Here is a 67,966-nt window from a genome sequence, read left to right as displayed (position 1 = left end):
CTCTCTCTGGGCTCAGTGTCTCCCCAGGTGAAGTCTCTCTCTGGGCTCAGTGTCTCCAGGTGAAGTCTCTCTCTGGGCTCAGTGTCTCCAGGTGAAGTCTCTCTCTGGGCTCAGTGTCTCCAGGTGAAGTCTCTCTGTGGGTTCAGTGTCTCCCCAGGTGAAGTCTCTCTCTGGGTTCAGTGTCTCCCCAGGTGAAGTCACTCTCTGGGTTCAGTTTCTCCTCGTGAAGTCTCTCTCTGGGCTCAGTGTCTCCCCAGGTGAAGTCTCTCTCTGGGCTCAGTGTCTCTCCAGGTGAAGTCTCTCTCTGGGCTCAGTGTCTCCCCAGGTGAAGTCTCTCTCTGGGCTCAGTGCCTCCAGGTGAAGTCTCTCTCTGGGCTCAGTGTCTCCAGGTGAAGTCTCTCTCTGGGCTCAGTGTCTCCAGGTGAAGTCTCTCTCTGGGTTCAGTGTCTCCCCAGGTGAAGTCTCTCTCTGGGTTCAGTGTCTCCCCAGGTGAAGTCACTCTCTGGGTTCAGTTTCTCCCCAGGTGAAGTCTCTCTCTGGGCTCAGTGTCTCTCCAGGTGAAGTCTCTCTCTGGGTTCAGTGTCTCTCCAGGTGAAGTCTCTCTCTGGCTCAGTGTCTCTCCAGGTGAAGTCTCTCTCTGGCTCAGTGTCTCTCCAGGTGAAGTCTCTCTCTGGGCTCAGTGTCTCTCCAGGTGAAGTCTCTCTCTGGGCTCAGTGTCTCTCCAGGTGAAGTCTCTCTCTGGGCTCAGTGTCTCTCCAGGTGAAGTCTCTCTCTGGGTTCAGTTTCTCCCCAGGTGAAGTCTCTCTCTGGCTCAGTGTCTCTCCAGGTGAAGTCTCTCTCTGGCTCAGTGTCTCTCCAGGTGAAGTCTCTCTCTGGGCTCAGTGTCTCTCCAGGTGAAGTCACTCTCTGGGTTCAGTTTCTCCCCAGGTGAAGTCTCTCTCTGGGCTCAGTGTCTCTCCAGGTGAAGTCTCTCTCTGGGCTCAGTGTCTCCAGGTGAAGTCTCTCTCTGGGCTCAGTGTCTCCAGGTGAAGTCTCTCTCTGGGCTCAGTGTCTCCAGGTGAAGTCTCTCTCTGGGTTCTGTGTCTCCCCAGGCGAAGTCACTCTCTGGGTTCAGTTTCTCCTCGTGAAGTCTCTCTCTGGGCTCAGTGTCTCTCCAGGTGAAGTCTCTCTCTGGGTTCAGTGTCTCCCCAGGTGAAGTCTCTCTCTGGGTTCAGTGTCTCTCCAGGTGAAGTCTCTCTCTGGGCTCAGTGTCTCTCCAGGTGAAGTCTCTCTCTGGGCTCAGTGTCTCCAGGTGAAGTCTCTCTCTGGGCTCAGTGTCTCCAGGTGAAGTCTCTCTCTGGGCTCAGTGTCTCTCCAGGTGAAGTCTCTCTCTGGGCTCAGTGTCTCCCCAGGTGAAGTCTCTCTCTGGGCTCAGTGTCTCTCCAGGTGAAGTCTCTCTCTGGGCTCAGTGTCTCCAGGTGAAGTCTCTCTCAGGGCTCAGTGTCCCCAGGTGAAGTCTCTCTCTGGGCTCAGTGTCTCTCCAGGTGAAGTCTCTCTCTGGGCTCAGTGTCTCCAGGTGAAGTCTCTCTCTGGGCTCAGTGTCTCCAGGTGAAGTCTCTCTCTGGGCTCAGTGTCTCTCCAGGTGAAGTCTCTCTCTGGGCTCAGTGTCTCCAGGTGAAGTCTCTCTCTGGGCTCAGTGTCTCCAGGTGAAGTCTCTCTCTGGGTTCAGTGTCTCCAGGTGAATTCTCTCTCTGGCTCAGTGTCTCTCCAGGTGAAGTCTCTCTCTGGGCTCAGTGTCTCCAGGTGAAGTCTCTCTCTGGGCTCAGTGTCCCCAGGTGAAGTCTCTCTCTGGGCTCAGTGTCTCTCCAGGTGAAGTCTCTCTCTGGGCTCAGTGTCTCCAGGTGAAGTCTCTCTCTGGGTTCTGTGTCTCCCCAGGTGAAGTCACTCTCTCGGTTCAGTTTCTCCTAGTGAAGTCTCTCTCTGGGCTCAGTGTCTCCCCAGGTGAAGTCTCTCTCTGGGCTCAGTGTCTCTCCAGGTGAAGTCTCTCTCTGGGCTCAGTGTCTCCCCAGGTGAAGTCTCTCTCTGGGCTCAGTGTCTCCAGGTGAAGTCTCTCTCTGGGCTCAGTGTCTCCAGGTGAAGTCTCTCTCTGGGCTCAGTGTCTCCAGGTGAAGTCTCTCTCTGGGTTCAGTGTCTCCCCAGGTGAAGTCTCTCTCTGGGTTCAGTGTCTCCCCAGGTGAAGTCACTCTCTGGGTTCAGTTTCTCCCCAGGTGAAGTCTCTCTCTGGGCTCAGTGTCTCTCCAGGTGAAGTCTCTCTCTGGGTTCAGTGTCTCTTCAGGTGAAGTCTCTCTCTGGCTCAGTGTCTCTCCAGGTGAAGTCTCTCTCTGGCTCAGTGTCTCTCCAGGTGAAGTCTCTCTCTGGGTTCAGTGTCTCTCCAGGTGAAGTCTCTCTCTGGGCTCCGTGTCTCTCCAGGTGAAGTCTCTCTCTGGGCTCAGTGTCTCTCCAGGTGAAGTCTCTCTCTGGGCTCAGTGTCTCTCCAGGTGAAGTCTTTCTCTGGGTTCAGTTTCTCCCCAGGTGAAGTCTCTCTCTGGCTCAGTGTCTCTCCAGGTGAAGTCTCTCTCTGGGCTCAGTGTCTCTCCAGGTGAAGTCTCTCTCTGGGCTCAGTGTCTCTCCAGGTGAAGTCTCTCTTTGGGCTCAGTGTCTCTCCAGGTGAAGTCTCTCTCTGGGCTCAGTGTCTCCAGGTGAAGTCTCTCTCTGGGTTCAGTGTCTCCAGGTGAAGTCTCTCTCTGGGCTCAGTGTCTCCCCAGGTGAAGTCTCTCTCTGGGTTCAGTGTCTCCCCAGGTGAAGTCTCTCTCTGGGCTCAGTGTCTCTCCAGGTGAAGTCTCTCTCTGGGTTCAGTGTCTCCAGGTGAAGTCTCTCTCTGGGCTCAGTGACTCTCCAGGTGAAGTCTCTCTCTGGGCTCAGTGTCTCTCCAGGTGAAGTCTCTCTCTGGGCTCAGTGTCTCTCCAGGTGAAGTCTCTCTCTGGCTCAGTGTCTCTCCAGGTGAAGTCTCTCTCTGGGCTCAGTGTCTCTCCAGGTGAAGTCTCTCTCTGGGCTCAGTATCTCCCCAGGTGAAGTCTCTCTCTGGGCTCAGTGTCTCTCCAGGTGAAGTCTCTCTCTGGGCTCAGTGTCTCCCCAGGTGAAGTCTCTCTCTGGGCTCAGTGTCTCCAGGTGAAGACTCTCTCTGGGTTCAGTGTCTCCAGGTGAAGTCTCTCTCTGGGTTCATTGTCTCCAGGTGAAGTCTCTCTCTGGGCTCAGTGTCTCCCCAGGTGAAGTCTCTCTCTGGGCTCAGTGTCCCTCCAGGTGAAGTCTCTCTCTGGGCTCAGTGTCTCCCCAGGTGAAGTCTCTCTCTGGGTTCAGTGTCTCCAGGTGAAGTCTCTCTCTGGGCTCAGTGTCTCCCCAGGTGAAGTCTCTCTCTGGGTTCAGTGTCTCCAGGTGAAGTCTCTCTCTGGGTTCAGTGTCTCCCCAGGTGAAGTCTCTCTCTGGGCTCAGTGTCTCCAGGTGAAGTCTCTCTCTGGGCTCAGTGTCTCTCCAGGTGAAGTCTCTCTCTGGGCTCAGTGTCTCTCCAGGTGAAGTCTCTCTCTGGGCTCAGTGTCTCTCCAGGTGAAGTCTCTCTCTGGGCTCAGTGTCTCCAGGTGAAGTCTCTCTCTGGGCTCAGTGTCTCCAGGTGAAGTCTCTCTCTGGGTTCTGTGTCTCCCCAGGCGAAGTCACTCTCTGGGTTCAGTTTCTCCTCGTGAAGTCTCTCTCTGGGCTCAGTGTCTCCCCAGGTGAAGTCTCTCTCTGGGCTCAGTGTCTCTCCAGGTGAAGTCTCTCTCTGGGCTCAGTGTCTCCCCAGGTGAAGTCTCTCTCTGGGCTCAGTGTCTCCAGGTGAAGTCTCTCTCTGGGCTCAGTGTCTCCAGGTGAAGTCTCTCTCTGGGCTCAGTGTCTCCAGGTGAAGTCTCTCTCTGGGTTCAGTGTCTCCCCAGGTGAAGTCTCTCTCTGGGTTCAGTGTCTCCCCAGGTGAAGTCACTCTCTGGGTTCAGTTTCTCCCCAGGTGAAGTCTCTCTCTGGGCTCAGTGTCTCTCCAGGTGAAGTCTCTCTCTGGGTTCAGTGTCTCTCCAGGTGAAGTCTCTCTCTGGCTCAGTGTCTCTCCAGGTGAAGTCTCTCTCTGGGTTCAGTGTCTCTCCAGGTGAAGTCTCTCTCTGGGCTCAGTGTCTCTCCAGGTGAAGTCTCTCTCTGGGCTCAGTGTATCTCCAGGTGAAGTCTCTCTCTGGGCTCAGTGTCTCTCCAGGTGAAGTCTCTCTCTGGGTTCAGTTTCTCCCCAGGTGAAGTCTCTCTCTGGCTCAGTGTCTCTCCAGGTGAAGTCTCTCTCTGGCTCAGTGTCTCTCCAGGTGAAGTCTCTCTCTGGGCTCAGTGTCTCTCCAGGTGAAGTCACTCTCTGGGTTCAGTTTCTCCCCAGGTGAAGTCTCTCTCTGGGCTCAGTGTCTCTCCAGGTGAAGTCTCTCTCTGGGCTCAGTGTCTCCAGGTGAAGTCTCTCTCTGGGCTCAGTGTCTCCAGGTGAAGTCTCTCTCTGGGCTCAGTGTCTCCAGGTGAAGTCTCTCTCTGGGTTCTGTGTCTCCCCAGGCGAAGTCACTCTCTGGGTTCAGTTTCTCCTCGTGAAGTCTCTCTCTGGGCTCAGTGTCTCTCCAGGTGAAGTCTCTCTCTGGGTTCAGTGTCTCCCCAGGTGAAGTCTCTCTCTGGGTTCAGTGTCTCTCCAGGTGAAGTCTCTCTCTGGGCTCAGTGTCTCTCCAGGTGAAGTCTCTCTCTGGGCTCAGTGTCTCCAGGTGAAGTCTCTCTCTGGGCTCAGTGTCTCCAGGTGAAGTCTCTCTCTGGGCTCAGTGTCTCTCCAGGTGAAGTCTCTCTCTGGGCTCAGTGTCTCCCCAGGTGAAGTCTCTCTCTGGGCTCAGTGTCACTCCAGGTGAAGTCTCTCTCTGGGCTCAGTGTCTCCAGGTGAATTCTCTCTCTGGCTCAGTGTCTCTCCAGGTGAAGTCTCTCTCTGGGCTCAGTGTCTCCAGGTGAAGTCTCTCTCTGGGCTCAGTGTCCCCAGGTGAAGTCTCTCTCTGGGCTCAGTGTCTCTCCAGGTGAAGTCTCTCTCTGGGCTCAGTGTCTCCAGGTGAAGTCTCTCTCTGGGCTCAGTGTCTCTCCAGGTGAAGTCTCTCTCTGGGCTCAGTGTCTCCAGGTGAAGTCTCTCTCTGGGCTCAGTGTCTCCAGGTGAAGTCTCTCTCTGGGTTCAGTGTCTCCAGGTGAATTCTCTCTCTGGCTCAGTGTCTCTCCAGGTGAAGTCTCTCTCTGGGCTCAGTGTCTCCAGGTGAAGTCTCTCTCTGGGCTCAGTGTCCCCAGGTGAAGTCTCTCTCTGGGCTCAGTGTCTCTCCAGGTGAAGTCTCTCTCTGGGCTCAGTGTCTCCAGGTGAAGTCTCTCTCTGGGTTCTGTGTCTCCCCAGGTGAAGTCACTCTCTCGGTTCAGTTTCTCCTAGTGAAGTCTCTCTCTGGGCTCAGTGTCTCCCCAGGTGAAGTCTCTCTCTGGGCTCAGTGTCTCTCCAGGTGAAGTCTCTCTCTGGGCTCAGTGTCTCCAGGTGAAGTCTCTCTCTGGGCTCAGTGTCTCCAGGTGAAGTCTCTCTCTGGGCTCAGTGTCTCCAGCTGAAGTCTCTCTCTGGGTTCAGTGTCTCCCCAGGTGAAGTCTCTCTCTGGGTTCAGTGTCTCCCCAGGTGAAGTCACTCTCTGGGTTCAGTTTCTCCCCAGGTGAAGTCTCTCTCTGGGCTCAGTGTCTCTCCAGGTGAAGTCTCTCTCTGGGTTCAGTGTCTCTTCAGGTGAAGTCTCTCTCTGGCTCAGTGTCTCTCCAGGTGAAGTCTCTCTCTGGCTCAGTGTCTCTCCAGGTGAAGTCTCTCTCTGGGTTCAGTGTCTCTCCAGGTGAAGTCTCTCTCTGGGCTCCGTGTCTCTCCAGGTGAAGTCTCTCTCTGGGCTCAGTGTCTCTCCAGGTGAAGTCTCTCTCTGGGCTCAGTGTCTCTCCAGGTGAAGTCTTTCTCTGGGTTCAATTTCTCCCCAGGTGAAGTCTCTCTCTGGCTCAGTGTCTCTCCAGGTGAAGTCTCTCTCTGGCTCAGTGTCTCCAGGTGAAGTCTCTCTCTGGGCTCAGTGTCTCTCCAGGTGAAGTCTCTCTCTGGGCTCAGTGTCTCTCCAGGTGAAGTCTCTCTTTGGGCTCAGTGTCTCTCCAGGTGAAGTATCTCTCTGGGCTCAGTGTCTCCAGGTGAAGTCTCTCTCTGGGTTCAGTGTCTCCAGGTGAAGTCTCTCTCTGGGCTCAGTGTCTCCCCAGGTGAAGTCTCTCTCTGGGTTCAGTGTCTCCCCAGGTGAAGTCTCTCTCTGGGCTCAGTGTCTCTCCAGGTGAAGTCTCTCTCTGGGTTCAGTGTCTCCAGGTGAAGTCTCTCTCTGGGCTCAGTGACTCTCCAGGTGAAGTCTCTCTCTGGGCTCAGTGTCTCTCCAGGTGAAGTCTCTCTCTGGGCTCAGTGTCTCTCCAGGTGAAGTCTCTCTCTGGCTCAGTGTCTCTCCAGGTGAAGTCTCTCTCTGGGCTCAGTGTCTCTCCAGGTGAAGTCTCTCTCTGGGCTCAGTATCTCCCCAGGTGAAGTCTCTCTCTGGGCTCAGTGTCTCTCCAGGTGAAGTCTCTCTCTGGGCTCAGTGTCTCCCCAGGTGAAGTCTCTCTCTGGGCTCAGTTTCTCCAGGTGAAGACTCTCTCTGGGTTCAGTGTCTCCAGGTGAAGTCTCTCTCTGGGTTCATTGTCTCCAGGTGAAGTCTCTCTCTGGGCTCAGTGTCTCCCCAGGTGAAGTCTCTCTCTGGGCTCAGTGTCTCTCCAGGTGAAGTCTCTCTCTGGGCTCAGTGTCTCCCCAGGTGAAGTCTCTCTCTGGGTTCAGTGTCTCCAGGTGAAGTCTCTCTCTGGGCTCAGTGTCTCTCCAGGTGAAGTCTCTCTCTGGGCTCAGTGTCTCCAGGTGAAGTCTCTCTCTGGGTTCAGTGTCTCCAGGTGAAGTCTCTCTCTGGGCTCAGTGTCTCCCCAGGTGAAGTCTCTCTCTGGGTTCAGTGTCTCCCCAGGTGAAGTCTCTCTCTGGGCTCAGTGTCTCTCCAGGTGAAGTCTCTCTCTGGGTTCAGTGTCTCCAGGTGAAGTCTCTCTCTGGGCTCAGTGACTCTCCAGGTGAAGTCTCTCTCTGGGCTCAGTGTCTCTCCAGGTGAAGTCTCTCTCTGGGCTCAGTGTCTCTCCAGGTGAAGTCTCTCTCTGGCTCAGTGTCTCTCCAGGTGAAGTCTCTCTCTGGGCTCAGTGTCTCTCCAGGTGAAGTCTCTCTCTGGGCTCAGTATCTCCCCAGGTGAAGTCTCTCTCTGGGCTCAGTGTCTCTCCAGGTGAAGTCTCTCTCTGGGCTCAGTGTCTCCCCAGGTGAAGTCTCTCTCTGGGCTCAGTTTCTCCAGGTGAAGACTCTCTCTGGGTTCAGTGTCTCCAGGTGAAGTCTCTCTCTGGGTTCATTGTCTCCAGGTGAAGTCTCTCTCTGGGCTCAGTGTCTCCCCAGGTGAAGTCTCTCTCTGGGCTCAGTGTCTCTCCAGGTGAAGTCTCTCTCTGGGCTCAGTGTCTCCCCAGGTGAAGTCTCTCTCTGGGTTCAGTGTCTCCAGGTGAAGTCTCTCTCTGGGCTCAGTGTCTCCCCAGGTGAAGTCTCTCTCTGGGTTCAGTGTCTCCAGGTGAAGTCTCTCTCTGGGTTCAGTGTCTCCCCAGGTGAAGTCTCTCTCTGGGCTCAGTGTCTCCAGGTGAAGTCTCTCTCTGGGCTCAGTGTCTCTCCAGGTGAAGTCTCTCTCTGGGCTCAGTGTCTCTCCAGGTGAAGTCTCTCTCTGGGCTCAGTGTCTCTCCAGGTGAAGTCTCTCTCTGGGCTCAGTGTCTCCAGGTGAAGTCTCTCTCTGGGCTCAGTGTCTCCAGGTGAAGTCTCTCTCTGGGTTCTGTGTCTCCCCAGGCGAAGTCACTCTCTGGGTTCAGTTTCTCCTCGTGAAGTCTCTCTCTGGGCTCAGTGTCTCCCCAGGTGAAGTCTCTCTCTGGGCTCAGTGTCTCTCCAGGTGAAGTCTCTCTCTGGGCACAGTGTCTCCCCAGGTGAAGTCTCTCTCTGGGCTCAGTGTCTCCAGGTGAAGTCTCTCTCTGGGCTCAGTGTCTCCAGGTGAAGTCTCTCTCTGGGCTCAGTGTCTCCAGGTGAAGTCTCTCTCTGGGTTCAGTGTCTCCCCAGGTGAAGTCTCTCTCTGGGTTCAGTGTCTCCCCAGGTGAAGTCACTCTCTGGGTTCAGTTTCTCCCCAGGTGAAGTCTCTCTCTGGGCTCAGTGTCTCTCCAGGTGAAGTCTCTCTCTGGGTTCAGTGTCTCTCCAGGTGAAGTCTCTCTCTGGCTCAGTGTCTCTCCAGGTGAAGTCTCTCACTGGGTTCAGTGTCTCTCCAGGTGAAGTCTCTCTCTGGGCTCAGTGTCTCTCCAGGTGAAGTCTCTCTCTGGGCTCAGTGTATCTCCAGGTGAAGTCTCTCTCTGGGCTCAGTGTCTCTCCAGGTGAAGTCTCTCTCTGGGTTCAGTTTCTCCCCAGGTGAAGTCTCTCTCTGGCTCAGTGTCTCTCCAGGTGAAGTCTCTCTCTGGCTCAGTGTCTCTCCAGGTGAAGTCTCTCTCTGGGCTCAGTGTCTCTCCAGGTGAAGTCACTCTCTGGGTTCAGTTTCTCCCCAGGTGAAGTCTCTCTCTGGGCTCAGTGTCTCTCCAGGTGAAGTCTCTCTCTGGGCTCAGTGTCTCCAGGTGAAGTCTCTCTCTGGGCTCAGTGTCTCCAGGTGAAGTCTCTCTCTGGGCTCAGTGTCTCCAGGTGAAGTCTCTCTCTGGGTTCTGTGTCTCCCCAGGCGAAGTCACTCTCTGGGTTCAGTTTCTCCTCGTGAAGTCTCTCTCTGGGCTCAGTGTCTCTCCAGGTGAAGTCTCTCTCTGGGTTCAGTGTCTCCCCAGGTGAAGTCTCTCTCTGGGTTCAGTGTCTCTCCAGGTGAAGTCTCTCTCTGGGCTCAGTGTCTCTCCAGGTGAAGTCTCTCTCTGGGCTCAGTGTCTCCAGGTGAAGTCTCTCTCTGGGCTCAGTGTCTCCAGGTGAAGTCTCTCTCTGGGCTCAGTGTCTCTCCAGGTGAAGTCTCTCTCTGGGCTCAGTGTCTCCCCAGGTGAAGTCTCTCTCTGGGCTCAGTGTCTCTCCAGGTGAAGTCTCTCTCTGGGCTCAGTGTCTCCAGGTGAATTCTCTCTCTGGCTCAGTGTCTCTCCAGGTGAAGTCTCTCTCTGGGCTCAGTGTCTCCAGGTGAAGTCTCTCTCTGGGCTCAGTGTCCCCAGGTGAAGTCTCTCTCTGGGCTCAGTGTCTCTCCAGGTGAAGTCTCTCTCTGGGCTCAGTGTCTCCAGGTGAAGTCTCTCTCTGGGCTCAGTGTCTCCAGGTGAAGTCTCTCTCTGGGCTCAGTGTCTCTCCAGGTGAAGTCTCTCTCTGGGCTCAGTGTCTCCAGGTGAAGTCTCTCTCTGGGCTCAGTGTCTCCAGGTGAAGTCTCTCTCTGGGTTCAGTGTCTCCAGGTGAATTCTCTCTCTGGCTCAGTGTCTCTCCAGGTGAAGTCTCTCTCTGGGCTCAGTGTCTCCAGGTGAAGTCTCTCTCTGGGCTCAGTGTCCCCAGATGAAGTCTCTCTCTGGGCTCAGTGTCTCTCCAGGTGAAGTCTCTCTCTGGGCTCAGTGTCTCCAGGTGAAGTCTCTCTCTGGGTTCTGTGTCTCCCCAGGTGAAGTCACTCTCTCGGTTCAGTTTCTCCTAGTGAAGTCTCTCTCTGGGCTCAGTGTCTCCCCAGGTGAAGTCTCTCTCTGGGCTCAGTGTCTCTCCAGGTGAAGTCTCTCTCTGGGCTCAGTGTCTCCCCAGGTGAAGTCTCTCTCTGGGCTCAGTGTCTCCAGGTGAAGTCTCTCTCTGGGCTCAGTGTCTCCAGGTGAAGTCTCTCTCTGGGCTCAGTGTCTCCAGCTGAAGTCTCTCTCTGGGTTCAGTGTCTCCCCAGGTGAAGTCTCTCTCTGGGTTCAGTGTCTCCCCAGGTGAAGTCACTCTCTGGGTTCAGTTTCTCCCCAGGTGAAGTCTCTCTCTGGGCTCAGTGTCTCTCCAGGTGAAGTCTCTCTCTGGGTTCAGTGTCTCTTCAGGTGAAGTCTCTCTCTGGCTCAGTGTCTCTCCAGGTGAAGTCTCTCTCTGGCTCAGTGTCTCTCCAGGTGAAGTCTCTCTCTGGGTTCAGTGTCTCTCCAGGTGAAGTCTCTCTCTGGGCTCCGTGTCTCTCCAGGTGAAGTCTCTCTCTGGGCTCAGTGTCTCTCCAGGTGAAGTCTCTCTCTGGGCTCAGTGTCTCTCCAGGTGAAGTCTTTCTCTGGGTTCAATTTCTCCCCAGGTGAAGTCTCTCTCTGGCTCAGTGTCTCTCCAGGTGAAGTCTCTCTCTGGCTCAGTGTCTCCAGGTGAAGTCTCTCTCTGGGCTCAGTGTCCCCAGGTGAAGTCTCTCTCTGGGCTCAGTGTCTCTCCAGGTGAAGTCTCTCTCTGGGCTCAGTGTCTCCAGGTGAAGTCTCTCTCTGGGTTCTGTGTCTCCCCAGGTGAAGTCACTCTCTCGGTTCAGTTTCTCCTAGTGAAGTCTCTCTCTGGGCTCAGTGTCTCCCCAGGTGAAGTCTCTCTCTGGGCTCAGTGTCTCTCCAGGTGAAGTCTCTCTCTGGGCTCAGTGTCTCCCCAGGTGAAGTCTCTCTCTGGGCTCAGTGTCTCCAGGTGAAGTCTCTCTCTGGGCTCAGTGTCTCCAGGTGAAGTCTCTCTCTGGGCTCAGTGTCTCCAGGTGAAGTCTCTCTCTGGGTTCAGTGTCTCCCCAGGTGAAGTCTCTCTCTGGGTTCAGTGTCTCCCCAGGTGAAGTCACTCTCTGGGTTCAGTTTCTCCCCAGGTGAAGTCTCTCTCTGGGTTCAGTGTCTCTCCAGGTGAAGTCTCTCTCTGGGCTCCGTGTCTCTCCAGGTGAAGTCTCTCTCTGGGCTCAGTGTCTCTCCAGGTGAAGTCTCTCTCTGGGCTCAGTGTCTCTCCAGGTGAAGTCTTTCTCTGGGTTCAGTTTCTCCCCAGGTGAAGTCTCTCTCTGGCTCAGTGTCTCTCCAGGTGAAGTCTCTCTCTGGCTCAGTGTCTCTCCAGGTGAAGTCTCTCTCTGGGCTCAGTGTCTCTCCAGGTGAGGTCACTCTCTGGGTTCAGTTTCTCCCCAGGTGAAGTCTCTCTCTGGGCTCAGTGTCTCTCCAGGTGAAGTCTCTCTCTGGGCTCAGTGTCTCTCCAGGTGAAGTCTCTCTCTGGGCTCAGTGTCTCCAGGTGAAGTCTCTCTTTGGGCTCAGTGTCTCTCCAGGTGAAGTCTCTCTCTGGGCTCAGTGTCTCCAGGTGAAGTCTCTCTCTGGGTTCAGTGTCTCCAGGTGAAGTCTCTCTCTGGGCTCAGTGTCTCTCCAGGTGAAGTCTCTCTCTGGGCTCAGTGTCTCTCCAGGTGAAGTCTCTCTCTGGGCTCAGTGTCTCTCCAGGTGAAGTCTCTCTTTGGGCTCAGTGTCTCTCCAGGTGAAGTCTCTCTCTGGGCTCAGTGTCTCCAGGTGAAGTCTCTCTCTGGGTTCAGTGTCTCCAGGTGAAGTCTCTCTCTGGGCTCAGTGTCTCCCCAGGTGAAGTCTCTCTCTGGGTTCAGTGTCTCCCCAGGTGAAGTCTCTCTCTGGGCTCAGTGTCTCTCCAGGTGAAGTCTCTCTCTGGGTTCAGTGTCTCCAGGTGAAGTCTCTCTCTGGGCTCAGTGACTCTCCAGGTGAAGTCTCTCTCTGGGCTCAGTGTCTCTCCAGGTGAAGTCTCTCTCTGGGCTCAGTGTCTCTCCAGGTGAAGTCTCTCTCTGGCTCAGTGTCTCTCCAGGTGAAGTCTCTCTCTGGGCTCAGTGTCTCTCCAGGTGAAGTCTCTCTCTGGGCTCAGTATCTCCCCAGGTGAAGTCTCTCTCTGGGCTCAGTGTCTCTCCAGGTGAAGTCTCTCTCTGGGCTCAGTGTCTCCCCAGGTGAAGTCTCTCTCTGGGCTCAGTGTCTCCAGGTGAAGACTCTCTCTGGGTTCAGTGTCTCCAGGTGAAGTCTCTCTCTGGGTTCATTGTCTCCAGGTGAAGTCTCTCTCTGGGCTCAGTGTCTCCCCAGGTGAAGTCTCTCTCTGGGCTCAGTGTCTCTCCAGGTGAAGTCTCTCTCTGGGCTCAGTGTCTCCCCAGGTGAAGTCTCTCTCTGGGTTCAGTGTCTCCAGGTGAAGTCTCTCTCTGGGCTCAGTGTCTCCCCAGGTGAAGTCTCTCTCTGGGTTCAGTGTCTCCAGGTGAAGTCTCTCTCTGGGTTCAGTGTCTCCCCAGGTGAAGTCTCTCTCTGGGCTCAGTGTCTCCAGGTGAAGTCTCTCTCTGGGCTCAGTGTCTCTCCAGGTGAAGTCTCTCTCTGGGCTCAGTGTCTCTCCAGGTGAAGTCTCTCTCTGGGCTCAGTGTCTCTCCACGTGAAGTCTCTCTCTGGGCTCAGTGTCTCTCCAGGTGAAGTCTCTCTCTGGGTTCAGTGTCTCTCCAGGTGAAGTCTCTCTCTGGGCTCAGTGTCTCTCCAGGTGAAGTCTCTCTCTGGGCTCAGTGTCTCTCCAGGTGAAGTCTCTCCCTGGGCTCAGTGTCTCCAGGTGAAGTCTCTCTCTGGCTCAGTGTCTCTCCAGGTGAAGTCTCTCTCTGGGCTCAGTGTCTCTCCAGGTGAAGTCTCTCTCTGGGCTCAGTGTCTCCCCAGGTGAAGTCTCTCTCTGGGCTCACTGTCTCTCCAGGTGAAGTCTCTCTCTGGGCTCAGTGTCTCTCCAGGTGAAGTCTCTCTCTGGGCTCAGTGTCTCCCCAGGTGAAGTCTCTCTCTGGGCTCAGTGTCTCTCCAGGTGAAGTCTCTCTCTGGGCTCAGTGTCTCCAGGTGAAGACTCTCTCTGGGTTCAGTGTCTCCAGGTGAAGTCTCTCTCTGGGTTCATTGTCTCCAGGTGAAGTCTCTCTCTGGGCTCAGTGTCTCCCCAGGTGAAGTCTCTCTCTGGGCTCAGTGTCTCTCCAGGTGAAGTCTCTCTCTGGGCTCAGTGTCTCCCCAGGTGAAGTCTCTCTCTGGGTTCAGTGTCTCCAGGTGAAGTCTCTCTCTGGGTTCAGTGTCTCCCCAGGTGAAGTCTCTCTCTGGGCTCAGTGTCTCCAGGTGAAGTCTCTCTCTGGGCTCAGTGTCTCTCCAGGTGAAGTCTCTCTCTGGGCTCAGTGTCTCTCCAGGTGAAGTCTCTCTCTGGGCTCAGTGTCTCTCCAGGTGAAGTCACTCTCTGGGTTCAGTTTCTCCCCAGGTGAAGTCTCTCTCTGGGCTCAGTGTCTCTCCAGGTGAAGTCTCTCTCTGGGCTCAGTGTCTCCAGGTGAAGTCTCTCTCTGGGCTCAGTGTCTCCAGGTGAAGTCTCTCTCTGGGCTCAGTGTCTCCAGGTGAAGTCTCTCTCTGGGTTCTGTGTCTCCCCAGGCGAAGTCACTCTCTGGGTTCAGTTTCTCCTCGTGAAGTCTCTCTCTGGGCTCAGTGTCTCTCCAGGTGAAGTCTCTCTCTGGGTTCAGTGTCTCCCCAGCTGAAGTCTCTCTCTGGGTTCAGTGTCTCTCCAGGTGAAGTCTCTCTCTGGGCTCAGTGTCTCTCCAGGTGAAGTCTCTCTCTGGGCTCAGTGTCTCCAGGTGAAGTCTCTCTCTGGGCTCAGTGTCTCCAGGTGAAGTCTCTCTCTGGGCTCAGTGTCTCTCCAGGTGAAGTCTCTCTCTGGGCTCAGTGTCTCCCCAGGTGAAGTCTCTCTCTGGGCTCAGTGTCTCTCCAGGTGAAGTCTCTCTCTGGGCTCAGTGTCTCCAGGTGAATTCTCTCTCTGGCTCAGTGTCTCTCCAGGTGAAGTCTCTCTCTGGGCTCAGTGTCTCCAGGTGAAGTCTCTCTCTGGGCTCAGTGTCCCCAGGTGAAGTCTCTCTCTGGGCTCAGTGTCTCTCCAGGTGAAGTCTCTCTCTGGGCTCAGTGTCTCCAGGTGAAGTCTCTCTCTGGGCTCAGTGTCTCCAGGTGAAGTCTGTCTCTGGGCTCAGTGTCTCTCCAGGTGAAGTCTCTCTCTGGGCTCAGTGTCTCCAGGTGAAGTCTCTCTCTGGGCTCAGTGTCTCCAGGTGAAGTCTCTCTCTGGGTTCAGTGTCTCCAGGTGAATTCTCTCTCTGGCTCAGTGTCTCTGCAGGTGAAGTCTCTCTCTGGGCTCAGTGTCTCCAGGTGAAGTCTCTCTCTGGGCTCAGTGTCCCCAGGTGAAGTCTCTCTCTGGGCTCAGTGTCTCTCCAGGTGAAGTCTCTCTCTGGGCTCAGTGTCTCCAGGTGAAGTCTCTCTCTGGGTTCTGTGTCTCCCCAGGTGAAGTCACTCTCTCGGTTCAGTTTCTCCTAGTGAAGTCTCTCTCTGGGCTCAGTGTCTCCCCAGGTGAAGTCTCTCTCTGGGCTCAGTGTCTCTCCAGGTGAAGTCTCTCTCTGGGCTCAGTGTCTCCCCAGGTGAAGTCTCTCTCTGGGCTCAGTGTCTCCAGGTGAAGTCTCTCTCTGGGCTCAGTGTCTCCAGGTGAAGTCTCTCTCTGGGCTCAGTGTCTCCAGGTGAAGTCTCTCTGTGGGTTCAGTGTCTCCCCAGGTGAAGTCTCTCTCTGGGTTCAGTGTCTCCCCAGGTGAAGTCACTCTCTGGGTTCAGTTTCTCCTCGTGAAGTCTCTCTCTGGGCTCAGTGTCTCCCCAGGTGAAGTCTCTCTCTGGGCTCAGTGTCTCTCCAGGTGAAGTCTCTCTCTGGGCTCAGTGTCTCCCCAGGTGAAGTCTCTCTCTGGGCTCAGTGCCTCCAGGTGAAGTCTCTCTCTGGGCTCAGTGTCTCCAGGTGAAGTCTCTCTCTGGGCTCAGTGTCTCCAGGTGAAGTCTCTCTCTGGGTTCAGTGTCTCCCCAGGTGAAGTCTCTCTCTGGGTTCAGTGTCTCCCCAGGTGAAGTCACTCTCTGGGTTCAGTTTCTCCCCAGGTGAAGTCTCTCTCTGGGCTCAGTGTCTCTCCAGGTGAAGTCTCTCTCTGGGTTCAGTGTCTCTCCAGGTGAAGTCTCTCTCTGGCTCAGTGTCTCTCCAGGTGAAGTCTCTCTCTGGCTCAGTGTCTCTCCAGGTGAAGTCTCTCTCTGGGCTCAGTGTCTCTCCAGGTGAAGTCTCTCTCTGGGCTCAGTGTCTCTCCAGGTGAAGTCTCTCTCTGGGCTCAGTGTCTCTCCAGGTGAAGTCTCTCTCTGGGTTCAGTTTCTCCCCAGGTGAAGTCTCTCTCTGGCTCAGTGTCTCTCCAGGTGAAGTCTCTCTCTGGCTCAGTGTCTCTCCAGGTGAAGTCTCTCTCTGGGCTCAGTGTCTCTCCAGGTGAAGTCACTCTCTGGGTTCAGTTTCTCCCCAGGTGAAGTCTCTCTCTGGGCTCAGTGTCTCTCCAGGTGAAGTCTCTCTCTGGGCTCAGTGTCTCCAGGTGAAGTCTCTCTCTGGGCTCAGTGTCTCCAGGTGAAGTCTCTCTCTGGGCTCAGTGTCTCCAGGTGAAGTCTCTCTCTGGGTTCTGTGTCTCCCCAGGCGAAGTCACTCTCTGGGTTCAGTTTCTCCTCGTGAAGTCTCTCTCTGGGCTCAGTGTCTCTCCAGGTGAAGTCTCTCTCTGGGTTCAGTGTCTCCCCAGGTGAAGTCTCTCTCTGGGTTCAGTGTCTCTCCAGGTGAAGTCTCTCTCTGGGCTCAGTGTCTCTCCAGGTGAAGTCTCTCTCTGGGCTCAGTGTCTCCAGGTGAAGTCTCTCTCTGGGCTCAGTGTCTCCAGGTGAAGTCTCTCTCTGGGCTCAGTGTCTCTCCAGGTGAAGTCTCTCTCTGGGCTCAGTGTCTCCCCAGGTGAAGTCTCTCTCTGGGCTCAGTGTCTCTCCAGGTGAAGTCTCTCTCTGGGCTCAGTGTCTCCAGGTGAAGTCTCTCTCAGGGCTCAGTGTCCCCAGGTGAAGTCTCTCTCTGGGCTCAGTGTCTCTCCAGGTGAAGTCTCTCTCTGGGCTCAGTGTCTCCAGGTGAAGTCTCTCTCTGGGCTCAGTGTCTCCAGGTGAAGTCTCTCTCTGGGCTCAGTGTCTCTCCAGGTGAAGTCTCTCTCTGGGCTCAGTGTCTCCAGGTGAAGTCTCTCTCTGGGCTCAGTGTCTCCAGGTGAAGTCTCTCTCTGGGTTCAGTGTCTCCAGGTGAATTCTCTCTCTGGCTCAGTGTCTCTCCAGGTGAAGTCTCTCTCTGGGCTCAGTGTCTCCAGGTGAAGTCTCTCTCTGGGCTCAGTGTCCCCAGGTGAAGTCTCTCTCTGGGCTCAGTGTCTCTCCAGGTGAAGTCTCTCTCTGGGCTCAGTGTCTCCAGGTGAAGTCTCTCTCTGGGTTCTGTGTCTCCCCAGGTGAAGTCTCTCTCTCGGTTCAGTTTCTCCTAGTGAAGTCTCTCTCTGGGCTCAGTGTCTCCCCAGGTGAAGTCTCTCTCTGGGCTCAGTGTCTCTCCAGGTGAAGTCTCTCTCTGGGCTCAGTGTCTCCCCAGGTGAAGTCTCTCTCTGGGCTCAGTGTCTCCAGGTGAAGTCTCTCTCTGGGCTCAGTGTCTCCAGGTGAAGTCTCTCTCTGGGCTCAGTGTCTCCAGGTGAAGTCTCTCTCTGGGTTCAGTGTCTCCCCAGGTGAAGTCTCTCTCTGGGTTCAGTGTCTCCCCAGGTGAAGTCACTCTCTGGGTTCAGTTTCTCCCCAGGTGAAGTCTCTCTCTGGGCTCAGTGTCTCTCCAGGTGAAGTCTCTCTCTGGGTTCAGTGTCTCTTCAGGTGAAGTCTCTCTCTGGCTCAGTGTCTCTCCAGGTGAAGTCTCTCTCTGGCTCAGTGTCTCTCCAGGTGAAGTCTCTCTCTGGGTTCAGTGTCTCTCCAGGTGAAGTCTCTCTCTGGGCTCCGTGTCTCTCCAGGTGAAGTCTCTCTCTGGGCTCAGTGTCTCTCCAGGTGAAGTCTCTCTCTGGGCTCAGTGTCTCTCCAGGTGAAGTCTTTCTCTGGGTTCAGTTTCTCCCCAGGTGAAGTCTCTCTCTGGCTCAGTGTCTCTCCAGGTGAAGTCTCTCTCTGGGCTCAGTGTCTCTCCAGGTGAAGTCTCTCTCTGGGCTCAGTGTCTCTCCAGGTGAAGTCTCTCTTTGGGCTCAGTGTCTCTCCAGGTGAAGTCTCTCTCTGGGCTCAGTGTCTCCAGGTGAAGTCTCTCTCTGGGTTCAGTGTCTCCAGGTGAAGTCTCTCTCTGGGCTCAGTGTCTCCCCAGGTGAAGTCTCTCTCTGGGTTCAGTGTCTCCCCAGGTGAAGTCTCTCTCTGGGCTCAGTGTCTCTCCAGGTGAAGTCTCTCTCTGGGTTCAGTGTCTCCAGGTGAAGTCTCTCTCTGGGCTCAGTGACTCTCCAGGTGAAGTCTCTCTCTGGGCTCAGTGTCTCTCCAGGTGAAGTCTCTCTCTGGGCTCAGTGTCTCTCCAGGTGAAGTCTCTCTCTGGCTCAGTGTCTCTCCAGGTGAAGTCTCTCTCTGGGCTCAGTGTCTCTCCAGGTGAAGTCTCTCTCTGGGCTCAGTATCTCCCCAGGTGAAGTCTCTCTCTGGGCTCAGTGTCTCTCCAGGTGAAGTCTCTCTCTGGGCTCAGTGTCTCCCCAGGTGAAGTCTCTCTCTGGGCTCAGTGTCTCCAGGTGAAGACTCTCTCTGGGTTCAGTGTCTCCAGGTGAAGTCTCTCTCTGGGTTCATTGTCTCCAGGTGAAGTCTCTCTCTGGGCTCAGTGTCTCCCCAGGTGAAGTCTCTCTCTGGGCTCAGTGTCCCTCCAGGTGAAGTCTCTCTCTGGGCTCAGTGTCTCCCCAGGTGAAGTCTCTCTCTGGGTTCAGTGTCTCCAGGTGAAGTCTCTCTCTGGGCTCAGTGTCTCCCCAGGTGAAGTCTCTCTCTGGGTTCAGTGTCTCCAGGTGAAGTCTCTCTCTGGGTTCAGTGTCTCCCCAGGTGAAGTCTCTCTCTGGGCTCAGTGTCTCCAGGTGAAGTCTCTCTCTGGGCTCAGTGTCTCTCCAGGTGAAGTCTCTCTCTGGGCTCAGTGTCTCTCCAGGTGAAGTCTCTCTCTGGGCTCAGTGTCTCTCCAGGTGAAGTCTCTCTCTGGGCTCAGTGTCTCCAGGTGAAGTCTCTCTCTGGGCTCAGTGTCTCCAGGTGAAGTCTCTCTCTGGGTTCTGTGTCTCCCCAGGCGAAGTCACTCTCTGGGTTCAGTTTCTCCTCGTGAAGTCTCTCTCTGGGCTCAGTGTCTCCCCAGGTGAAGTCTCTCTCTGGGCTCAGTGTCTCTCCAGGTGAAGTCTCTCTCTGGGCTCAGTGTCTCCCCAGGTGAAGTCTCTCTCTGGGCTCAGTGTCTCCAGGTGAAGTCTCTCTCTGGGCTCAGTGTCTCCAGGTGAAGTCTCTCTCTGGGCTCAGTGTCTCCAGGTGAAGTCTCTCTCTGGGTTCAGTGTCTCCCCAGGTGAAGTCTCTCTCTGGGTTCAGTGTCTCCCCAGGTGAAGTCACTCTCTGGGTTCAGTTTCTCCCCAGGTGAAGTCTCTCTCTGGGCTCAGTGTCTCTCCAGGTGAAGTCTCTCTCTGGGTTCAGTGTCTCTCCAGGTGAAGTCTCTCTCTGGCTCAGTGTCTCTCCAGGTGAAGTCTCTCTCTGGGTTCAGTGTCTCTCCAGGTGAAGTCTCTCTCTGGGCTCAGTGTCTCTCCAGGTGAAGTCTCTCTCTGGGCTCAGTGTATCTCCAGGTGAAGTCTCTCTCTGGGCTCAGTGTCTCTCCAGGTGAAGTCTCTCTCTGGGTTCAGTTTCTCCCCAGGTGAAGTCTCTCTCTGGCTCAGTGTCTCTCCAGGTGAAGTCTCTCTCTGGCTCAGTGTCTCTCCAGGTGAAGTCTCTCTCTGGGCTCAGTGTCTCTCCAGGTGAAGTCACTCTCTGGGTTCAGTTTCTCCCCAGGTGAAGTCTCTCTCTGGGCTCAGTGTCTCTCCAGGTGAAGTCTCTCTCTGGGCTCAGTGTCTCCAGGTGAAGTCTCTCTCTGGGCTCAGTGTCTCCAGGTGAAGTCTCTCTCTGGGCTCAGTGTCTCCAGGTGAAGTCTCTCTCTGGGTTCTGTGTCTCCCCAGGCGAAGTCACTCTCTGGGTTCAGTTTCTCCTCGTGAAGTCTCTCTCTGGGCTCAGTGTCTCTCCAGGTGAAGTCTCTCTCTGGGTTCAGTGTCTCCCCAGGTGAAGTCTCTCTCTGGGTTCAGTGTCTCTCCAGGTGAAGTCTCTCTCTGGGCTCAGTGTCTCTCCAGGTGAAGTCTCTCTCTGGGCTCAGTGTCTCCAGGTGAAGTCTCTCTCTGGGCTCAGTGTCTCCAGGTGAAGTCTCTCTCTGGGCTCAGTGTCTCTCCAGGTGAAGTCTCTCTCTGGGCTCAGTGTCTCCCCAGGTGAAGTCTCTCTCTGGGCTCAGTGTCTCTCCAGGTGAAGTCTCTCTCTGGGCTCAGTGTCTCCAGGTGAATTCTCTCTCTGGCTCAGTGTCTCTCCAGGTGAAGTCTCTCTCTGGGCTCAGTGTCTCCAGGTGAAGTCTCTCTCTGGGCTCAGTGTCCCCAGGTGAAGTCTCTCTCTGGGCTCAGTGTCTCTCCAGGTGAAGTCTCTCTCTGGGCTCAGTGTCTCCAGGTGAAGTCTCTCTCTGGGCTCAGTGTCTCTCCAGGTGAAGTCTCTCTCTGGGCTCAGTGTCTCCAGGTGAAGTCTCTCTCTGGGCTCAGTGTCTCCAGGTGAAGTCTCTCTCTGGGTTCAGTGTCTCCAGGTGAATTCTCTCTCTGGCTCAGTGTCTCTCCAGGTGAAGTCTCTCTCTGGGCTCAGTGTCTCCAGGTGAAGTCTCTCTCTGGGCTCAGTGTCCCCAGGTGAAGTCTCTCTCTGGGCTCAGTGTCTCTCCAGGTGAAGTCTCTCTCTGGGCTCAGTGTCTCCAGGTGAAGTCTCTCTCTGGGTTCTGTGTCTCCCCAGGTGAAGTCACTCTCTCGGTTCAGTTTCTCCTAGTGAAGTCTCTCTCTGGGCTCAGTGTCTCCCCAGGTGAAGTCTCTCTCTGGGCTCAGTGTCTCTCCAGGTGAAGTCTCTCTCTGGGCTCAGTGTCTCCCCAGGTGAAGTCTCTCTCTGGGCTCAGTGTCTCCAGGTGAAGTCTCTCTCTGGGCTCAGTGTCTCCAGGTGAAGTCTCTCTCTGGGCTCAGTGTCTCCAGCTGAAGTCTCTCTCTGGGTTCAGTGTCTCCCCAGGTGAAGTCTCTCTCTGGGTTCAGTGTCTCCCCAGGTGAAGTCACTCTCTGGGTTCAGTTTCTCCCCAGGTGAAGTCTCTCTCTGGGCTCAGTGTCTCTCCAGGTGAAGTCTCTCTCTGGGTTCAGTGTCTCTTCAGGTGAAGTCTCTCTCTGGCTCAGTGTCTCTCCAGGTGAAGTCTCTCTCTGGCTCAGTGTCTCTCCAGGTGAAGTCTCTCTCTGGGTTCAGTGTCTCTCCAGGTGAAGTCTCTCTCTGGGCTCCGTGTCTCTCCAGGTGAAGTCTCTCTCTGGGCTCAGTGTCTCTCCAGGTGAAGTCTCTCTCTGGGCTCAGTGTCTCTCCAGGTGAAGTCTTTCTCTGGGTTCAATTTCTCCCCAGGTGAAGTCTCTCTCTGGCTCAGTGTCTCTCCAGGTGAAGTCTCTCTCTGGCTCAGTGTCTCCAGGTGAAGTCTCTCTCTGGGCTCAGTGTCTCTCCAGGTGAAGTCTCTCTCTGGGCTCAGTGTCTCTCCAGGTGAAGTCTCTCTTTGGGCTCAGTGTCTCTCCAGGTGAAGTCTCTCTCTGGGCTCAGTGTCTCCAGGTGAAGTCTCTCTCTGGGTTCAGTGTCTCCAGGTGAAGTCTCTCTCTGGGCTCAGTGTCTCCCCAGGTGAAGTCTCTCTCTGGGTTCAGTGTCTCCCCAGGTGAAGTCTCTCTCTGGGCTCAGTGTCTCTCCAGGTGAAGTCTCTCTCTGGGTTCAGTGTCTCCAGGTGAAGTCTCTCTCTGGGCTCAGTGACTCTCCAGGTGAAGTCTCTCTCTGGGCTCAGTGTCTCTCCAGGTGAAGTCTCTCTCTGGGCTCAGTGTCTCTCCAGGTGAAGTCTCTCTCTGGCTCAGTGTCTCTCCAGGTGAAGTCTCTCTCTGGGCTCAGTGTCTCTCCAGGTGAAGTCTCTCTCTGGGCTCAGTATCTCCCCAGGTGAAGTCTCTCTCTGGGCTCAGTGTCTCTCCAGGTGAAGTCTCTCTCTGGGCTCAGTGTCTCCCCAGGTGAAGTCTCTCTCTGGGCTCAGTTTCTCCAGGTGAAGACTCTCTCTGGGTTCAGTGTCTCCAGGTGAAGTCTCTCTCTGGGTTCATTGTCTCCAGGTGAAGTCTCTCTCTGGGCTCAGTGTCTCCCCAGGTGAAGTCTCTCTCTGGGCTCAGTGTCTCTCCAGGTGAAGTCTCTCTCTGGGCTCAGTGTCTCCCCAGGTGAAGTCTCTCTCTGGGTTCAGTGTCTCCAGGTGAAGTCTCTCTCTGGGCTCAGTGTCTCTCCAGGTGAAGTCTCTCTCTGGGCTCAGTGTCTCCAGGTGAAGTCTCTCTCTGGGTTCAGTGTCTCCAGGTGAAGTCTCTCTCTGGGCTCAGTGTCTCCCCAGGTGAAGTCTCTCTCTGGGTTCAGTGTCTCCCCAGGTGAAGTCTCTCTCTGGGCTCAGTGTCTCTCCAGGTGAAGTCTCTCTCTGGGTTCAGTGTCTCCAGGTGAAGTCTCTCTCTGGGCTCAGTGACTCTCCAGGTGAAGTCTCTCTCTGGGCTCAGTGTCTCTCCAGGTGAAGTCTCTCTCTGGGCTCAGTGTCTCTCCAGGTGAAGTCTCTCTCTGGCTCAGTGTCTCTCCAGGTGAAGTCTCTCTCTGGGCTCAGTGTCTCTCCAGGTGAAGTCTCTCTCTGGGCTCAGTATCTCCCCAGGTGAAGTCTCTCTCTGGGCTCAGTGTCTCTCCAGGTGAAGTCTCTCTCTGGGCTCAGTGTCTCCCCAGGTGAAGTCTCTCTCTGGGCTCAGTTTCTCCAGGTGAAGACTCTCTCTGGGTTCAGTGTCTCCAGGTGAAGTCTCTCTCTGGGTTCATTGTCTCCAGGTGAAGTCTCTCTCTGGGCTCAGTGTCTCCCCAGGTGAAGTCTCTCTCTGGGCTCAGTGTCTCTCCAGGTGAAGTCTCTCTCTGGGCTCAGTGTCTCCCCAGGTGAAGTCTCTCTCTGGGTTCAGTGTCTCCAGGTGAAGTCTCTCTCTGGGCTCAGTGTCTCCCCAGGTGAAGTCTCTCTCTGGGTTCAGTGTCTCCAGGTGAAGTCTCTCTCTGGGTTCAGTGTCTCCCCAGGTGAAGTCTCTCTCTGGGCTCAGTGTCTCCAGGTGAAGTCTCTCTCTGGGCTCAGTGTCTCTCCAGGTGAAGTCTCTCTCTGGGCTCAGTGTCTCTCCAGGTGAAGTCTCTCTCTGGGCTCAGTGTCTCTCCAGGTGAAGTCTCTCTCTGGGCTCAGTGTCTCCAGGTGAAGTCTCTCTCTGGGCTCAGTGTCTCCAGGTGAAGTCTCTCTCTGGGTTCTGTGTCTCCCCAGGCGAAGTCACTCTCTGGGTTCAGTTTCTCCTCGTGAAGTCTCTCTCTGGGCTCAGTGTCTCCCCAGGTGAAGTCTCTCTCTGGGCTCAGTGTCTCTCCAGGTGAAGTCTCTCTCTGGGCACAGTGTCTCCCCAGGTGAAGTCTCTCTCTGGGCTCAGTGTCTCCAGGTGAAGTCTCTCTCTGGGCTCAGTGTCTCCAGGTGAAGTCTCTCTCTGGGCTCAGTGTCTCCAGGTGAAGTCTCTCTCTGGGTTCAGTGTCTCCCCAGGTGAAGTCTCTCTCTGGGTTCAGTGTCTCCCCAGGTGAAGTCACTCTCTGGGTTCAGTTTCTCCCCAGGTGAAGTCTCTCTCTGGGCTCAGTGTCTCTCCAGGTGAAGTCTCTCTCTGGGTTCAGTGTCTCTCCAGGTGAAGTCTCTCTCTGGCTCAGTGTCTCTCCAGGTGAAGTCTCTCACTGGGTTCAGTGTCTCTCCAGGTGAAGTCTCTCTCTGGGCTCAGTGTCTCTCCAGGTGAAGTCTCTCTCTGGGCTCAGTGTATCTCCAGGTGAAGTCTCTCTCTGGGCTCAGTGTCTCTCCAGGTGAAGTCTCTCTCTGGGTTCAGTTTCTCCCCAGGTGAAGTCTCTCTCTGGCTCAGTGTCTCTCCAGGTGAAGTCTCTCTCTGGCTCAGTGTCTCTCCAGGTGAAGTCTCTCTCTGGGCTCAGTGTCTCTCCAGGTGAAGTCACTCTCTGGGTTCAGTTTCTCCCCAGGTGAAGTCTCTCTCTGGGCTCAGTGTCTCTCCAGGTGAAGTCTCTCTCTGGGCTCAGTGTCTCCAGGTGAAGTCTCTCTCTGGGCTCAGTGTCTCCAGGTGAAGTCTCTCTCTGGGCTCAGTGTCTCCAGGTGAAGTCTCTCTCTGGGTTCTGTGTCTCCCCAGGCGAAGTCACTCTCTGGGTTCAGTTTCTCCTCGTGAAGTCTCTCTCTGGGCTCAGTGTCTCTCCAGGTGAAGTCTCTCTCTGGGTTCAGTGTCTCCCCAGGTGAAGTCTCTCTCTGGGTTCAGTGTCTCTCCAGGTGAAGTCTCTCTCTGGGCTCAGTGTCTCTCCAGGTGAAGTCTCTCTCTGGGCTCAGTGTCTCCAGGTGAAGTCTCTCTCTGGGCTCAGTGTCTCCAGGTGAAGTCTCTCTCTGGGCTCAGTGTCTCTCCAGGTGAATTCTCTCTCTGGGCTCAGTGTCTCCCCAGGTGAAGTCTCTCTCTGGGCTCAGTGTCTCTCCAGGTGAAGTCTCTCTCTGGGCTCAGTGTCTCCAGGTGAATTCTCTCTCTGGCTCAGTGTCTCTCCAGGTGAAGTCTCTCTCTGGGCTCAGTGTCTCCAGGTGAAGTCTCTCTCTGGGCTCAGTGTCCCCAGGTGAAGTCTCTCTCTGGGCTCAGTGTCTCTCCAGGTGAAGTCTCTCTCTGGGCTCAGTGTCTCCAGGTGAAGTCTCTCTCTGGGCTCAGTGTCTCCAGGTGAAGTCTCTCTCTGGGCTCAGTGTCTCTCCAGGTGAAGTCTCTCTCTGGGCTCAGTGTCTCCAGGTGAAGTCTCTCTCTGGGCTCAGTGTCTCCAGGTGAAGTCTCTCTCTGGGTTCAGTGTCTCCAGGTGAATTCTCTCTCTGGCTCAGTGTCTCTCCAGGTGAAGTCTCTCTCTGGGCTCAGTGTCTCCAGGTGAAGTCTCTCTCTGGGCTCAGTGTCCCCAGATGAAGTCTCTCTCTGGGCTCAGTGTCTCTCCAGGTGAAGTCTCTCTCTGGGCTCAGTGTCTCCAGGTGAAGTCTCTCTCTGGGTTCTGTGTCTCCCCAGGTGAAGTCACTCTCTCGGTTCAGTTTCTCCTAGTGAAGTCTCTCTCTGGGCTCAGTGTCTCCCCAGGTGAAGTCTCTCTCTGGGCTCAGTGTCTCTCCAGGTGAAGTCTCTCTCTGGGCTCAGTGTCTCCCCAGGTGAAGTCTCTCTCTGGGCTCAGTGTCTCCAGGTGAAGTCTCTCTCTGGGCTCAGTGTCTCCAGGTGAAGTCTCTCTCTGGGCTCAGTGTCTCCAGCTGAAGTCTCTCTCTGGGTTCAGTGTCTCCCCAGGTGAAGTCTCTCTCTGGGTTCAGTGTCTCCCCAGGTGAAGTCACTCTCTGGGTTCAGTTTCTCCCCAGGTGAAGTCTCTCTCTGGGCTCAGTGTCTCTCCAGGTGAAGTCTCTCTCTGGGTTCAGTGTCTCTTCAGGTGAAGTCTCTCTCTGGCTCAGTGTCTCTCCAGGTGAAGTCTCTCTCTGGCTCAGTGTCTCTCCAGGTGAAGTCTCTCTCTGGGTTCAGTGTCTCTCCAGGTGAAGTCTCTCTCTGGGCTCCGTGTCTCTCCAGGTGAAGTCTCTCTCTGGGCTCAGTGTCTCTCCAGGTGAAGTCTCTCTCTGGGCTCAGTGTCTCTCCAGGTGAAGTCTTTCTCTGGGTTCAATTTCTCCCCAGGTGAAGTCTCTCTCTGGCTCAGTGTCTCTCCAGGTGAAGTCTCTCTCTGGCTCAGTGTCTCCAGGTGAAGTCTCTCTCTGGGCTCAGTGTCCCCAGGTGAAGTCTCTCTCTGGGCTCAGTGTCTCTCCAGGTGAAGTCTCTCTCTGGGCTCAGTGTCTCCAGGTGAAGTCTCTCTCTGGGTTCTGTGTCTCCCCAGGTGAAGTCACTCTCTCGGTTCAGTTTCTCCTAGTGAAGTCTCTCTCTGGGCTCAGTGTCTCCCCAGGTGAAGTCTCTCTCTGGGCTCAGTGTCTCTCCAGGTGAAGTCTCTCTCTGGGCTCAGTGTCTCCCCAGGTGAAGTCTCTCTCTGGGCTCAGTGTCTCCAGGTGAAGTCTCTCTCTGGGCTCAGTGTCTCCAGGTGAAGTCTCTCTCTGGGCTCAGTGTCTCCAGGTGAAGTCTCTCTCTGGGTTCAGTGTCTCCCCAGGTGAAGTCTCTCTCTGGGTTCAGTGTCTCCCCAGGTGAAGTCACTCTCTGGGTTCAGTTTCTCCCCAGGTGAAGTCTCTCTCTGGGTTCAGTGTCTCTCCAGGTGAAGTCTCTCTCTGGGCTCCGTGTCTCTCCAGGTGAAGTCTCTCTCTGGGCTCAGTGTCTCTCCAGGTGAAGTCTCTCTCTGGGCTCAGTGTCTCTCCAGGTGAAGTCTTTCTCTGGGTTCAGTTTCTCCCCAGGTGAAGTCTCTCTCTGGCTCAGTGTCTCTCCAGGTGAAGTCTCTCTCTGGCTCAGTGTCTCTCCAGGTGAAGTCTCTCTCTGGGCTCAGTGTCTCTCCAGGTGAGGTCACTCTCTGGGTTCAGTTTCTCCCCAGGTGAAGTCTCTCTCTGGGCTCAGTGTCTCTCCAGGTGAAGTCTCTCTCTGGGCTCAGTGTCTCTCCAGGTGAAGTCTCTCTCTGGGCTCAGTGTCTCCAGGTGAAGTCTCTCTTTGGGCTCAGTGTCTCTCCAGGTGAAGTCTCTCTCTGGGCTCAGTGTCTCCAGGTGAAGTCTCTCTCTGGGTTCAGTGTCTCCAGGTGAAGTCTCTCTCTGGGCTCAGTGTCTCTCCAGGTGAAGTCTCTCTCTGGGCTCAGTGTCTCTCCAGGTGAAGTCTCTCTCTGGGCTCAGTGTCTCTCCAGGTGAAGTCTCTCTTTGGGCTCAGTGTCTCTCCAGGTGAAGTCTCTCTCTGGGCTCAGTGTCTCCAGGTGAAGTCTCTCTCTGGGTTCAGTGTCTCCAGGTGAAGTCTCTCTCTGGGCTCAGTGTCTCCCCAGGTGAAGTCTCTCTCTGGGTTCAGTGTCTCCCCAGGTGAAGTCTCTCTCTGGGCTCAGTGTCTCTCCAGGTGAAGTCTCTCTCTGGGTTCAGTGTCTCCAGGTGAAGTCTCTCTCTGGGCTCAGTGACTCTCCAGGTGAAGTCTCTCTCTGGGCTCAGTGTCTCTCCAGGTGAAGTCTCTCTCTGGGCTCAGTGTCTCTCCAGGTGAAGTCTCTCTCTGGCTCAGTGTCTCTCCAGGTGAAGTCTCTCTCTGGGCTCAGTGTCTCTCCAGGTGAAGTCTCTCTCTGGGCTCAGTATCTCCCCAGGTGAAGTCTCTCTCTGGGCTCAGTGTCTCTCCAGGTGAAGTCTCTCTCTGGGCTCAGTGTCTCCCCAGGTGAAGTCTCTCTCTGGGCTCAGTGTCTCCAGGTGAAGACTCTCTCTGGGTTCAGTGTCTCCAGGTGAAGTCTCTCTCTGGGTTCATTGTCTCCAGGTGAAGTCTCTCTCTGGGCTCAGTGTCTCCCCAGGTGAAGTCTCTCTCTGGGCTCAGTGTCTCTCCAGGTGAAGTCTCTCTCTGGGCTCAGTGTCTCCCCAGGTGAAGTCTCTCTCTGGGTTCAGTGTCTCCAGGTGAAGTCTCTCTCTGGGCTCAGTGTCTCCCCAGGTGAAGTCTCTCTCTGGGTTCAGTGTCTCCAGGTGAAGTCTCTCTCTGGGTTCAGTGTCTCCCCAGGTGAAGTCTCTCTCTGGGCTCAGTGTCTCCAGGTGAAGTCTCTCTCTGGGCTCAGTGTCTCTCCAGGTGAAGTCTCTCTCTGGGCTCAGTGTCTCTCCAGGTGAAGTCTCTCTCTGGGCTCAGTGTCTCTCCAGGTGAAGTCTCTCTCTGGGCTCAGTGTCTCTCCAGGTGAAGTCTCTCTCTGGGTTCAGTGTCTCTCCAGGTGAAGTCTCTCTCTGGGCTCAGTGTCTCTCCAGGTGAAGTCTCTCTCTGGGCTCAGTGTCTCTCCAGGTGAAGTCTCTCCCTGGGCTCAGTGTCTCCAGGTGAAGTCTCTCTCTGGCTCAGTGTCTCTCCAGGTGAAGTCTCTCTCTGGGCTCAGTGTCTCTCCAGGTGAAGTCTCTCTCTGGGCTCAGTGTCTCCCCAGGTGAAGTCTCTCTCTGGGCTCACTGTCTCTCCAGGTGAAGTCTCTCTCTGGGCTCAGTGTCTCTCCAGGTGAAGTCTCTCTCTGGGCTCAGTGTCTCCCCAGGTGAAGTCTCTCTCTGGGCTCAGTGTCTCTCCAGGTGAAGTCTCTCTCTGGGCTCAGTGTCTCCAGGTGAAGACTCTCTCTGGGTTCAGTGTCTCCAGGTGAAGTCTCTCTCTGGGTTCATTGTCTCCAGGTGAAGTCTCTCTCTGGGCTCAGTGTCTCCCCAGGTGAAGTCTCTCTCTGGGCTCAGTGTCTCTCCAGGTGAAGTCTCTCTCTGGGCTCAGTGTCTCCCCAGGTGAAGTCTCTCTCTGGGTTCAGTGTCTCCAGGTGAAGTCTCTCTCTGGGTTCAGTGTCTCCCCAGGTGAAGTCTCTCTCTGGGCTCAGTGTCTCCAGGTGAAGTCTCTCTCTGGGCTCAGTGTCTCTCCAGGTGAAGTCTCTCTCTGGGCTCAGTGTCTCTCCAGGTGAAGTCTCTCTCTGGGCTCAGTGTCTCCCCAGGTGAAGTCTCTCTCTGAGCTCAGTGTCTCTCCAGGTGAAGTCTCTCTCTGGGCTCAGTGTCTCTCCAGGTGAAGTCTCTCTCTGGGCTCAGTGTCTCTCCAGGTGAAGTCTCTCTCTGGGCTCAGTGTCTCCAGGTGAAGACTCTCTCTGGGTTCAGTGTCTCCAGGTGAAGTCTCTCTCTGGGTTCATTGTCTCCAGGTGAAGTCTCTCTCTGGGCTCAGTGTCTCCCCAGGTGAAGTCTCTCTCTGGGCTCAGTGTCTCTCCAGGTGAAGTCTCTCTCTGGGCTCAGTGTCTCCCCAGGTGAAGTCTCTCTCTGGGTTCAGTGTCTCCAGGTGAAGTCTCTCTCTGGGTTCAGTGTCTCCCCAGGTGAAGTCTCTCTCTGGGCTCAGTGTCTCCAGGTGAAGTCTCTCTCTGGGCTCAGTGTCTCTCCAGGTGAAGTCTCTCTCTGGGCTCAGTGTCTCCAGGTGAAGACTCTCTCTGGGTTCAGTGTCTCCAGGTGAAGTCTCTCTCTGGGTTCATTGTCTCCAGGTGAAGTCTCTCTCTGGGCTCAGTGTCTCCCCAGGTGAAGTCTCTCTCTGGGCTCAGTGTCTCTCCAGGTGAAGTCTCTCTCTGGGCTCAGTGTCTCCCCAGGTGAAGTCTCTCTCTGGGTTCAGTGTCTCCAGGTGAAGTCTCTCTCTGGGTTCAGTGTCTCCCCAGGTGAAGTCTCTCTCTGGGCTCAGTGTCTCCAGGTGAAGTCTCTCTCTGGGCTCAGTGTCTCTCCAGGTGAAGTCTCTCTCTGGGCTCAGTGTCTCTCCAGGTGAAGTCTCTCTCTGGGCTCAGTGTCTCCCCAGGTGAAGTCTCTCTCTGAGCTCAGTGTCTCTCCAGGTGAAGTCTCTCTCTGGGCTCAGTGTCTCTCCAGGTGAAGTCTCTCTCTGGGCTCCGTGTCTCTCCAGGTGAAGTCTCTCTCTGGGCTCAGTGTCTCTCCAGGTGAAGTCTCTCTCTGGGCTCAGTGTCTCTCCAGGTGAAGTCTTTCTCTGGGTTCAGTTTCTCCCCAGGTGAAGTCTCTCTCTGGCTCAGTGTCTCTCCAGGTGAAGTCTCTCTCTGGCTCAGTGTCTCTCCAGGTGAAGTCTCTCTCTGGGCTCAGTGTCTCTCCAGGTGAAGTCACTCTCTGGGTTCAGTTTCTCCCCAGGTGAAGTCTCTCTCTGGGCTCAGTGTCTCTCCAGGTGAAGTCTCTCTCTGGGCTCAGTGTCTCTCCAGGTGAAGTCTCTCTCTGGGCTCAGTGTCTCCAGGTGAAGTCTCTCTTTGGGCTCAGTGTCTCTCCAGGTGAAGTCTCTCTCTGGGCTCAGTGTCTCCAGGTGAAGTCTCTCTCTGGGTTCAGTGTCTCCAGGTGAAGTCTCTCTCTGGGCTCAGTGTCTCTCCAGGTGAAGTCTCTCTCTGGGCTCAGTGTCTCTCCAGGTGAAGTCTCTCTCTGGGCTCAGTGTCTCTCCAGGTGAAGTCTCTCTTTGGGCTCAGTGTCTCTCCAGGTGAAGTCTCTCTCTGGGCTCAGTGTCTCCAGGTGAAGTCTCTCTCTGGGTTCAGTGTCTCCAGGTGAAGTCTCTCTCTGGGCTCAGTGTCTCCCCAGGTGAAGTCTCTCTCTGGGTTCAGTGTCTCCCCAGGTGAAGTCTCTCTCTGGGCTCAGTGTCTCTCCAGGTGAAGTCTCTCTCTGGGTTCAGTGTCTCCAGGTGAAGTCTCTCTCTGGGCTCAGTGACTCTCCAGGTGAAGTCTCTCTCTGGGCTCAGTGTCTCTCCAGGTGAAGTCTCTCTCTGGGCTCAGTGTCTCTCCAGGTGAAGTCTCTCTCTGGCTCAGTGTCTCTCCAGGTGAAGTCTCTCTCTGGGCTCAGTGTCTCTCCAGGTGAAGTCTCTCTCTGGGCTCAGTATCTCCCCAGGTGAAGTCTCTCTCTGGGCTCAGTGTCTCTCCAGGTGAAGTCTCTCTCTGGGCTCAGTGTCTCCCCAGGTGAAGTCTCTCTCTGGGCTCAGTGTCTCCAGGTGAAGACTCTCTCTGGGTTCAGTGTCTCCAGGTGAAGTCTCTCTCTGGGTTCATTGTCTCCAGGTGAAGTCTCTCTCTGGGCTCAGTGTCTCCCCAGGTGAAGTCTCTCTCTGGGCTCAGTGTCTCTCCAGGTGAAGTCTCTCTCTGGGCTCAGTGTCTCCCCAGGTGAAGTCTCTCTCTGGGTTCAGTGTCTCCAGGTGAAGTCTCTCTCTGGGCTCAGTGTCTCCCCAGGTGAAGTCTCTCTCTGGGTTCAGTGTCTCCAGGTGAAGTCTCTCTCTGGGTTCAGTGTCTCCCCAGGTGAAGTCTCTCTCTGGGCTCAGTGTCTCCAGGTGAAGTCTCTCTCTGGGCTCAGTGTCTCTCCAGGTGAAGTCTCTCTCTGGGCTCAGTGTCTCTCCAGGTGAAGTCTCTCTCTGGGCTCAGTGTCTCTCCAGGTGAAGTCTCTCTCTGGGCTCAGTGTCTCTCCAGGTGAAGTCTCTCTCTGGGTTCAGTGTCTCTCCAGGTGAAGTCTCTCTCTGGGCTCAGTGTCTCTCCAGGTGAAGTCTCTCTCTGGGCTCAGTGTCTCTCCAGGTGAAGTCTCTCCCTGGGCTCAGTGTCTCCAGGTGAAGTCTCTCTCTGGCTCAGTGTCTCTCCAGGTGAAGTCTCTCTCTGGGCTCAGTGTCTCTCCAGGTGAAGTCTCTCTCTGGGCTCAGTGTCTCCCCAGGTGAAGTCTCTCTCTGGGCTCACTGTCTCTCCAGGTGAAGTCTCTCTCTGGGCTCAGTGTCTCTCCAGGTGAAGTCTCTCTCTGGGCTCAGTGTCTCCCCAGGTGAAGTCTCTCTCTGGGCTCAGTGTCTCTCCAGGTGAAGTCTCTCTCTGGGCTCAGTGTCTCCAGGTGAAGACTCTCTCTGGGTTCAGTGTCTCCAGGTGAAGTCTCTCTCTGGGTTCATTGTATCCAGGTGAAGTCTCTCTCTGGGCTCAGTGTCTCCCCAGGTGAAGTCTCTCTCTGGGCTCAGTGTCTCTCCAGGTGAAGTCTCTCTCTGGGCTCAGTGTCTCCCCAGGTGAAGTCTCTCTCTGGGTTCAGTGTCTCCAGGTGAAGTCTCTCTCTGGGTTCAGTGTCTCCCCAGGTGAAGTCTCTCTCTGGGCTCAGTGTCTCCAGGTGAAGTCTCTCTCTGGGCTCAGTGTCTCTCCAGGTGAAGTCTCTCTCTGGGCTCAGTGTCTCTCCAGGTGAAGTCTCTCTCTGGGCTCAGTGTCTCCCCAGGTGAAGTCTCTCTCTGAGCTCAGTGTCTCTCCAGGTGAAGTCTCTCTCTGGGCTCAGTGTCTCTCCAGGTGAAGTCTCTCTCTGGGCTCAGTGTCTCTCCAGGTGAAGTCTCTCTCTGGGCTCAGTGTCTCCAGGTGAAGACTCTCTCTGGGTTCAGTGTCTCCAGGTGAAGTTTATCTCTGGGTTCATTGTCTCCAGGTGAAGTCTCTCTCTGGGCTCAGTGTCTCCCCAGGTGAAGTCTCTCTCTGGGCTCAGTGTCTCTCCAGGTGAAGTCTCTCTCTGGGCTCAGTGTCTCCCCAGGTGAAGTCTCTCTCTGGGTTCAGTGTCTCCAGGTGAAGTCTCTCTCTGGGTTCAGTGTCTCCCCAGGTGAAGTCTCTCTCTGGGCTCAGTGTCTCCAGGTGAAGTCTCTCTCTGGGCTCAGTGTCTCTCCAGGTGAAGTCTCTCTCTGGGCTCAGTGTCTCCAGGTGAAGACTCTCTCTGGGCTCAGTGTCTCCAGGTGAAGTCTCTCTCTGGGTTCAGTGTCTCCCCAGGTGAAGTCTCTCTCTGGGTTCAGTGTCTCCCCAGGTGAAGTCTCTCTCTGAGCTCAGTGTCTCTCCAGGTGAAGTCTCTCTCTGGGCTCAGTGTCTCTCCAGGTGAAGTCTCTCTCTGGGCTCAGTGTCTCTCCAGGTGAAGTCTCTCTCTGGGCTCAGTGTCTCTCCAGGTGAAGTCTCTCTCTGGGCTCAGTGTCTCCAGGTGAAGTCTCTCTCTGGCTCAGTGTCTCCCCAGGTGAAGTCTCTCTCTGGGCTCAGTGTCTCCAGGTGAAGTCTCTCTCTGGGCTCAGTGTCTCCAGGTGAAGTCTCTCTCTGGGCTCAGTGTCTCTCCAGGTGAAGTCTCTCTCTGGGCTCAGTGTCTCTCCAGGTGAAGTCTCTCTCTGGGCTCAGTGTCTCTCCAGGTGAAGTCTCTCTCTGGGCTCAGTGTCTCCAGGTGAAGTCTCTCTCTGGGCTCAGTGTCTCTCCAGGTGAAGTCTCTCTCTGGCTCAGTGTCTCCCCAGGTGAAGTCTCTCTCTGGGCTCAGTGTCTCCAGGTGAAGTCTCTCTCTGGGCTCAGTGTCTCCAGGTGAAGTCTCTCTCTGGGCTCAGTGTCTCTCCAGGTGAAGTCTCTCTCTGGGCTCAGTGTCTCCCCAGGTGAAGTCTCTCTCTGGGCTCAGTGTCTCTCCAGGTGAAGTCTCTCTCTGGGCTCAGTGTCTCTCCAGGTGAAGTCTCTCCATCTTCTCCAGTCTCCCAGCAGTAGGTCTGTGTTTTGTTTGATCTTTGGGGATGCTGAGAGGAATCCCGAAAGGCTGTCTTCCTGGGAGCATCCTGTCACGGCCCTTGCTCGGCCATCTTGTTATTCCAAGTGAAAGGCGCTATAGAAATGCAAGTTTTTGCAACCAAGGGCCAGCCAAAACTACAAACCCCAGCAGGCTCCGCGCGGCACATGCGCACTGACGGTTGGGCTCACAGTGGATGACGTCAGGGCAGTCGCCTGGTGCTGACGCGCGTGCGCAGTGTCTGGGTCTGGAAGGGGCGGGGCTGGTTCAGCAGTTGCGCACCGGGGATGTTTGGGTTTGAAGAATGTGGTGCAGGCGCAGTGATGGGTGTTTGGGTGCGGGTGGCCGGCGCACGCGCAGTGGTGGCTGGTTCTCGAGCGGCGGCGGTTGGGCTTCGAGCGGCGGCGCGAGGCCGGTTGCCATGGAGCCGCTGCTGAGCGAGTTGTTCGGGGGTTTCCCGGGTTCCGGCACAGGGGCAATGCCGCCCGGGGGTCCCGGCGGCGGCGGCGGGGGGACGGGGGGCTGCGGCCCGGCTTCCTGCTCCAGCCGGGCCTGCGCTTCCGGACGCTCCTCCGGCCGGGCCCCCATCTCCAGCGGGCGCGGCCGGTGCCCGGCACGGGGCCCCGCTTCAGTCCCGGGATCGGCGGGCGGACCCGCGCCATCGGCCTCGGCTCACAAAAACAACAAGGTCCCGCCCGCAGCCCCCAGAGGCGGCCACAAGAAAGGCCGGAGCCGCCCCCGGGGCCGCAACAACCCCCCCTTCCTCCCCCCTGAGGTAAGAGCGGCGCGGGGAGGGGGGGCTGTGAGGGTCTGGGGGGGGGGGTGAGGGTCTGGGGGGGGGGGGGTGAGAGGGTCTGGGGGGGGGGTGTGAGGGGGGTGGGGGAGGGGGTGTAAGGGTCTGGGGGGGGGTGAGGGTCTGGGGGGGGGGGTGAGGGTCTGGGGGGGGGTGAGGGTCTGGGGGGGGGGGTGAGGGTCTGGGGGGGGGGGTGAGGGTCTGGGGGGGGGGTGAGGGTCTGGGGGGGGGTGAGGGTCTGGGGGGGGGTGAGGGTCTGGGGGGGGGGTGAGGGTCTGGGGGGGGGTGAGGGTTGCGGGGTGTGTGTGAGGGGGGGGCGGGGGTGTGAGGGGGGTGGGGGAGGGGGTGTGAGGGGGGTGGGGGAGGGGGTGTAAGGGTCTGGGGGGGGGTGAGGGTCTGGGGGGGGGGGTGAGGGTCTGGGGGGAGGGGGGTGAGGGTCTGGGGGGAGGGGGGTGAGGGTCTGGGGGGGTGTGAGGGTTGCGGGGTGTGTGTGAGGGGGGGGCGGGGGTGTGAGGGGGGTGGGGGAGGGGGTGTAAGGGTCTGGGGGGGGGTGAGGGTCTGGGGGGAGGGGGGTGAGGGTCTGGGGGGAGGGGGGTGAGGGTCTGGCGGGGGGTGTGAGGGTCTGGGGGGGGTTGAGGGTCTGGGGGGGGGTGAGGGTCTGGGGGGGGGTGAGGGTCTGGGGGGTGTGAGGGTCTGGGGGGGGGTGAGGGTCTGGGGGGGGGGGTGAGGGTCTGGGGGGAGGGGGGTGAGGGTCTGGGGGGAGGGGGGTGAGGGTCTGGGGGGGTGTGAGGGTTGCGGGGTGTGTGTGAGGGGGGGGCGGGGGTGTGAGGGGGGTGGGGGAGGGGGTGTAAGGGTCTGGGGGGGGGTGAGGGTCTGGGGGGAGGGGGGTGAGGGTCTGGGGGGTGAGGGTCTGGCGGGGGGGGGTGAGGGTCTGGGGGGGGTTGAGGGTCTGGGGGGGGGTGAGGGTCTGGGGGGTGTGAGGGTTGCGGGGTGTGTGTGAGGGTGTCTGGGCCGGGCTGACTTTCCCTGGGCTGTGATGTGTTGGCAGGGAGTTGCAGTGTCAGGCGGACCTCTCCTTCCTCACTGTGTGTTCAGGAAACAGCAGCAATGTTGCTCAGACTGGAATCATTCAGGAACCACAAACTGCACAGCAGCTTCGAAAGGCTCAGTCTGCTGTGGGACTGTCTGAACCCTCACTGTTTCAGTGTGAGTGCCAGCCACTGTCACATCAATGTCTAGGAAGGGATTGGATTGTGTGGGTCTGCGGTAAATGAGTTGTGGGTGAAAGCAGAGGTGTACACACAGCTATTCAGACAGAACCTCATCAGACTATCAGGGGGAGTAGCTCCCTCCACAAGGGTATTAACAGCTCGATCAGAGGAAATTGATGAGACAGCAGGAAATCATTCTCCGAAATGGATTTGTCAATTCTCCACTTGATACCCCAGCTGGAATATTTTCAATTCAGCTTTTCGTGCTGTTACACTTTGGGGAATTTCCATGCTGAAAGGTGTGGCACAGTGATGCTGTGTGTGTGTGTCTGCTTCAGAGTGACGCTGTGTGTGTCTGTCTGCTTCAGAGTGACGCTGTGTGTGTCTGCTTCAGAGTGACGCTGTGTGTGTCTGCTTCAGAGTGACGCTGTGTGTGTCTGCTTCAGAGTGACGCTGTGTGTGTCTGCTTCAGAGTGACGCTGTGTGTGTCTGCTTCAGAGTGACGCTGTGTGTGTCTGCTTCAGAGTGACGCTGTGTGTGTGTGTCTGCTTCAGAGTGACGCCGCGTGTGTCTGCTTCAGAGTGACGCTGTGTGTGTCTGCTTCAGAGTGACGCTGTGTGTGTCTGCTTCAGAGTGACGCTGTGTGTGTCTGCTTCAGAGTGACGCTGTGTGTGTCTGCTTCAGAGTGACGCTGTGTGTGTCTGCTTCAGAGTGACGCTGTGTGTGTCTGCTTCAGAGTGACGCCGCGTGTGTCTGCTTCAGAGTGACGCCGCGTGTGTCTGCTTCAGAGTGACGCTGTGTGTGTCTGCTTCAGAGTGACGCTGTGTGTGTCTGCTTCAGAGTGACGCTGTGTGTGTCTGCTTCAGAGTGACGCTGTGTGTGTCTGCTTCAGAGTGACGCTGTGTGTGTGTGTCTGCTTCAGAGTGACGCTGTGTGTGTGTGTCTGCTTCAGAGTGACGCTGTGTGTGTGTGTCTGCTTCAGAGTGACGCTGCGTGTGTCTGCTTCAGAGTGACGCTGCGTGTGTCTGCTTCAGAGTGACGCTGTGTGTGTCTGCTTCAGAGTGACGCTGTGTGTGTCTGCTTCAGAGTGACGCTGTGCGTGTCTGCTTCAGAGTGACGCCGTGTGTGTCTGCTTCAGAGTGACGCTGTGTGTGTCTGCTTCAGAGTGACGCTGTGTGTGTCTGCTTCAGAGTGACGCTGTGTGTGTCTGCTTCAGAGTGACGCTGTGTGTGTCTGCTTCAGAGTGACGCTGTGTGTGTCTGCTTCAGAGTGACGCTGTGTGTGTGTGTCTGCTTCAGAGTGACGCTGTGTGTGTCTGCTTCAGAGTGACGCTGTGTGTGTCTGCTTCAGAGTGACGCTGTGTGTGTCTGCTTCAGAGTGACGCTGTGTGTGTCTGCTTCAGAGTGACGCTGTGTGTGTGTGTCTGCTTCAGAGTGACGCTGTGTGTGTGTGTCTGCTTCAGAGTGACGCTGTGTGTGTGTGTCTGCTTCAGAGTGACGCTGTGTGTGTGTGTCTGCTTCAGAGTGACGCTGTGTGTGTGTGTCTGCTTCAGAGTGACGCTGTGTGTGTCTGCTTCAGAGTGACGCTGTGTGTGTCTGCTTCAGAGTGACGCTGTGTGTGTCTGCTTCAGAGTGACGCTGTGTGTGTCTGTCTGCTTCAGAGTGACGCTGTGTGTGTCTGCTTCAGAGTGACGCTGTGTGTGTCTGCTTCAGAGTGACGCTGTGTGTGTCTGCTTCAGAGTGACGCTGCGTGTGTCTGCTTCAGAGTGACGCTGCGTGTGTCTGCTTCAGAGTGACGCCGCGTGTGTCTGCTTCAGAGTGACGCCGCGTGTGTCTGCTTCAGAGTGACGCCGCGTGTGTCTGCTTCAGAGTGACGCTGCGTGTGTCTGCTTCAGAGTGACGCTGTGTGTGTCTGCTTCAGAGTGACGCCGCGTGTGTCTGCTTCAGAGTGACGCCGCGTGTGTCTGCTTCAGAGTGACGCTGTGTGTCTGCTTCAGAGTGACGCTGTGTGTGTCTGCTTCAGAGTGACGCCGCGTGTGTCTGCTTCAGAGTGACGCCGCGTGTGTCTGCTTCAGAGTGACGCCGCGTGTGTGTGTCTGCTTCAGAGTGACGCCGCGTGTGTGTGTCTGCTTCAGAGTGACGCTGCGTGTGTGTGTCTGCTTCAGAGTGACGCCGCGTGTGTGTGTCTGCTTCAGAGTGACGCCGCGTGTGTGTGTCTGCTTCAGAGTGACGCCGCGTGTGTGTGTCTGCTTCAGAGTGACGCCGCGTGTGTGTCTGCTTCAGAGTGACGCCGCGTGTGTGTGTCTGCTTCAGAGTGACGCCGCGTGTGTGTGTCTGCTTCAGAGTGACGCCGCGTGTGTGTGTCTGCTTCAGAGTGACGCCGCGTGTGTGTGTCTGCTTCAGAGTGACGCCGCGTGTGTGTGTCTGCTTCAGAGTGACGCCGCGTGTGTGTGTCTGCTTCAGAGTGACGCCGCGTGTGTGTCTGCTTCAGAGTGACGCCGCGTGTGTGTGTCTGCTTCAGAGTGACGCCGCGTGTGTGTGTCTGCTTCAGAGTGACGCCGCGTGTGTGTGTCTGCTTCAGAGTGACGCCGCGTGTGTGTGTCTGCTTCAGAGTGACGCCGCGTGTGTGTGTCTGCTTCAGAGTGACGCCGCGTGTGTGTGTCTGCTTCAGAGTGACGCTGTGTGCATGTGGGGGACTGGGCACAAATGTGGTAGGAGATCCCTCTGTAGTTTGCAGGGACATTTGGCTAATTGTATGCTGCTTGTCATCTCGCGCTGTTGTTTTGGGAATGTTGCCCTTGTCAGGTTGTCGTCAATGTGACTTGTGATCCCAGAGTCTCTGGATTTTGCAGTGAGTCAGCCTGGTTGCTGAAGGATATGGCCTTGTACTCCCTGCTGTTTAGTGTTGACACAAAGACAATGGATATCTGGCTCTGAAGCTAGTTTGAGAAGTTCCGCACTGCTCCACTCGCCTTCTCCATGTACTTATCCAAATGCTTTTTAAATGTTGCCTCAGCCACTTTCTCTGGCAGCTCATTCCATGTACGCACCACCCTCTGTGTGAAGAAGTTGCCCCTCAGGTCCCTTTTAAATCTTTCCCTTCTCACCTTAAACCTCTGCCCTCTAGTTTTCAATTCCCCTTCCCTGGGAAAAAGACTCTGTGCGTTCATCCTGCAGATGCCCCTCATGATCTTATTCACCTCAGTCAGGTCACCCCTCATTCTCCTGTGTTCCGAGGAATAAAGTCCTGGCCTGGCCAACCACCCCCGATAACTCACGCCCACTCGTCCTGGCAACATCCTGGTCAATCTTCTCTGCACGCTTTCCAGTTTATCAATGTCTGCTACAACAGGGTGACCAAAACTGTACACAGTACGCCAAGTGTGGCCTCACCAACAACTTATACAACTGAAACATAATGTCCCAACTCCTATACTCAATGCCCTGACTGATGAAGCTCTGTGTGCTAAAAGCCTTCTTCACCACCCTATCTACCTGTGAGGCCGCTTTCAATGAACTATGTACTTGTACTCTCGGGTCCCTCTGTTCCTCTATACTCCCAGGGCCCTACCATTCACTGTACAAGTCCTAATCTGGTTTGAGTTTCCAAAATGCAACACCTCACACTTACCTGTATTGAAGCCCATTTGCCAAACGCTGGCCCACTTCCTTCGCTGATCAAGATGCCCTTGTAATTTTTGATAACCTCCTTCGCTATCAGTGATACCTCCTAATTTAGAATCTTCTGCAAACTTCCTAACCATGTATGATCTGGCGGTGTAGCTTAGTGTCAAGGTGTGTTTGATAATGGCCCTTTTCAGCATCTTAGAACATTAAGGATGCGAAAGAAATGTAGCTTGTTATCAGAGCAGTTTGGGTAAACCGGCTGTCAAAGACTGGAATAATGAGTATCTGGGGGTGTGTACACTGACACTGTCGGGAGATATTGGAATAATGAGTATCTGGGGGTGTGTACACTGACACTGTCGGGAGATATTGGAATAATGAGTGTCTGGGGGGTGTGTACACTGACACTGTTGGGAGATATTGGAATAATGAGTACCTGGGGGGGTGTACACTGACACTGTCGGGAGATATTGGAATAATGAGTATCTGGGGGTGTGTACACTGACACTGTCGGGAGATATTGGAATAATGAGCACCTGGGGGTGTGTACACTGACACTGTCGGGAGATATTGGAATAATGAGTATCTGGGGGGGTGTACACTGACACTGTCGGGAGATATTGGAATAATGAGCACCTGGGGGTGTGTACACTGACACTGTCGGGAGATATTGGAATAATGAGTATCTGGGGGTGTGTACACTGACACTGTCGGGAGATATTGGAGTAATGAGTATCTGGGGGTGTGTACACTGACACTGTCGGGAGATATTGGAATAATGAGTACCTGGGGGTGTGTACACTGACACTGTTGGGAGATATTGGAATAATGAGTATCTGGGGGTGTGTACACTGACACTGTCGGGAGATATTGGAATAATGAGTACCTGGGGGTGTGTACACTGACACTGTTGGGAGATATTGGAATAATGAGTATCTGGGGGTGTGTACACTGACACTGTCGGGAGATATTGGAATAATGAGTATCTGGGGGTGTGTACACTGACACTGTCGGGAGATATTGGAATAATGAGTACCTGGGGGTGTGTACACTGACACTGTTGGGAGATATTGGAATAATGAGTATCTGGGGGTGTGTACACTGACACTGTCGGGAGATATTGGAATAATGAGTATCTGGGGGTGTGTACACTGACACTGTCGGGAGATATTGGAGTAATGAGTATCTGGGGGTGTGTACACTGACACTGTCGGGAGATATTGGAATAATGAGTATCTGGGGGTGTACACTGACACTGTCGGGAGATATTGGAATAATGAGTATCTGGGGGTGTGTACACTGACACTGTCGGGAGATATTGGAGTAATGAGTATCTGGGGGTGTGTACACTGACACTGTTGGGAGATATTGGAATAATGAGTATCTGGGGGGGTGTACACTGACACTGTCGGGAGATATTGGAATAATGAGTATCTGGGGGTGTGTACACTGACACTGTCGGGAGATATTGGAGTAATGAGTATATGGGGGTGTGTACACTGACACTGTCGGGAGATATTGGAATAATGAGTATCTGGGGGTGTGTACACTGACACTGTCGGGAGATATTGGAATAATGAGTATCTGGGGGTGTGTACACTGACACTGTCGGGAGATATTGGAATAATGAGTACCTGGGGGGGTGTACACTGACACTGTCGGGAGATATTGGAATAATGAGTATCTGGGGGTGTGTACACTGACACTGTCGGGAGATATTGGAGTAATGAGTATATGGGGGTGTGTACACTGACACTGTCGGGAGATATTGGAATAATGAGTATCTGGGGGTGTGTACACTGACACTGTCGGGAGATATTGGAATAATGAGTATCTGGGGGTGTGTACACTGACACTGTCGGGAGATATTGGAATAATGAGTACCTGGGGGGGTGTACACTGACACTGTCGGGAGATATTGGAATAATGAGTATCTGGGGGGGTGTACACTGACACTGTCGGGAGATATTGGAATAATGAGTACCTGGGGGTGTGTACACTGACACTGTCGGGAGATATTGGAGTAATGAGTATCTGGGGGTGTGTACACTGACACTGTCGGGAGATATTGGAGTAATGAGTATCTGGGGGTGTGTACACTGACACTGTCGGGAGATATTGGAATAATGAGTGTCTGGGGGTGTGTACACTGACACTGTCGGGAGATATTGGAGTAATGAGTATCTGGGGGTGTGTACACTGACACTGTCGGGAGATATTGGAATAATGAGTACCTGGGGGGGTGTACACTGACACTGTTGGGTGATATTGGAATAATGAGTATCTGGGGGTGTGTACACTGACACTGTCGGGAGATATTGGAATAATGAGTATCTGGGGGGGTGTACACTGACACTGTCGGGAGATATTGGAATAATGAGTATCTGGGGGTGTGTACACTGACACTGTCGGGAGATATTGGAATAATGAGTATCTGGGGGTGTGTACACTGACACTGTCGGGAGATATTGGAATAATGAGTATCTGGGGGTGTGTACACTGACACTTGGGAGATATTGGAATAATGAGTATCTGGGGGTGTGTACACTGACACTGTCGGGAGATATTGGAATAATGAGCATCTGGGGGTGTGTACACTGACACTGTCGGGAGATATTGGAATAATGAGTATCTGGGGGTGTGTACACTGACACTGTCGGGTGATATTGGAGTAATGAGTATCTGGGGGTGTGTACACTGACACTGTCGGGAGATATTGGAATAATGAGCATCTGGGGGTGTGTACACTGACACTGTCGGGAGATATTGGAATAATGAGTATCTGGGGGTGTGTACACTGACACTGTCGGGAGATATTGGAGTAATGAGTATCTGGGGGGGTGTACACTGACACTGTCGGGAGATATTGGAGTAATGAGTATCTGGGGGTGTGTGCACTGACACTGTCGGGAGATATTGGAGTAATGAGTATCTGGGGGTGTGCGCACTGACACTGTCGGGAGATATTGGAATAATGAGTATCTGGGGGTGTGTACACTGACACTGTCGGGAGATATTGGAATAATGAGTACCTGGGGGGGTGTACACTGACACTGTCGGGAGATATTGGAATAATGAGTATCTGGGGGTGTGTACACTGACACTGTCGGGAGATATTGGAATAATGAGTATCTGGGGGTGTGTACACTGGCACTGTCGGGAGATATTGGAATAATGAGTATCTGGGGGTGTGTACACTGACACTGTCGGGAGATATTGGAATAATGAGTATCTGGGGGTGTGTACACTGACACTGTCGGGAGATATTGGAATAATGAGTACCTGGGGGTGTGTACACTGACACTGTCGGGAGATATTGGAATAATGAGTATCTGGGGGTGTGTACACTGACACTGTCGGGAGATATTGGAATAATGAGTATCTGGGGGTGTGTACACTGACACTGTCGGGAGATATTGGAATAATGAGTATCTGGGGGGGTGTACACTGACACTGTCGGGAGATATTGGAATAATGAGTATCTGGGGGTGTGTACACTGACACTGTCGGGAGATATTGGAATAATGAGTATCTGGGGGTGTGTACACTGACACTGTCGGGAGATATTGGAATAATGAGTATCTGGGGGTGTGTACACTGACACTGTCGGGAGATATTGGAATAATGAGTATCTGGGGGTGTGTACACTGACACTGTCGGGAGATATTGGAATAATGAGTATCTGGGGGTGTGTACACTGACACTGTCGGGAGATATTGGAATAATGAGTACCTGGGGGTGTGTACACTGACACTGTCGGGAGATATTGGAATAATGAGTATCTGGGGGTGTGTACACCGACACTGTCGGGAGATATTGGAATAATGAGTACCTGGGGGTGTGTACACTGACACTGTCGGGAGATATTGGAATAATGAGTATCTGGGGGTGTGTACACTGACACTGTCGGGAGATATTGGAATAATGAGTACCTGGGGGTGTGTACACTGACACTGTCGGGAGATATTGGAATAATGAGTATCTGGGGGTGTGTACACTGACACTGTCGGGAGATATTGGAATAATGAGTATCTGGGGGTGTGTACACTGTCGGGAGATATTGGAATAATGAGTATCTGGGGGTGTGTACACTGACACTGTCGGGAGATATTGGAATAATGAGTATCTGGGGGTGTGTACACTGACACTGTCGGGAAATATTGGAATAATGAGTATCTGGGGGTGTGTACACTGACACTGTCGGGAGATATTGGAATAATGAGTACCTGGGGGTGTGTACACTGACACTTGGGTGATATTGGAATAATGAGTATCTGGGGGTGTGTACACTGACACTGTCGGGAGATATTGGAATAATGAGTATCTGGGGGTGTGTACACTGACACTTGGGAGATATTGGAATAATGAGTATCTGGGGGTGTGTACACTGACACTGTCGGGAGATATTGGAATAATGAGTATCTGGGGGTGTGTACACTGACACTGTCGGGAGATATTGGAATAATGAGTATCTGGGGGTGTGTACACTGACACTGTCGGGTGATATTGGAGTAATGAGTATCTGGGGGTGTGTACACTGACACTGTCGGGAGATATTGGAATAATGAGTATCTGGGGGTGTGTACACTGACACTGTCGGGAGATATTGGAGTAATGAGTATCTGGGGGTGTGTACACTGACACTGTCGGGAGATATTGGAGTAATGAGTATCTGGGGGGGTGTACACTGACACTGTCGGGAGATATTGGAGTAATGAGTATCTGGGGGTGTGTACACTGACACTGTCGGGAGATATTGGAGTAATGAGTATCTGGGGGTGTGTACACTGACACTGTCGGGAGATATTGGAATAATGAGTATCTGGGGGTGTGTACACTGACACTGTCGGGAGATATTGGAATAATGAGTACCTGGGGGTGTGTACACTGACACTGTCGGGAGATATTGGAATAATGAGTATCTGGGGGTGTGTACACTGACACTGTCGGGAGATATTGGAATAATGAGTACCTGGGGGTGTGTACACTGACACTGTCGGGAGATATTGGAATAATGAGTACCTGGGGGTGTGTACACTGACACTGTCGGGAGATATTGGAATAATGAGTACCTGGGGGTGTGTACACTGACACTGTCGGGAGATATTGGAATAATGAGTATCTGGGGGTGTGTACACTGACACTGTCGGGAGATACTGGAATAATGAGTATCTGGGGGTGTGTACACTGTCGGGAGATATTGGAATAATGAGTACCTGGGGGTGTGTACACTGACACTGTTGGGAGATATTGGAATAATGAGTATCTGGGGGTGTGTACACTGACACTGTCGGGAGATATTGGAATAATGAGTATCTGGGGGTGTGTACACTGACACTGTCGGGAGATATTGGAATAATGAGTACCTGGGGGTGTGTACACTGACACTGTTGGGAGATATTGGAATAATGAGTACCTGGGGGTGTGTACACTGACACTGTCGGGAGATATTGGAGTAATGAGTATATGGGGGTGTGTACAGTGACACTGTCGGGAGATATTGGAATAATGAGTACCTGGGGGGGTGTACACTGACACTGTCGGGAGATATTGGAATAATGAGTATCTGGGGGTGTGTACACTGACACTGTCGGGAGATATTGGAGTAATGAGTATCTGGGGGTGTGTACACTGACACTGTCGGGAGATATTGGAATAATGAGTACCTGGGGGGGTGTACACTGACACTGTCGGGAGATATTGGAATAATGAGTATCTGGGGGTGTGTACACTGACACTGTCGGGAGATATTGGAATAATGAGTATCTGGGGGTGTGTACACTGACACTGTCGGGAGATATTGGAATAATGAGTATCTGGGGGTGTGTACACTGACACTGTCGGGAGATATTGGAATAATGAGTACCTGGGGGTGTGTACACTGACACTGTCGGGAGATATTGGAATAATGAGTATCTGGGGGTGTGTACACTGACACTGTCGGGAGATATTGGAATAATGAGTATCTGGGGGTGTGTACACTGACACTGTCGGGAGATATTGGAATAATGAGTATCTGGGGGTGTGCACACTGACACTGTCGGGAGATATTGGAGTAATGAGTATCTGGGGGTGTGTACACTGACACTGTCGGGAGATATTGGAATAATGAGTACCTGGGGGTGTGTACACTGACACTGTCGGGAGATATTGGAGTAATGTGTATATGGGGGCGTGTACAGTGACACTGTCGGGAGATATTGGAATAATGAGTACCTGGGGGGGTGTACACTGACACTGTCGGGAGATATTGGAATAATGAGTATCTGGGGGTGTGTACACTGACACTGTCGGGAGATATTGGAGTAATGAGTATCTGGGGGTGTGTACACTGACACTGTCGGGAGATATTGGAATAATGAGTACCTGGGGGGGTGTACACTGACACTGTCGGGAGATATTGGAATAATGAGTATCTGGGGGTGTGTACACTGACACTGTCGGGAGATATTGGAATAATGAGTATCTGGGGGTGTGTACACTGACACTGTCGGGTGATATTGGAATAATGAGTATCTGGGGGTGTGTACACTGACACTGTCGGGAGATATTGGAATAATGAGTACCTGGGGGTGTGTACACTGACACTGTCGGGAGATATTGGAATAATGAGTATCTGGGGGTGTGTACACTGACACTGTCGGGAGATATTGGAATAATGAGTATCTGGGGGGTGTGTACACTGACACTGTCGGGAGATATTGGAATAATGAGTACCTGGGGGTGTGTACACTGACACTGTCGGGAGATATTGGAATAATGAGTATCTGGGGGTGTGTACACTGACACTGTCGGGAGATATTGGAGTAATGAGTATCTGGGGGTGTGTACACTGACACTGTCGGGAGATATTGGAATTATGAGTACCTGGGGGTGTGTACACTGACACTGTTGGGAGATATTGGAATAATGAGTATCTGGGGGTGTGTACACTGACACTGTCGGGAGATATTGGAATAATGAGTATCTGGGGGGGTGTACACTGACACTGTCGGGAGATATTGGAATAATGAGTATCTGGGGGTGTGTACACTGACACTGTCGGGAGATATTGGAATAATGAGTATCTGGGGGTGTGTACACTGACACTGTCGGGAGATATTGGAATAATGAGTATCTGGGGGTGTGTACACTGACACTGTCGGGAGATATTGGAATAATGAGTATCTGGGGGTGTGTACACTGACACTGTCGGGAGATATTGGAATAATGAGCATCTGGGGGTGTGTACACTGACACTGTCGGGAGATATTGGAATAATGAGTATCTGGGGGTGTGTACACTGACACTGTCGGGTGATATTGGAGTAATGAGTATCTGGGGGTGTGTACACTGACACTGTCGGGAGATATTGGAATAATGAGCATCTGGGGGTGTGTACACTGACACTGTCGGGAGATATTGGAATAATGAGTATCTGGGGGTGTGTACACTGACACTGTCGGGAGATATTGGAGTAATGAGTATCTGGGGGGGTGTACACTGACACTGTCGGGAGATATTGGAGTAATGAGTATCTGGGGGTGTGTGCACTGACACTGTCGGGAGATATTGGAGTAATGAGTATCTGGGGGTGTGCGCACTGACACTGTCGGGAGATATTGGAATAATGAGTATCTGGGGGTGTGTACACTGACACTGTCGGGAGATATTGGAATAATGAGTACCTGGGGGTGTGTACACTGACACTGTCGGGAGATATTGGAATAATGAGTATCTGGGGGTGTGTACACTGACACTGTTGGGAGATATTGGAATAATGAGTACCTGGGGGTGTGTACACTGACACTGTCGGGAGATATTGGAGTAATGAGTATCTGGGGGTGTGTACACTGACACTGTCGGGAGATATTGGAATAATGAGTACCTGGGGGGGTGTACACTGACACTGTCGGGAGATATTGGAATAATGAGTATCTGGGGGTGTGTACACTGACACTGTCGGGAGATATTGGAGTAATGAGTATCTGGGGGTGTGTACACTGACACTGTCGGGAGATATTGGAATAATGAGTACCTGGGGGGGTGTACACTGACACTGTCGGGTGATATTGGAATAATGAGTATCTGGGGGTGTGTACACTCACACTGTCGGGAGATATTGGAATAATGAGTATCTGGGGGTGTGTACACTGGCACTGTCGGGAGATATTGGAATAATGAGTATCTGGGGGTGTGTACACTGACACTGTCGGGAGATATTGGAATAATGAGTATCTGGGGGTGTGTACACTGACACTGTCGGGAGATATTGGAATAATGAGTACCTGGGGGTGTGTACACTGACACTGTCGGGAGATATTGGAATAATGAGTATCTGGGGGTGTGTACACTGACACTGTCGGGAGATATTGGAATAATGAGTATCTGGGGGTGTGTACACTGACACTGTCGGGAGATATTGGAATAATGAGTATCTGGGGGTGTGTACACTGACACTGTCGGGAGATATTGGAATAATGAGTATCTGGGGGTGTGTACACTGACACTGTCGGGAGATATTGGAATAATGAGTATCTGGGGGTGTGTACACTGACACTGTCGGGAGATATTGGAATAATGAGTATCTGGGGGTGTGTACACTGACACTGTCGGGAGATATTGAAATAATGAGTATCTGGGGGTGTGTACACTGACACTGTCGGGAGATATTGGAATAATGAGTATCTGGGGGTGTGTACACTGACACTGTCGGGAGATATTGGAATAATGAGTATCTGGGGGTGTGTACACTGACACTGTCGGGAGATATTGGAATAATGAGTACCTGGGGGTGTGTACACTGACACTGTCGGGAGATATTGGAATAATGAGTATCTGGGGGTGTGTACACTGACACTGTCGGGAGATATTGGAATAATGAGTATCTGGGGGTGTGTACACTGTCGGGAGATATTGGAATAATGAGTATCTGGGGGTGTGTACACTGACACTGTCGGGAGATATTGGAATAATGAGTATCTGGGGGTGTGTACACTGACACTGTCGGGAAATATTGGAATAATGAGTATCTGGGGGTGTGTACACTGACACTGTCGGGAGATATTGGAATAATGAGTACCTGGGGGTGTGTACACTGACACTTGGGTGATATTGGAATAATGAGTATCTGGGGGTGTGTACACTGACACTGTCGGGAGATATTGGAATAATGAGTATCTGGGGGTGTGTACACTGACACTTGGGAGATATTGGAATAATGAGTATCTGGGGGTGTGTACACTGACACTGTCGGGAGATATTGGAATAATGAGTATCTGGGGGTGTGTACACTGACACTGTCGGGAGATATTGGAATAATGAGTATCTGGGGGTGTGTACACTGACACTGTCGGGTGATATTGGAGTAATGAGTATCTGGGGGTGTGTACACTGACACTGTCGGGAGATATTGGAATAATGAGTATCTGGGGGTGTGTACACTGACACTGTCGGGAGATATTGGAGTAATGAGTATCTGGGGGTGTGTACACTGACACTGTCGGGAGATATTGGAGTAATGAGTATCTGGGGGGGTGTACACTGACACTGTCGGGAGATATTGGAGTAATGAGTATCTGGGGGTGTGTACACTGACACTGTCGGGAGATATTGGAGTAATGAGTATCTGGGGGTTTGTACACTGACACTGTCGGGAGATATTGGAATAATGAGTATCTGGGGGTGTGTACACTGACACTGTCGGGAGATATTGGAATAATGAGTACCTGGGGGTGTGTACACTGACACTGTCGGGAGATATTGGAATAATGAGTATCTGGGGGTGTGTACACTGACACTGTCGGGAGATATTGGAATAATGAGTACCTGGGGGTGTGTACACTGACACTGTCGGGAGATATTGGAATAATGAGTATCTGGGGGTGTGTACACTGACACTGTCGGGAGATATTGGAATAATGAGTACCTGGGGGTGTGTACACTGACACTGTCGGGAGATATTGGAATAATGAGTATCTGGGGGTGTGTACACTGACACTGTCGGGAGATACTGGAATAATGAGTACCTGGGGGTGTGTACACTGACACTGTTGGGAGATATTGGAATAATGAGTACCTGGGGGTGTGTACACTGACACTGTCGGGAGATATTGGAGTAATGAGTATATGGGGGTGTGTACAGTGACACTGTCGGGAGATATTGGAATAATGAGTACCTGGGGGGGTGTACACTGACACTGTCGGGAGATATTGGAATAATGAGTATCTGGGGGTGTGTACACTGACACTGTCGGGAGATATTGGAGTAATGAGTATCTGGGGGTGTGTACACTGACACTGTCGGGAGATATTGGAATAATGAGTACCTGGGGGGGTGTACACTGACACTGTCGGGAGATATTGGAATAATGAGTATCTGGGGGTGTGTACACTGACACTGTCGGGAGATATTGGAATAATGAGTATCTGGGGGTGTGTACACTGACACTGTCGGGAGATATTGGAATAATGAGTATCTGGGGGTGTGTACACTGACACTGTCGGGAGATATTGGAATAATGAGTATCTGGGGGTGTGTACACTGACACTGTCGGGAGATATTGGAATAATGAGTATCTGGGGGTGTGTACACTGACACTGTCGGGAGATATTGGAATAATGAGTATCTGGGGGTGTGTACACTGACACTGTCGGGAGATATTGGAATAATGAGTATCTGGGGGTGTGTACACTGACACTGTCGGGAGATATTGGAATAATGAGTATCTGGGGGTGTGTACACTGACACTGTCGGGAGATATTGGAATAATGAGTATCTGGGGGTGTGTACACTGACACTGTCGGGAGATATTGGAATAATGAGTACCTGGGGGTGTGTACACTGACACTGTCGGGAGATATTGGAATAATGAGTATCTGGGGGTGTGTACACTGACACTGTCGGGAGATATTGGAATAATGAGTATCTGGGGGTGTGTACACTGTCGGGAGATATTGGAATAATGAGTATCTGGGGGTGTGTACACTGACACTGTCGGGAGATATTGGAATAATGAGTATCTGGGGGTGTGTACACTGACACTGTCGGGAAATATTGGAATAATGAGTATCTGGGGGTGTGGACACTGACACTGTCGGGAGATATTGGAATAATGAGTACCTGGGGGTGTGTACACTGACACTTGGGTGATATTGGAATAATGAGTATCTGGGGGTGTGTACACTGACACTGTCGGGAGATATTGGAATAATGAGTATCTGGGGGTGTGTACACTGACACTTGGGAGATATTGGAATAATGAGTATCTGGGGGTGTGTACACTGACACTGTCGGGAGATATTGGAATAATGAGTATCTGGGGGTGTGTACACTGACACTGTCGGGAGATATTGGAATAATGAGTATCTGGGGGTGTGTACACTGACACTGTCGGGTGATATTGGAGTAATGAGTATCTGGGGGTGTGTACACTGACACTGTCGGGAGATATTGGAATAATGAGTATCTGGGGGTGTGTACACTGACACTGTCGGGAGATATTGGAGTAATGAGTATCTGGGGGTGTGTACACTGACACTGTCGGGAGATATTGGAGTAATGAGTATCTGGGGGGGTGTACACTGACACTGTCGGGAGATATTGGAGTAATGAGTATCTGGGGGTGTGTACACTGACACTGTCGGGAGATATTGGAGTAATGAGTATCTGGGGGTGTGTACACTGACACTGTCGGGAGATATTGGAATAATGAGTATCTGGGGGTGTGTACACTGACACTGTCGGGAGATATTGGAATAATGAGTACCTGGGGGTGTGTACACTGACACTGTCGGGAGATATTGGAATAATGAGTATCTGGGGGTGTGTACACTGACACTGTCGGGAGATATTGGAATAATGAGTACCTGGGGGTGTGTACACTGACACTGTCGGGAGATATTGGAATAATGAGTACCTGGGGGTGTGTACACTGACACTGTCGGGAGATATTGGAATAATGAGTACCTGGGGGTGTGTACACTGACACTGTCGGGAGATATTGGAATAATGAGTATCTGGGGGTGTGTACACTGACACTGTCGGGAGATACTGGAATAATGAGTATCTGGGGGTGTGTACACTGTCGGGAGATATTGGAATAATGAGTACCTGGGGGTGTGTACACTGACACTGTCGGGAGATATTGGAATAATGAGTATCTGGGGGTGTGTACACTGACACTGTCGGGAGATATTGGAATAATGAGTATCTGGGGGTGTGTACACTGACACTGTCGGGAGATATTGGAATAATGAGTACCTGGGGGTGTGTACACTGACACTGTTGGGAGATATTGGAATAATGAGTACCTGGGGGTGTGTACACTGACACTGTCGGGAGATATTGGAGTAATGAGTATATGGGGGTGTGTCCAGTGACACTGTCGGGAGATATTGGAATAATGAGTACCTGGGGGGGTGTACACTGACACTGTCGGGAGATATTGGAATAATGAGTATCTGGGGGTGTGTACACTGACACTGTCGGGAGATATTGGAGTAATGAGTATCTGGGGGTGTGTACACTGACACTGTCGGGAGATATTGGAATAATGAGTACCTGGGGGGGTGTACACTGACACTGTCGGGAGATATTGGAATAATGAGTATCTGGGGGTGTGTACACTGACACTGTCGGGAGATATTGGAATAATGAGTATCTGGGGGTGTGTACACTGACACTGTCGGGAGATATTGGAATAATGAGTATCTGGGGGTGTGTACACTGACACTGTCGGGAGATATTGGAATAATGAGTACCTGGGGGTGTGTACACTGACACTGTCGGGAGATATTGGAATAATGAGTATCTGGGGGTGTGTACACTGACACTGTCGGGAGATATTGGAATAATGAGTATCTGGGGGTGTGTACACTGACACTGTCGGGAGATATTGGAGTAATGAGTATCTGGGGGTGTGTACACTGACACTGTCGGGAGATATTGGAATAATGAGTACCTGGGGGTGTGTACACTGACACTGTCGGGAGATATTGGAATAATGAGTATCTGGGGGTGTGTACACTGACACTGTCGGGAGATATTGGAATAATGAGTATCTGGGGGTGTGTACACTGACACTGTCGGGAGATATTGGAATAATGAGTATCTGGGGGTGTGTACACACTGTCGGGAGATATTGGAATAATGAGTATCTGGGGGTGTGTACACCGACACTGTCGGGAGATATTGGAGTAATGAGTATCTGGGGGTGTGTACACTGACACTGTCGGGAGATATTGGAATAATGAGTACCTGGGGGTGTGTACACTGACACTGTCGGGAGATATTGGAATAATGAGTATCTGGGGGTGTGTACACTGACACTGTCGGGAGATATTGGAATAATGAGTATCTGGGGGGGTGTACACTGACACTGTCGGGAGATATTGGAATAATGAGTACCTGGGGGTGTGTACACTGACACTGTCGGGCGATATTGGAATAATGAGTATCTGGGGGTGTGTACACTGACACTGTCGGGAGGTATTGGAATAATGACTATCTGGGGGTGTGTCCACTGACACTGTCGGGAGATATTGGAATAATGAGTATCTGGGGGGGTGTACACTGACACTGTCGGGAGATATTGGAATAATGAGTACCTGGGGGTGTGTCCACTGACACTGTCGGGAGATATTGGAATAATGAGTATCTGGGGGTGTGTACACTGACACTGTCGGGAGATATTGGAGTAATGAGTATCTGGGGGTGTACACTGACACTGTCGGGAGATATTGGAATAATGAGTATCTGGGGGTGTGTACACTGACACTGTCGGGAGATATTGGAATAATGAGTACCTGCCTCTGACTATCCACTCGATCAACACCTCTCAACATCTTATACACCTCTATCAGGTCACCCCTCATCCTTCGTCTCTCCAAGGAGAAAAGACCAAGCTCCCTCAACCTATCCTCATAAGGCATGCCCCCCAATCCAGGCAACATCCTTGTAAATCTCCTCTGCACCCTTTCTATGGCTTCCACATCCTTCCTGTAATGAGGCGACCAGAACTGAGCACAGTACCCCAAGTGGGGTCTGACCAGGGTCTTATATAGCTGCAACATTATCCCCGGATTCCTAAACTCAATCCCTCGGCGGGGCGGGCGTGGGGTGGGGGGGCGGTCTCCACTCTGCAGGCCTGGGTATGATTGAAGTAACCTCGGTGTGTTTTTGATTTCAGGCTGAAGAGGGAAACATTGAGTACAAGGTGAGTTCAGCATCTTTGACACGTTTGAACAAAGTACAAGGTGTTTTGAAGTGCAGCCGGCATGTTTCCTGACATTGAACAAGAGGAATAGGCGTGTGTGCTTGATTCAAATATTGAAATGGTCTTGACCAGCTGGTTGTGAAGGGACGTTTCACCTTGTGGGTGAGTCAGTAAGAAGTCTCACAGGACCAGATTAACGTCCAACAGGTTTATTTGCAACTCACCTGATGAAGGAGCAGCGCTCCGAAAGCTCGTGATTCCAAATAAACCTGTTGGACTTTAACCTGGTGTTGTGAGACTTCTTACTGTGTCCACCCCAGCCCAATGCCGGCATCTCCACATCATTAGTAATCACCCTTTTAGGACAGAGCTGTGGAGAATATCTCTCGGTGAGCTGAGAGAGTCTGGAGCACTTGCTGCCTCAGAGTCACTGAATATTATTAAGATGGAGGTAGACACATTCCTGTAAGGAAAAGGGGATCAAAGGTTATCGTGGGAGATGGGAATTTGGAATTAGAAACATAAACAGATGATCTTATTGGAGGGGGGAAGAGCAGGCTCGAGGGGCTGAATGGCCTACTTCTGCTCCCATTTAGAACATAGAACAGTACAGCACAGAACAGGCCCTTCGGCCCACGATGTTGTGCCGAGCTTTATCTGAAACCAAGATCAAGCTATCCCACTGCCTATCATCCTGGTGTGCTCCATGTGCCTATCCAATAACCGCTTAAATGTTCCTAAAGTGTCTGACTCCACTATCACTGCAGGCAGTCCATTCCACACCCCAACCACTCTCTGCGTAAAGAACCCACCTCTGATATCCTTCCTGTATCTCCCACCACGAACCCTATAGTTATGCCCCCTTGTAATAGCTCCATCCACCCGAGGAAATAGTCTTTGAACGTTCACTCTATCTATCCCCTTCATCATTTTATAAACCTCCATTAAGTCTCCCCTCAGCCTCCTCCACTCCAGAGAGAACAGCCCTAGCTCCCTCAACCTTTCCTCATAAGACCTACCCTCCAAACCAGGCAGCATCCTGGTAAATCTCCTCTGCACTCTTTCCAGCGCTTCCACATCCTTCTTATAGTGAGGTGACCAGAACTGCACACAATATTCCAAATGTCGTCTCACCAAGGTCCTGTACAGTTGCAGCATAACTCCACGGCTCTTAAACCCCAACCCCCTGTTAATAAAGGCGAACACACTATAGGCCTTCTTCACAGCTCTATCCACTTGAGTGGCAACCTTTAGAGATCTGTGGATATGAACCCCAAGATCTCTCCGTTCCTCCACAGTCTTCAGAACCCTACCTTTGACCCTGTAATCCACATTTAAATTAGTCCTACCAAAATGAATCACCTCACATTTAACAGGGTTAAACTCCATTTGCCATTTTTCAGCCCAGCTTTGCATCCTATCTATGTCTCTTTGCAGCCTACAACAGCCCTCCACCTCATCCACTACTCCACCAATCTTGGTGTCATCGGCAAATTTACTGATCCACCCTTCAGCCCCCTCCTCTAAGTCATTAATAAAAATCACAAAGAGCAGAGGACCAAGCACTGATCCCTGCGGCACTCCGCTAGCAACCTGCCTCCAATCCGAAAATTTTCCATCGACCACCACCCTCTGTCTTCGATCAGACAGCCAGTTACCTATCCAATCGGCCAACTTTCCCTCTATCCCACACCTCCTCACTTTCATCATAAGCCGACCATGGGGGACCTTATCAAACGCCTTACTAAAATCCATGTATATGACATCAACTGCCCTACCTTCATCAACACACTTAGTTACATCCTCAAAAAATTCTATCAAATTTGTGAGGCACGACTTGCCCTTCACGAATCCGTGCTGACTATCCCGGATTAATCCGCATCTTTCTAAATGGTCGTAAATCCCATCTCTAAGGACCTTTTCCATCAATTTACCAACCACTGAAGTAAGGCTAACCGGTCTATAATTACCAGGGTCATTTCTATTCCCTTTCTTAAACAGAGGAACAACATTTGCCACTCTCCAGTCCTCTGGCACCATCCCCGTGGACAGTGAGGACCCAAAGATCAAAGCCAAAGGCTCTGCAATCTCATCCCTTGCCTCCCAAAGAATCCTAGGATACATTTCATCAGGCCCAGGGGACTTATCGACCTTCAGTTTATTCAAAACTGCCAGTACATCCTCCCTCCGAACATCTATTTCCTCCAGCCTATTAGCCTGTAACACCTCTTCCTCAAAAACATGGCCCCTCTCCTTGGTGAACACTGAAGAAAAGTATTCATTCATCACCTCGCCTATCTCTACTGACTCCATACACAAGTTCCCACTACTGTCCTTGACTGGCCCTAACCTCATCCTGGTCATTCTTTTATTCCTCACATAAGAGTAAAAAGCCTTGGGGTTTTCCTTGATCCGACCGCCAAGGACTTCTCATGTCCCCTCCTAGCTCTCCTAAGCCCCTTTTTCAGCTCATTCCTTGCTAACTTGTAACCCTCAATCGAGCCATCTGAACCTTGCTTCCTCATCCCTACATAAGCTTCCCTCTTCCTTTTCACAAGACATTCCACCTTTTTCGTGAACCATGGTTCCCTCATATTTTTATCTTTTTAAAAAATCTCCCAATCGTTGCAAGGGTGCCAGAGGATAACTGATCAGTGTGTTTGAGAGTTCTGTGACTCCCAGCTGCCCACAGCCCTCTCTCTCCCTCTGCCACATGGGCGAATCTGCTTCTTCTGTCTGGGTTCCTGGGTGTGACTGCATTCTGCTGGCTGTATTGGCTGCCTATATCTTCAGAAAGAAACTAGCTGGAGAGATCATTTCAGAAGCAAAACCAATTGCCACATGGTCTGTTTTTATTAGTGTCACAAGTGGGCTTTCATTAACACTGCGATGAAGTTACTGTGAAAATCCCCTAGTCGTTACACTCCAGCACCTGTAATTCACTCGCTTCACAGCCTGCTGAAGTGCTGCCTTCAACTTCCTAAATTCCTCCTGCTCCCTCGCCCCCCCCCCCCCCGCCCCCTTCCTCCTCCACCTCCCTCAGCCCCCCTCCCCTCTTCTTCCTCCTCCTCCCTCGGCTGTGCACCCCCACCCCTCCATGTGTATCAGAGACTGTTACTGTACAGGATAGAGTGTACCTGGATTTCCAGAAGGCATTTGACAAGGTGCCGCACCAAAGACTGCTACATAAGATAAAGGTGCACGGTGTTACGGGTAATGTATTAGCATGGATAGAGGATTGGTTAACTAACAGAAAGCAAAGAGTGGGGGTAAATGGGTGTTTTTCTGGTTGGCGATCAGTGACTAGTGGAGTGCCTCAGGGATCAGTGTTGGGACCGCAATTGTTTACGATTTACATCGATGATTTGGAGTTGGGGACCAAGTGTAGTGTGTCAAAATTCACAGATGACACTAAGATGGGTGGAAGAGCAAAGTGTGCAGAGGATGCTGAAAGTCTGCAAAGGGATATCGATAATCTAAGTGAGTGGGTGAGGGTCTGGCAGATGGAGTACAATGTTGGTAAATGTGAGGATCCATTTTGTTAGGAATAACAGCAAAATGGACTGTTATTTAAATGGTAAAAATTGCAGCATGCTGCTGTGCAGAGGGACCTGGGTGTCCTTGTGCAGGGATCTCAAGGAGTTGGTTTGCAGGTGCAGCAGGTAATTAAGAAGGCAAATGGAACAAAGAACAGTACAGCACAGGAAACAGGCCCTTCGGCCCTCCAAGCCTGTGCCGCTCCTTGGTCCAACTAGACCAATCGTTTGTATCCCTCCATTCCCAGGCTGCTCATGTGACTATCCAGGTAAGTCTTAAACGATGTCAGCGTGCCTGCCTCCACCACCCTACTTGGCAGCGCATTCCAGGCCCCCACCACCCTCTGTGTAAAAAACATCCCTCTGATATCCGAGTTATACTTCGCCCCTCTCAGCTTGAGCCCGTGACCCCTCGTGATTGTCACCTCCGACCTGGGAAAAAGCTTCCCACTGTTCACCCTATCTATACCCTTCATAATCTTGTATACCTCTATTAGATCTCCCCTCATTCTCCGTCTTTCCAAGGAGAACAACCCCAGTCTACCCAATCTCTCCTCATAGCTAAGACCCTCCATACCAGGCAACATCCTGGTAAACCTTCTCTGCACTCTCTCTAACGGAATTTTGTCCTTCATTGCTAGAGGGATGGAGTTTAAAAACTGAGGTTATGTTGCAGCTGTATAAGGTGCTGGTGAGGCCACACCTGGAGTACTGTGTACAGTTTTAGTCTCCTTACTTGAGAAAGGATATACTGGCACTGGAGGGGGTGCAGAGGAGATTCACTAGGTTGATTCCGGTGTTGAGAGGGTTGGCTTATGAGGAGAGACTGAGTAGACTGGGGCTATACTCATTGGAATTCAGAAGAATGAGGGGAGATCTTATAGAAACATATAAGATTACGAAGGGAATAGATAAGATAGAAGCAGGGAAGTTGCTTCCACTGGCAGGTGAAACTAGAACTAGGGGGCATGGCCTCAAAATAAGGGGAAGCAGATTTAGGACTGAGTTGAGGAGGAACTTCTTCACCCAAAGGGTTGTGAATCTGTGGAATTCCCTGCCCAGTGAAGCAGTTGAGGCTACCTCATTGAATGTTTTTAAGGCAAGGATAGATAAATTTTTGAACAGTAAAGGAATTAAGGGTTATGGGGAGCGGGCGGGTAAGTGGAGCTGAGTCCACAAAAAGATCAGCCATGATCTTATTGAATGGTGGAGCAGGCTCGAGGGGCCAGATGGCCTACTCCTGCTCCTAGTTTTTATGTTTTATGTGTCTCAGAGACTATCACTGTACAGGATAAGAGTGTGTGTGTGTGTGTTGGTCAGGGTGGGGTGTGTTTATTTACTGTTCTGTTGGGGTGTTCGGGTTTAATCTCGTCCCCCTCTGTATCCCTGAGCTGATTATAGTAATCGATGCCTCCTCTCTCTTGCCAGCTGAAGTTGGTTAATCCGTCTCAATACCGCTTTGAGCACCTGGTCACACAGATGAAGTGGCGATTGCAGGAGGGCCGGGGAGAAGCAGTTTATCAGATTGGTGTGGAAGATAATGGTCTCCTGGTCGGTCTCTCAGACGATGAGCTCCGAGCATCTCTAAAAACACTGCGCAAGATGGCAGAGAAGTAAATGCTGCTGATTGATTTCCGCTGCTTTGATATGAGCTGAATGAAGGGGTGGTCACTCCTTCACAGTGACCTTGTGGTGTTTGTGTGGACCCTGGGAATGCCAGTGTCTGTCGGTATGGTTGTGTTCTGCGTTCTGCTGTTGCTGTGATGTTTGGTTACTCCCTGTCTCGGGGCTGCTGGATTGACATTGCTGTTTGTTATGTTCACAGGGTTGGTGCCGACATCACCATTCTCCGCGAACGCAATGTGGAATATGACATGGATTCGCCCAGGAGAATAGCTGAGGTTTTAATCCGGAAAGTTCCTGATGATCAGCAGGTATGATCCGGAACATTCCAGTGTTCATCCAGACCCTCCAATTAATGCTTACGTTTCACATGTGGCACAGGATGACAGCTGGGATTTATAAACCTGCCTGCTGTCCAGATGTAAATAGACAAGGCTGATTTATATCTCTCAATTGTTACAGTGCAGGAGGAGGCCATTCGGCCCATTGTGTCTGAACTGGCTCTCCAAACCAACATCATTGTTTCTGTTCAAATAATTATCCAATGCCCTCCTGACTGCCTCGATTGAATCTGCCTCCACCTCACTTCCAGGCAGCTCATTCCAGACCCCCAACCACTCATAGAATAGAATCCTTACAGTGCAGAATAAGGCCATTCAGCCCATTGAGTCTGCACCGACCACAATCCCATCCAGCCCCTATCCCCTTGACCCCATGTATTTACCCTGCTAGTCCCTCTGACACTAAGGGGCAATTTAGCACGGCCAATCCCCCTAACCTGCACATCTTTGGACTATGGGAGGAAACCGGAGCACCCGGAGGAAACCCACGCAGACACTGGGAGAACATGCAGACTCCACACAGACAGTGACCCAAGGCTGGAATTGAACCCGGGCCCCTGGTGCTGTGAGGCAGCAGTGCTAACCACTGTGCCACCCTTTTTCGCTGTATGAAAAAAAAAATTTCATCACATTTGCTTCTTTTGCAAGTCACTTTAAATCTGTGTCCCCTCGTTCTCAATCCTTTTCCGAGCGGGAACAGTTTCTCCCGATCTACTCTATCCAGCCCCCTCATGATTTTGAACATCTCTATCAAATCGCCTCTTATCCTCCTTCTCTCCAAGGGGAACAGTTCCCACCTCTGCAATCTATCCTCATAACTGAAGTTTCTCATCCCTGGAATCATTGACTCGTATGAATTTGGAACAGGAGTAGGCCATTCACCCCTTTGAGCTTGTGCTGTTATTCAATGCAACCATGACTGATTTGATGGTTGTCTTGTCTGTCTCCCATAACCCGCAACCCCCTTGTTGATCTGAAATCTGTCTAACTCGGCCTTGAATCTATTCGCTGCTCCAGCCTCTGCTCTCTGGGGGTGAGAATCCCAAAGACTAATGACCCTCTGAGAAGAAGCTTCCCCTCACCTCCATCTTCAATGTGAGACTCCCTTAATGAGGCTACCTCATTGAGTGTTTTTAAGGCAAGGATAGATAAATTTTTGAACAGTAAAGGAATTAAGGGTTATGGTGAGCGGGCGGGTAAGTGGAGCTGAGTCCACAAAAGGATCAGCCATGATCTTATTGAATGGTGGAGCAGGCTCGAGGGGCCAGATGGCCTACTCCTGCTCCTAGTTCTTATGTTCTTATTCTGAATTTGCCCCCAGTTCCAGATCCCCCCACAAGGGGAAACATCTCAGCTCCCACGCTGTCAAGCCCCCCTCGGAACTTTGTTTCAATATGGTCACCTCTCATTCTTCTAAACTCCTACCTGCTCAACCTTTCGTGATAAGACATCCCCCTCATCCCAGGAGTCAGCTTGGTGAACTGCTTCCAATGCAAAGATGTGTGTGCAGAGACAAAGCTGTATACAGTACTCCAGGTGTTGTCTCACCAATGTCCTGCACAGTTGTAGCAAGACTTGTCTACCTTTAGACTCCATCACCCTTCCAATCAAACCCCCTGACTGTGCAAGAGGTGAGTGAGGACTTGTGCCCTCAGCTTATCTACTTTATTTACGTTACACACTCTTCTTGTATTAAATATGTTTGAACCATTTTAACCTCGAGGGTGTCACACTTGTCCAAAGCTTGGGGATTCAGTGCTGCACAGTGCAGGCTGCAGCTGGGAGTGGTCCTCCTGAGGCAGTCGTCTCCTCGATATTGAGAGAGTGAAGGATTGGATTGAAAACTAGCCAGTTACAGCTGCAGCTGGGCTTGTCCATCAGAGTGAGATGTGGCGATCGGTATCTCGAACACAGCAGGGTCGGCGGGAGCGCCGAGTGGTAGGACACTAGAAAATTCTGTGGAACAAAGGCACCTTGGTGTGTTTGTCCACAGATCTCTGAAGGCGAAGGGCATGTTAGTAGGGGGTGAAAAAGGCATGTGGGACACTTGCCTATCAGTCGAGGCATAGACAAAAGCAGGGAAGTCGTGTTGGAGTTGTCTAGAATTTTGGTGAGGCCACAGCTGGAGCACTGTGCGCAGTTCTGGTCGCCACAGTATAGGAAGGATGTGATTGGACTGGAGGGGGTGCAGAGGAGATTCACCAGGACGCTGCCTGGGACGGGGCATTTAAGTTATGAAGAGGGGTTGGATAGGCTTGGGTTGTTTTCATTGGAGCAGAGAAAGCTGAGGGGTGACCTGATCGAGGTGAACAAGATTATGAGGGGCACAGACAGAGTGGATAAGGAGCAGCTGTTCCCCTTAGTTGAAGGGTCAGTCACGAGGGGACATAGGTTCAAGGTGAGAGGCAGGTGGTTTAGGGGGGATGTGAGGAAAAACCTTTTTATCCAGAGGGTGGTGAGGGTCTGGAAAGCGCTGCCTGGGAGGGTGGTGGAGGCGGGATGCCTCACATCCTTTAAAAAGTATCTGGATGAGCACTTGGCCCATCAGAACATTCCGGGCTATGGGCCAAGTGCTGGCAGATGGGGTTAGGTGGGAGTTCAGGTGTTTCTAATGTGCCGGTGGGGACTCGATGGGCTGAAGGGCCTCTTCTATGCTGTGTTATTCTATGATTCTGTGAAAGGCTCCAGACTGGGGCCTGCTGGGTGTCAGTGACTGGGAAGGATTGAAGGTGCAGTGATTAGGCAGTGAGGGTTAGGGTGTAACTGGGGATATCACATGGCTACGTTACTCGGATTGAAGCTTAAACTAGGCAGGTTTGGAAAATGTTACATTGACTATTGGCTTCCTTTGCAGTTCCTGGATCTGCGAGTGGCAGTTTTAGGGAATGTGGACTCTGGGAAGTCCACCCTCTTGGGGGTCCTTACGCAAGGGGAACTGGATAATGGACGAGGTCGCGCACGGCTCAACCTGTTCAGACATCTGCACGAGATCCAGTCGGGTCGCACCTCCAGCATCAGCTTTGAGATCTTGGGATTCAACAGCAAAGGCGAGGTAGGCCCGTTAAACAGCACGTTTCCCAGCGAGATACCCCAGGCCACGGTGTGGAATTAACCAGTGTGGGCGAATGGGTGAATTGCTGAGATTGACCTCACTCACCAGGAATGGAGTGGGTGAATGAGGCTGTCGTAATCCCCATTGTGATCTATCCTTCGAACACTCACTGGGTGATGCATAAGAGGCAGTCTGTGACAATACCCACAGGAGGACTCCGCACATTCAGAACACCACTGAACCTTTCCCCCTGGGTGTGTGTGTCCACCTTCGCTTGTCCCATTCCTCTCCTGGACATGTTGATCTGTATGAGGGGCCCTGATACCTCCCCCCCCCCCCTGCCCCCCCACTTCCTGAGAGGGCAGAATGGCTGGAGCGACTGAATGGTGATCTGCTGACTGGGCATGCATTGCGGATGGGCAGCAGGATGCTGGCCTCTTTGCTACGGTCCCAGAATAATGATTGGAGTTTCCTGTTTAAAACCATTCCCAGCCAGGAACAGTCCCTGGGGTCTTTGGGCTTCAGCTCCTCGCTTTGTACGTTGAGTGTGCTCTCATTGTGGAGTGTGTCTTTAATGTGCTTCCTGTCCTTTGCTCAAAGGTGGTAAATTACAGTGACTCCCGCACAGCAGAGGTCATCTGTGAGAGTGCCTCGAAAATGATCACCTTCATCGATCTGGCAGGGCACCACAAGTACCTAAAGACCACCATCTTTGGCCTCACCAGCTACTGCCCGGACTTTGCCATGCTCGTAGTCAGCGCCAACACTGGCATAGGTATGTTGTGGTATGATTTACTTTCCATAAAGGCTCACCAGGCCGATTCCTGGGCTGGAGAAGGGTTGAGGAGACTGGACCTGCGTTCTCCCGGGATCTAGAACCAGGGACGCAGCCTCCGTGTGTGAGCAAGAGCATCTCGCACTGATGAGGAGGAATTTCTTCACTTTAGGGACGGATAATAAATGCTGGCCAGTCAATGACACCCATGTCTCACAAATTAATTTTAAAAAACTGAGGGTAATGAATGTTTGGAATTCTCTATCCAGACGACTGTGGAAACTCAGTCACTGAGGGTGTTCGAGACTTAGACTGAGAGATTTCTAGATATTAAAGATATCAAAGGGACAGGAAATGGCATTGAGAATCAGCCATGATGCAGCTGAATGCTGAACAGGTTTGAGGGGCTGAATGGCCTCCTCCTATTTCCTTTGTAGCGATGGCCACTGGGGTTGATATGACACAGAGTGTGGGAGGGACAGGGTTAGCGAGTCCATTATCCAGTCAGTGATGCTGATCGCTATCCAGTCAGCTGCGTTGGACAGTGATGGTTTCTGAGAGTTTGGAGCTGTCTCCGTGGGAGGCGGTGTCTCCCGGCGGCGGGTGGGGCCTCTCCGGGGTGAAAGCAGCTGGTCACCGATGTGACAAATCGAGAGTTTGACAAGGCGTTGGAGCCATGTGAGAATCATCAGCTTCAGGAGGGTAGGAGCGTGGCTCATTTACTGTAATGTTTAGCTAGATTCAGATAACCCCTCCCTCACTGTCAAACTCTGAGCTTGGAGGTGTGGTGCTGTGTACAGTGCTCCCGATCCCACTGACCAATCCAACTGTCAGTTATGTCCCCTGCAAATCCACACTGACACTGGGAGCTGGAGCTGGTCAGTGTCTGATGCAATGGTGCAGGAAGCGAGGTGATAGTTTATCAGGGATAGGCCAGGTGCAGGTTCCAATCAGATCAGCTGTGACCTTATTGAATGGTGGAGCAGGTTCGAGGGACCAAATGGCCTAACTCCTGCTCCTTGTCTGTATGTCCCCACGTCAGCAGGAGTGTCCAGGCATCTTTGGAACAATATGTTGACAGTCCAACTAGAGAGGGGGCTATACTGGGCCTAGTACTGGAGAATGAGCCCGGTCAGGTCATTAAAGTTTCAGTGGGGGGAACATGTGGCAAATAGTGACCACAATTCTGTAAACTTTAGGATAGTAATGGACAAGGACGAGTGTTGTCCTATGGGTAAGGTGCTGAATTGGGGGAAGGCTAACTACAGCCGGATTAGGCAGGATTTGGTGGCTGTTGATTGGGAGAGGCTGTTCGAGGGTAAATCCACATCTGGCATGTGGGAGTCTTTTAAGGAGCAGTTGATAGGACTGCAGGACAGGCATGTGCCTGTAAAAAGGAAGGATAGGAAAGGTAGGATTCGAGAGCCGTGGATAACCAGTGAAATTGTGGGTCTAATCAAAAAGAAAAAAAAGGCATACATGAGGTCCAGGCAGCTAAAAACAGATGGAGCACTGGAGGAATACAGAGAAAGTAGAAATGAACTCAAACGGGGAGTTAGAAGGGCAAAAAGGGGTCACGAAATGTCCTTGGCAGACAGGATTAAGGAGAATCCTAAGGCATTTTATACATACGTTAGGAACAAGAAGGTTGTTGGGGAAAGAATCGGATCTCTCAGGGACAAAGGAGGGGAATTATGCTTAGAACCAAAGGAAGTAGGTGAGATCCTAAACAAATACTTTGCATCAGTATTCACAAAGGAGAGGGACATGTTGACTGGTATTGTCTCAGAGAGATGTGTTGACCCGTTAGAAAAAAATCTCAATTACAAGGGAGGAAGTGTTAGGTTTTTTAGGAAACATTAAGACAGACAAATCCCCAGGGCCGGATGCCATCTATCCTAGACTCCTCAGGGAGGTGAGAGATGCAATTGCTGGGCCTCTAACAGAAATCTTTGTCTCTTCACTGGACACAGGTGAGGTCCCAGAGGATTGGAAGATAGCAAATGTGGTCCCGTTATTTAAGAAGGGTAGCAAGGATAACCCGGGTAATTATAGGCCAGTGAGCTTGACATCCGTGGTAGGGAAGTTGTTGGAGAAGATTCTTCGAGATAGGATATATGCGCATTTAGAACTGAATAATCTCATTAGCGATAGACAGCATGGTTTTGTACGAGGGAGGTCATGCCTCACAAATTTGGTTGAGTTTTTTTGAGGAGGTGACAAAAACGATTGACGAGGGAAGGGCCGTGGATGTCGTCTACATGGATTTTAGTAAAGCGTTTGACAAGGTCCCTCATGGCAGGCTGGTGCAAAAGGTTAAATCTCACGGGATAAAAGGTGAGCTAGCTAGATGGGTGGAGAACTGGCTTATCCATAGAATAAGAGTTTTAACAACACCAGGTTAAAGTCCAACAGGTTTATTTGGTGGCAAATGCCATTAGCTTTCGGAGCGCTGCTCCTTCGTCAGATGGAGTGGAAATCTGCTCTCAAACAGGGCACAGAGACACAAAATCAAGTTTTAGAATGCGAATCTCTACAACCAACCAAGTCTTAAAGATACAGACAATGTGAGTGGAGGGAGCATTAAGCACAGGTTAAAGAGATGTGTATTGTCTCCAGACAGGACAGCCAGTGAGATTCTGCAAGTCCAGGAGGCAAGCTGTGGGGGTTACTGATAATGTGACATAAATCCAACATCCCGGTTTCGGCCGTCCTCATGTGTGTGGAACTTGGCTATCAGTTTCTGCTCAGCGACTCTGCGCTGTCGTGAAGGCCGCCTTGGAGAACGCTTACCCGAAGATCCAAGGCTGAATCCCCGTGACCGCTGAAGTGCTCCCCCACAGGAAGAGAACAGTCTTGCCTGGTGATTGTCGAACGGTGTTCATTCATCCATTGTCGTAGCGTCTGCACGGTTTCCCCAATGTACCATGCCTCGCGACATCCTTTCCTGCAGCGCATCAGGTAGACAATGTTGGCCGAGTTGCAAGGGTAGGTACACCTGGTAGATGGTGTTCTCACGTGAGATGATGGCATCCGTGTCGATGATCCGGCACGTCTTGCAGAGGTTGCTGTGGCAGGGTTGTGTGGTGTCGTGGTCACTGTTCTCCTGAAGGCTGGGTAGTTTGCTGCGGACAATGGTCTGTTTGAGGTTGCGTGGTTATTTGAAGGCAAGAAGTGGGGGTGTGGGGATGGCCTTGGCGAGATGTTCGTCTTCATCAATGACATGTTGAAGGCTCTGGAGAAGATGCCGTAGCTTCTCCGCTCCGGGGAAGTACTGGACGACGAAGGGTACTCTGTCCACCGTGTCCCGTGTTTGTCTTCTGAGGAGGTCGGTGCAGTTTTTCGCTGTGGCGCATCGGAACTGTCGATCGATGAGTCGAGCGCCAAATCCTGTTCTTATGAGGGCATCTTTCAGCGTCTGGAGGTGTCTGTTACGATCCTCCTCATCCGAGCAGATCCTGTGTATTCGGAGGGCTTGTCCTTAGGTGGACAGAGTACCCTTCGCCGTCCAGTACTTCCCCGGAGCGGAGAAGCTACGGCATCTCCTCCAGAGCCTTCAACATGTCATTGATGAAGACGAACATCTCGCCAAGGCCATCCCCACACCCCCACTTCTTGCCTTCAAACAACCGCACAACCTCAAACAGACCATTGTCCGCAGCAAACTACCCAGCCTTCAGGAGAACAGTGACCACGACACCACACAACCCTGCCACAGCAACCTCTGCAAGACGTGCCGGATCATCGACACTACGACAACGGATGAATGAACACCGCTCGACAATCACCAGGCAAGACTGTTCTCTTCCTGTGGGGGAGCACTTCAGCGGTCACGGGGATTCAGCCTCTGATCTTCAGGTAAGCGTTCTCCAAGGCAGCCTTCACGACACACGACAGCGCAGAGTCGCTGAGCAGAAACTGATAGCCAAGTTCCGCACACATGAGGACGGCCTAAACCGGGATGTTGGATTTATGTCACATTATCAGTAACCCCCACAGCTTGCCTCCTGGACTTGCAGAATCTCACTGGCTGTCCTGTCTGGAGACAATACACATCTCTTTAGCCTGTGCTTAATGCTCCCTCCACCCACATTGTCTGTACCTTTAAGACCTGGCTGGCTGTAGAGATTCGCATTCTAATCAGTATTCTGTAACTTGATTTTGTGTCTCTGCCCTGTTTGAGAGCAGATTTCCACGCCGTCTGACTAAGGAGCAGCGCTCCGAAAGCTAATGGCATTTGCCACCAAATAAACCTGTTGGACTTTAACCTGGTGTTGTTAAAACTCTTACTGTGTTTACCCCAGTCCAACGCCGGCATCTCCACATCATGATTAGCCATAGAAGACAGAGGGTACCAGTGGAGGGGTCTTTTTCCGGTTGGAGGTCTGTGACGAGTGGAGTTCCGCAGGGCTCTGTACTGGGGCCTCTGCTGTTTGTGATATATATAAATGATTTGGAGGAAGATGTAGCTGGTGTGATCAGTGAGTTTGCGGACGACACGAAGATTGCTGGAGTTGCGGATAGTGATGAACATTGTCAGAGAATACAGCAGGATATAGATAGGCTGGAACATTGGGCGGAGAAATGGCAGATGGAATTTAATCCAGATAAATGCGAAGTGATGCATTTCGGTAGATCTAATGTAAGGGGGAGCTATACAATAAATGGCAGAACCATCAGGAGTATAGACACACAGAGGGACCTGGGTGTACAAGTCCACAGATCCTTGAAGGTGGCAGCACAGTTGGAGAGGGTGGTCAAGAAGGCATATGGCATGCTTGCCTTTATTGGACGGGGCATAGAGTATAAAAGTTGGCATATGATGATGCAGCTGTATAGAACGTTGGTTAGGCCACATTTGGAATACTGCGTCCAGTTCTGGTCGCCACACTACCAGAAGGACGTGGAGGCTTTGGAGTGAGTGCAGAGGAGGTTTACCAGGATGTTGCCTGGTATGGAGGGTCTTAGCTATGAGGAGAGATTGGGTAAACTGGGGTTGTTCTCCTTGGAAAGACGGAGGATGAGGGGCGACCTAATAGAGGTGTATAAAATTATGAAGGGGATAGATAGGGTGAACGGTGGGAAGCTTTTTCCCAGGTCAGAGGTGACGAACACAAGGGGTCACGGGTTCAAGGTGAGGGGGGCAAGGTTCAACACAGATGTCAGGGGGACGTATTTTACACAGAGGGTGGTGGGGGCCTGGAATGCACTGCCAAGCAAGGTGATTGAGGCGGACACGCTGGGATCGTTTAAGACTTATCTAGATAGCCACATGAACAGACTGGGAATAGAGGGATACAAACGGATGGACTAGTTGGGCACATGAGCGGTGCAGGCTTGGAGGGCCGAAGGGCCTGTTCCTGTGCTGTATTGTTCTTTGTTCTTTGATCACCAGACCAGAGTGGGATTCTCAGTGGTGCGCACGGCTATTGATGGTGTTTAACCAGCTGCCTTTCCAGCCACCCACTGGGGCACTGGCCCATCGGTTTATGTGGAGCCAGCTCTGTCAGTGAAAGGATTCCCACTCCATCTCTGAGGCTGACAGGCTCCATGGGTGGAGGTGGTGAGATTAGACCCACCACAGAGGAGTGTTTCCATGTGATACACTGCGGGGCTCACTCTGTCCAGGAGACATTGCTGGACTCTGCTCTCCTGCCCCCCCGGGCACTGGATCAGTGATCCAGGGTTTTGCTGACTCTGTGCGTGATAGTGGGGCCAGGCTAAATGCTGCTGCTTTGAACACAATAACTCTGGCAGCTCTTTGACTCTCTGTCTCCTCGTGTTTGTAGCTGGCACCACGCGTGAGCACCTGGGCTTGGTGATGGCTCTCAAGGTCCCCTTCTTCATTGTAATCAGTAAAGTTGACTTGTGTACAAAGGCCACCATTGATCGCACTGTCAAACAGCTGGAGATGGTGCTGAAGCAGCCAGGCTGTAACAAGGTCCCTCTGCTGGTATGGAGCAGTGATGATGCAGTGACTGCTGCACAGCAGTTTGCACAGTCTCCCAGGTAAGCAATGGCTTGGAAATGGCGAGAGACCCACCCGTCCACGATTCAGCTTCTCCATGTTCAGTATGATAGTGGAGCCATTCACAATCTCTCTTCCACATACCTTGGTTAGACTGCACGATGCACACTTCTGGTCTCTGATTGTAAAAGCACACACTGCAGCAAAAACATTCCCAGGAATTGAAAAGTTAGGTTCAACAACCCCACATCAGCGGTGCTTTAAGATGTGGCTGGTCACCATAGTAACAAGGGCAAGCATTAGTTATACCTATCTGGATAGAGGGAGCAGACGGGTGCTCTTTAGAAAAGAGAAGACTGGAGAGTGACTTGATGGAGAACTTTACAATTTTGAGAGTTCTTTCTATTCATTCACAAAATGTTAAGGATTT

General features: G+C 52.6%; 1 protein-coding gene across 2 annotated transcripts; it reads left to right on the top strand.

The window, feature by feature from the left end:
* Positions 1-32,735: 32,735 nt before the first annotated feature.
* On the top strand, positions 32,736-67,596 carry LOC144487331 (GTP-binding protein 2-like). Of its 2 annotated transcripts, XM_078205408.1 has the most exons (7): positions 32,736-33,191; positions 52,215-52,241; positions 57,206-57,390; positions 57,603-57,711; positions 60,596-60,793; positions 61,394-61,568; positions 67,358-67,596. In XM_078205408.1, the coding sequence occupies exons 1-7, from the start codon at positions 32,838-32,840 to the stop codon at positions 67,579-67,581; spliced, it is 1,272 nt and encodes a 423-aa protein (XP_078061534.1). In that variant the 5' UTR covers positions 32,736-32,837; the 3' UTR covers positions 67,582-67,596. The 2 variants fall into 2 exon arrangements, with proteins under 2 accessions (XP_078061534.1, XP_078061535.1); XM_078205409.1 differs by lacking the exon at positions 52,215-52,241 and having other exon boundaries at positions 32,758-33,191.
* Positions 67,597-67,966: the final 370 nt, after the last annotated feature.

This window comes from Mustelus asterias, unplaced genomic scaffold (assembly GCF_964213995.1).
Source record: "Mustelus asterias unplaced genomic scaffold, sMusAst1.hap1.1 HAP1_SCAFFOLD_737, whole genome shotgun sequence".
Lineage (NCBI taxonomy): Eukaryota > Metazoa > Chordata > Chondrichthyes > Carcharhiniformes > Triakidae > Mustelus > Mustelus asterias.
This window is presented reverse-complemented; position numbering and strand designations above follow the sequence as displayed.

Coding starts and splice junctions, on each gene's coding strand:
- LOC144487331 (XM_078205408.1), top strand. CDS start 32,838: ATGGAGCCGCTGCTGAGCGAGTTGTTCGGGGGTTTCCCGGGTTCCGGC. Junction 57,391..57,602: donor CTGCGCAAGATGGCAGAGAA/GTAAATGCTGCT, acceptor TTATGTTCACAG/GGTTGGTGCCGACATCACCA. Junction 60,794..61,393: donor GATTCAACAGCAAAGGCGAG/GTAGGCCCGTTA, acceptor CTTTGCTCAAAG/GTGGTAAATTACAGTGACTC.